The sequence below is a fragment of the Brassica napus genome, chromosome C9 (assembly GCF_020379485.1).
Source record: "Brassica napus cultivar Da-Ae chromosome C9, Da-Ae, whole genome shotgun sequence".
In the NCBI taxonomy this organism is placed as follows: domain Eukaryota; kingdom Viridiplantae; phylum Streptophyta; class Magnoliopsida; order Brassicales; family Brassicaceae; genus Brassica; species Brassica napus.
Genome location: NC_063452.1, coordinates 52782837 through 52854925, shown reverse-complemented (window position 1 = coordinate 52854925; position 72089 = coordinate 52782837). Strand labels below are relative to the sequence as shown.

Genomic DNA, 72089 nt, shown 5'->3' with positions numbered 1-72089 from the left:
GGCTCTGCGAAGATCTTTTCAAAGCTGGATTTGAAGAGTGGTTATCATCAAATTCGTATCCGCCCAGGGGACGAATGGAAGTCAGCGTTTAAAACGCGAGAGGGCCTTTTTGAGTGGCTGGTGATGCCTTTTGGGTTGTCGAACGCGCCAAGCACCTTCATGCGAATCATGAATCAGTCCCTGCGCCCTTTCATCGGTCGCTTTGTAGTCGTCTATTTTGACGATATCTTGATCTTCAGCAGCTCGCTAGAGGAGCATGTAGCGCATTTACGACAGGTACTGGTTGTGCTTCGGCGTGAGACTCTCTTTGCTGCTAAACAGAAGTGCGAGTGGGGTGTCAAAAGTGTGCTCTTCCTTGGCTACGTTGTGTCAACAGAGGGATTGTCGATGGATGAAGGGAAAGTGGAAGCAATTCGATCATGGCCAGCTCCTAAGTCGATTTCAGAAGTTCGGAGTTTCCATGGTTTGGCTTCATTCTATAGGAGATTTGTTGCCAACTTCAGTGCAATCACGGCACCATTGACAGATTGTATGAAGGGTACTGTTTTTGAGTGGACGCATGAGGCGCAGGCAGCATTTGAACTCATCAAGCAGCGTCTCACCACAGCTCCGGTCTTGGTCTTGCCGGACTTTTCAGCTACTTTTGAGTTACATTGTGATGCCTCCAAGCTTGGTATTGGGGCTGTGCTTATTCAGAACTCTCGACCAGTCGCTTTCTTCAGCGAAAAACTTGCGGGAGCTCTGGGAAGGTATAGCACGTATGATGTAGAATTTTACGCAGTGGTACAGGCTATTCGTCACTGGCGACATTATTTGATTCATCGCGATTTTATCATTTTTACTGATCATGATGCCCTTAAGCATCTGGATAGCCAGGTGAAAGTTTCAGCAAGACACGCCAACTGGATCGCTTATCTGCAGCAATTCACTTTCACAATTCGTCATAAGTCAGGGAAATTGAATCGCGTAGCGGACGCTCTGAGTAGAAGACATAACTTGTTAACGACGTTACATGCTTTGGTGACTGGCTTTGCGTCCTTCTCAGACATCTATGAGTCTGACCCATACTTTGGAAATATTTTAGCGGACGTCAAGTCTAAAATACGTAGTGATTTCACTATGGTTGACGGGTTTCTCTTCAAGGGTTCTCAGCTCTGCATTCCGGCTTGTAGTCTCCGGCTGAAGATTATTGACGAGCTACATAGAGAGGGTCATGTGGGGCGCGATAGGACACTCCAGTTGGTGACAGCCTCCTATTACTGGCCGGGTCTTCGTCGCGACGTTGAGCGATATGTGGAGCGTTGCCGATCTTGTCAACTAGCAAAAGGACAGGCGTCTAACGCTGGCTTGTACCTGCCTCTCCCTATTCCTACACAGCCGTGGACTGATATCAGCATGGATTTCGTGCTGGGATTGCCTCGTACTCAGAGAGGAAACGACTCCATCTTTGTGGTAGTCGATCGTTTCTCCAAAATTGTGCATTTTATACCATGTAAGCGCACAACAGACGCAGTGAAGGTGGCTCAGCTCTTCTTTGCTGAAATATATCGGTTACATGGTTTACCTACGTCAATCGTTTCAGACAGGGATACTCGGTTTTTGAGTCACTTCTGGCGCTCTTTGTGGAAGATGTTGGGAACTAGCTTGGATATGAGCACGGCATATCATCCGCAGTCCGACGGCCAGACCGAAGTAGTCAACAGATCGCTAGGAAACATGCTACGGTCGCTTGTGGGTGAGAACATTAAGTCGTGGGAGACATGCCTGTGTCAGGCTGAATTTGCGCATAATCATGCGTCGAACCGTAGCTCTGGTTTCAGTCCATTCAAGGTTGTTTATGGTCAGGTTCCGCGTTGCCCACTTGATCTCACGCCTCTCCCTGATTTGACGAGGTTCCATGGTGGTGCGACAGAGTTTGTGGATTCCCTCCGTGAAGTACACAAGTTGGTTTCCAAGAACTTGGAGGCTGCGTCTCTTAACTACAAGGAGCGGGCAGATAAACGGCGGCGTGAACTTCTGTTTGAACCAGGTGATCTCGTGTGGGTCGTTATGACGAAAGATCGCCTTCCTGCGCATGAGTATAACAAGCTCAAGTCTCGCAAGCTGGGTCCTGTAGAAGTTCTCGAGAGGATTAATGCGAATGCTTACAGGTTGCAGCTTCCAGCTCATATCAACACCTCAAATGTGTTCAACGTCAAGTACCTTTCAAAGTTTCGGGGTGACAACGAGGTTCCAGATTCAGAGACGAATCTTCTCCTACCCGGGGAGACCTGATGCAGCGCATCTATTGGTTTATTATCGGTTAGGGGTTAAACCGAGAGTCTTGGTGTTTTGGTCGTTGCTTGGATTTGTCGTTATCTTATAAGTTAGTTATTATCTAATAGTTTAGATAAGTCCAAGTTGAGTCGGTGTTAGGTTTTATTCTTAGCTTTATATAAAGCAACTTCACGTCTTGTAGAAAGTCACCTTTTTGATTGAATTATACAGAGCTTTTAAAGTTCATATTTCTCTTGTTATCAGCATTCAAAGTGAATCAACGAGAACAGGAAAGACAGAGAGAGTTTTGGGCATTCTTCGACTAAACAAACTCCCTTTGAGTGCTTGTGCTGCGCCACTGACAAAATGAGCAAATGTAACTGAATAACATGCTTATATTATAGTGATGATTCAAATATATAATGTAATAGATTTCAATCATAATTGTATTATAATAAAACAATATAGGTTGACAATCGTATTCTATAAACCCAAAAAGAAGGAATAATCGTTATTATATATACGTAACTGTCGGCAAATAAAAGAGTTGGTACCGTGAGTTTTGGACAGGAGGTTACACAGTTCCGTAATACATTTTTAAGCAGTTATATTTTACGTTGTGCGTTATATTTTAGATGCAGTTATATTTTAACTTAAACTAAACACTAGATTTTAACTCGCACGTCCGTGTGGATAACTTTTTATTTTAAAAATTTTTAAGCTTAAAAAATATATGATTTTTTGATTTTTTTTTGTCACTAAACTAATGCATTATGTTATATAAAAAGCTTAAAATTTTGATGAAATTATTTATAACTTTTTCTACATTCTTTGTCATAATTAAAAATAAATATTAAATTTATAATTAAAATTGATTTCTTTTTAGTATCTTAAATGAATTAAAAAATTAAAGTTTTCGAATAGCATATTTTATAAATAGCACTTAAATGTTAGCTATATTCTATTATATTTTATATATAACTATTTTTAGATAATATAATTTTGTAATTTTAAATAAATAAATAGATATTGTATAGTTGTAGATAAAAAGTTTAACATATATTAACAATTTTATTTTATTTTATATAAAATATTACATAATTTACAAATTTTACTCCTTTTAAACGGTGAATAGTATTTTAATCTTTTTAAATGGTGAATACTATTTTATTTATTTATTTAAATGAAAGCAATTTTTAAATATGTTAATTTATCAAATTAATATAGTTTTCATATTTAATTCATTTATTACTTCTATTGTAATATAATATAGAAAAATAATTCTAAAATTTATTAAAAAGCATATAACTTTATTTATTTTATAGTAATTTAAAAAATAAATAAATATAATATTATTATATTACTACTTACGATATTATTCAATTTATTAATTTAAAAAATATTTAAAATTTTTAGTATGATTTTGTTAGATTTTTCTCAACAGATTTGTAATTTAATATCTTTATAATTATTTAGATTTTTAAAAATCTTATATATTCAATAGATTAATGTAAATAATCAATTATATGTAATTAAGGAAATAGATCTATTATGATTTTTTATGGTAGATATAAATGGTACTTCGCTTTTTAATAGAAGATATGTTAAAATATATGGAGAATAATTTTGATTTATATTTCTTTGATATAAAATATTATATTTTATTTTAAATATTTTATTAAACCATGTTATTGTGATTAGTTGATGGAGGATTATTTATAGTGATGTGCTAATGATTAGGTATAATGAGTGTCCCAAAGATATTTTGATTTCAATTTTAAAAAGAATCGATAGCATATTATGATTTCTATAGTTTGTTGAAGTTGTTATATGAAGTTAAGATATGAAAAATTATCAATGGAGATGGGAAGTTGAGCAATAGGAAGGCCGGATTATAAGGAGGAAAATCTTGTTATAAAATTATATATCAAATTTTCAAATATAATGGAATAACAGATGATTGATTCACCCCCTGCCATTAGTCGGGAGGTATTCTAAATTCGGGTTAGACAATGTGGTAGTCAGTCCACTCTGTAGCACTAAGTGTGATCTTTCCAGGGCCGACCGGATCAGCCGATAGAGTTTAGCAAAAAAAAATAAAAAAATAAAATATATATATATATATGTACATAATAACATAATAAAAAATCATATTAATTGTTAACGGTTATTTAGTGTGCATGTCAAGTTCGTATGGATTTGATCAAATCTATTATCAATATTATCTCTCTAATTTATAGATTAGATAATTTTTAAATTTTTCTAATTTTATTTTAGATAAGGATTGTATTTTCAAAATTAGTAGATGTGAATATTATTTAAGTTAAAAAATGCATGTAATATATAACTTCTAATTCATTCAATTGGTACGTCCGTGAATTTTAGAGAAATTTCCTAGGACCTAAAAAAGTTTTTGTCACAAATATAGAATTTAAAAATAAAAATGACCAAAATAAACTTAAATGTTTTATCAAAAGAATTTATCAAAAGAAGTAAATATACACTTATACATCTAAGGTTAATTAATCTAGACATTAAGGTTTAGAGTTAATGGATGGGGTTTAGGGTTTAAGGTTTAGGATTAAGGGTTTAGTGTTTAGAGTTTAGGGTTTAGGGTTTAAAGTTAAGGAGTGGGGTATTGGAGATAGGATCTCAAAATTAAAAAAAAAATTAAAAATTAAAATTTTCAAAAAAAAAATGTTATTTTTGTCATTTTAATTTTTGAGGTCTATTTTTGTGACAAAAACTTAAAAAATGGCTATTTAAGAGAATTACCCTGAATTTTATGTTGTAGTAAGACCGATTGAAGTTTATATACTGATAATATTTTGTTCATAATGACATGTTTCTGTAAGCCAAGTTTCATCTATACGAAAATAGGTCCAATAAGAGTTATTTTATTGCTAATTTAATTGGAGATAACAATTGGTACAAATTGGTTAAATTATAATAGATAGTAGCGTGTAATATAATTATATTGTAACAAATTTGAAATGTTCCATAAATTAAATAGCTTCCTAACAAACTTAAATGTGTCCAAAACTTTAATGATAATTTCAATGGTAGATAAATTTAGGATTCTATTTTAATAGAGTAGATATATCAACATGTAGAAGCCCCCTTGGTCCAGTGGTTTGATCAAAGGTTCATTAATATTTCTACACGAGAAGGTCTGAGTTTCGATTCTCGGAGAAAGCGGAATTATGCGAGTTAATGGAGAAACGACTTACAACAGATTTGCAGCATGGCACAATGAGTACCGTCAATGGTGGATCCGATAGGACGGCTCAGGTGATACAGTCAGACATGAATCTTCGTAAGACAGATAAAATTATCGACTGTAGAATCGTCTGTAATATTTTCCGAGTTTGTAATAACATAATATATCTAGCGTTAAAAAAGCATATATCAACTAGTCATGTTCTTAATTTAATAGAATAAATTTATTTTTTTGGATGCCATACTCTTAATTAGTGAAACTGGTTATGGATATATTTGAACGTTTTGATGCTTGGGGATCGATAAGCAAAAAAAAAAACAACAAAAAGAAAATGTTAGTTGAAGCAAAAAAAAAAGGTCAATGTCTAAAAAAAATTCAGGTATATTTTTGGCTCAGAAATCAATTAAAAATAATCATAAATAGTAAGTCTTGACCGTTTCCCTCACTAATTAAGTTGGTTCAACAGAGTATAATGTGATTACACAGACGAAACGAGTAACGACCTGTTCTCCTGATCACTACGACAAGGTGACCACTAAGAGTTTTGGTTTTATGTATACGAGATTTTTGACTTGTGCTGCATGCGTGGGGTCAGGGGCTATACAATCTCAACGATCTGTTTAACTGTTTGTGACTTCAATTACATTGTCAATGAAATGACGTCATGGCTTGTACTAACTCCATAATTTATTATTACTTATTTCAAATAAATTAGAATGATTGTTCATTCAATTCGTTTGACAAAAAAAAAAAAAAGATTGTTCATTCAATTTTATATATAAAATCTTTTTAAGAAAATAAATTTTAATTTTGATGAAGAATGAATATTTAGAAAAATTGCTTAAAATACCACAAATTGACTATCATTTTTAAAAAATACAATTAATCAAAAATTCCATAACATTTGAATGTAGAGTTTAGTATTATTATTTATGGTTTACTATATAGAGGGTCTAGTGAGATTTATAAATTTTTATAAATATTTTATAAATTATTCTTAAACATTTACAGATGTTTTACGAGAATTAATTTAGTTTTTATCAAAAATTTAAGATATTTATGAAAATAATTACTTTAAAAATTAAATTTGAAAAATGGTATCAAATTTGTTGTAAAATTAAAATTTTCCAATTAATTTATGTTAACTATTTACCACATGTATCTAATTTAGAAAATACATAAGAAAAAGATATAAAAATACTGATTACAAAAGATATGACATACAAAAAAAGTCTGATTTTTTTAGGATTAAAAGTCATGAGAAAATTATGCCAAAAAAGATAATAATTCACGAATACTGTGAGTAGACCTGGGCGTTCAGGTATTCGTTGGCGTTCGGATCGGGTTTTTTGGATTTTGGTTCTCTTTTATAACACCTTCTAGGTCACATTCTAGTAAAGTTGCAAGTACGGGTCGGGTTCGGATATAACACATCGGGTTCGGGTCGGTTTTGTATCACATCATAGAACCCATAAAGTAATCATATATCATTCGGATTTGGGTTTTATCGGATCGGTTCGGATATATCCAAAATAAAATCTAAAATTTAAAAGTAAAACATTAGAAATATATATTTATTTATATATAATTAAGTATTTAAGATAGTTATTTAAATTTTAAATACTTATTGTTAGATAACATATCAAAATAAATATGAAATTTAATATTTGAAGTATATATTCATGTTTCATATAATTATATTATATATTATTTTGGACATTCTGATCGGTTTCTTCGGAATTTTTTTTTGGATTTTTTGGTTTTTCGGGTTACCTGTTCGGGTTCGGTTAATAACACTTCGGGTTCGGATATGTTTTGTACCACTTTACAAGACCCATTCGGATATTTTTTACATTTCGGACCGGATACGGATCGGGTTTTTCGGTTCGGGTTCGGTTCGGATTTTGGGTTAGGGATATTATTCGCAGGCCTAATTGTGAGAGATGCTCACGTTGGGCTTAATAGCTTTAGGCCCATCTCTGGCCTTTTTACGATAGCCACGTACAAAATAATGTTTAGTCCGGTTCACACTTTAGGTTTTGGTTATCAAAAAACAAAAATACTTTTGGATTATGCGCTGACCTAGGAAATGGCAACGTTAAAAATGTTAATTATTTTTTTATGAGTGTACAAAATTATATAAAAAATCATGACAAAAATTTATAAAAATAATCTTAGTGATGTAAATGTAACATCAATATTTGTAGGTTATTTCCATTTCTTGTTGATAAATTTCTAAAAATATTCTCCATGTGGCACATAACATGCTTCCTCTGTCTTTGCTTATAATTAATTTTAAGATTTTCAAAACCTTTAATAAAAAAAAACAAATCTAATCTTTAAAAAGGAATATTCGACCTTGGCACTGGTAACATTATAGAACGGCATAGTTAAGCGATAAAAGCTTAAGTTAAGTACAAAACTCGCATAACAAAGGGTTTTAACATTTGTACGTTTATTAGTTATTACTGTCACTGATCTTGTGTAATAGGGAGTTAAGGATACAAATCAGACCGGTTTATCTTTCTTCTCATCTTCATCCTCATCGGATTGAGCCAGCTTCAATTGGAGTCTACCGTCTTCACGGCTGGCTCGAAGAAACTCTCTCCTCGGAATCCTAACTTCTTCCAACACTAGCCTCCCTCCTTCTCTATACGTCTTAAAGCTCATCCTCGTCATCGCCGGAGGATACTCTTTCCGTTCCTTTTCCTGTGGTCCACACTCCTCATCTTTGCTTCCGTTTTCTTCTTTACCCTTTACTTCAATGTCATTTTTTCCGTTAACGTTACAGTTGACTTTTCCATCTTCCAAGTCGTAATAACTCTCCGACCCTAGACCTTCGGTACACAGATGCAGACTGCTGTTCTCGGTTGAGGATGATTCCTTGAAGTGGAGCTCACCGAATATCTCTGTAAACGGTGGCGTTTCGTCGTGGTCAATGACGTGGTACCCTTTGATGGGGATTGGGTTCCAAGGTGAAGAAGAGGAGAGTGTATCAAGAAAAGACTTTGGAGTCTTGTTTTGTATTGGGTGCTCGAATATTTGATGAAAGCTTCTATAGGCTGCCATTGGTGGAGGAAGAAAGAGAAGGAGAGTTTGCTCTCTTCTTCGTGTGTATGTGTGTGTTTTTTTGTTTTGTTTTGAGGTTGTAAGAGAGTTAGAGAGGACACGAGATGGGCATGAACGGGAAGATGGTATTGTCAAATATATATTCGTTAGGGGGAACATACTCGAATAAAATGATAAAATATATGTTATATTCTAATGTTCAAATGGAATCGGATTAATTGTTTAACATGTATTACTTTTGTTTTCCATTTAATTTGACGATGGTGATGACTCTGGTCTTTAGATTATTCTGTAACACTGACTAATAATGTTGAAATTGAGTTTTGGTTTTTCCTTTAGTAACCGTTTAATATTTGCTTTAATATAACATAATACATTTTGTTGTGCATGCATTACATTAATTAGATATCTTAATTTTGGTTACGTTTTAGGTTGTTTATATGTATATTAACTAGCATTAATTAGGTATCTTAAATCTAATTATTTATACCTCAATAACTATAGTTTATTACATGTTATGCATAGCATAAACTTATAGAACTTAATACTGATCTATTCTTAAGTGAAATTCATTTTGGTATTATACTACAAAAATGGCAGAATATTGCAAATGATAGCGCATGACATAGACAACATGCATGATGCATCTATATGTTGGTTTCATTAAATGTTAACCGCGCTGCTGAAATCACATTTCTAGGAGCTTGTTACATATACTGCATGAACTGATATCATGATACTACATCTCCAATAAATACATTAATATTTTATATATGAAAAATACACAAAGGATGAAGAGAATGGAATACAGAGGAGCGACCAAGTGGTGCCAATTTTGATGGCTATAATTATCTGGACACAGCCAAATAATTTTATATGGATTACTTATATACTGTATTATTTATACTATGGAATCATGCCACCATTCATTTCTCTTTTCAAACTTCTTGATTTGATTTTTCCTTAAAATATCGCATCTTTGTATAAAAATATTTAAATGACTAGAGAACACACATTTTTAAAAACAGAGGATTTCTTATGCATCAACTCTTTTGTTATTTAGGTTTTGATAGAAAAAGAGCGAAACTAGGTGAAGTTTAAATTGCAACAGCGTGGAAGCTTCCTAGAGATTACAACTTTTTCTGGACAAAAAAATCATTGAACTTTCAATAGTAGCAAACCACGACAGATTCGAGATATTGACTCGATGTGATTGGTTGTTTTGTGAGAGCCTCGTGATAATATGATTGCATGATACTAGTATATTGGTATTCTCTAATAGCCAGGCGTTATGGAGACTCATCACAACATCACCGCATTTTCTAAGTATCCGCAGTGAATGAAAATATCAATAATAGTATCGGTCAACAATAGTTTTTTTTTTTTGGTAAAAATGTTAAGTTAAAAAAAATATGAACGTCATTTATCAGTGTTTCGGTCAACAATAGTTACTTGGTTGTTTCAAGATATTTAATGGTACACGAGCTTGTGCAGCTGTGCTAGTTGTGCTAGTAGGTAGGTCTGTTAATGTGGAACGGTCCTTCTCGTTAAACCCGTTTCACAATGGGTTGGATATTCTATTTCCTAGTGATTTAAGCACATATACATGTCTTAAATGTGTCCACAGGTCTCTGCTCATATATATGATCTATAGTTAACAAGTAAACTGCTTATATATATAATTCATAGTAGAAGTTCTCTGTTTGAACACAAAAACGGAGTTGATGGTGTCAAAGTGACTGAAGAAGCTATTAACCAACATGTTTACGTATTATATAGGAAAAACTGTGTTACTTCTATTTCTCACTATTAGCTAGGTCGAATGGTGTTTTTAACAACATTTGTAAACAAATGCTGGTTGTTATGATATTCGCTAAATATATGTTCCATCCGTTCCTAAATGTAGGATGTTTTACATAATTTTGATGTTCTAATATATAAAATGTTTTCATTTTTCTTGGTAACTTTTACTTTATTAAAAACTCTGTACCCAATCATATTTTAATAGTCTATTTTGTAATTGGTTGAATATCACTAATTTATAGTTTTAGTGATACTAAGTCTGTTTCCGCGCTACGCGCGGGTTATGTAGTTATATTATTTTCTTTTCAGATAAATATAAATATATGTTATTGATGGTTTGGTCATTTTGTAGTAAAAACTACAAACTTTGTACATGAAGTAGGATAAAATTTTGTTGATGATTTCATTTGGCTGTAATTGGAAAATTCATTGTTGGTCATTTGAATAGGATTAAGTGAGAAATAAATTATATTACTGATAGATGGTTAACGGTTCTACTTGGTGTAGCATAAAAATAAGAATTATTATAGAATTTTTGTTGAGCAAAGAATAACATCAAATACATGATGTCAAAATATAAACAATGTACTGGCTGTTGAAAGAAATTAACCGAAGACATTGGCTTTGTTAAATCAAGTGGTGGACTTGCATGTGGTGCAGCAGACTTTGGTTCCATTGTTTTTCTTTCTTGTTTTATTTTTATAAATTTGTATGAAGCTCTTAATATTCTCCATCTTTTATTGAAATAAATCGGGTTCTTTAAGTAGAAGTGGGTACCAATTTCCTTAAATTTATAACGAACGTAATATAATATTGTTAAGTTACAAAAAAAGTAATAGGATATTGTTTACGGTTAAAATTTTATATGCTTTATTTTTGAATGTTTGGTTTAATGCTTGTGGCGAAGTCAAATTTATGTTTGCAAGATTGTATGTTTTGCAACAACAAAATAATTTACATAATATTTTCCGGTTAATTATTTAGTTATTAAAATTACTCTAAACCTATCTAAGTTACAATGGATTTACAATTTTTTTTTTAAAAACATATAATTATAATATACTAACTTATTATATTGTAAGTAAATACCTCTACTAAAATATTTATCTTGTAATTGAAAATAAATAATTATTTGATCTGTATCTAATTATATAAGTAATTGTTTTGAATATACTTCTTTATCTTGCATTTTTTTAGATGGTTTTTTTTATAAATAAAAATACATTAATTAAAAATATCCATAAAATTTAATTTCATAAAATTTTATGAAAATATAGTTTCATATCTTAGATAAAGAACTTAACTAAATGCAATGAAAAAAATTAATCTGATTTGGATTAATTATTATCAGAAATATTGTAATTCAGTTTAGAGCAATATATGTAATTCAACACATCTGAAAGTTAATTACCGAACCAATCTAAAATTCTAATACCAAAATCAAAATTTAAATAAAATAAAAAATAGTGTTGTTTAAAATAATTTTATTTATTTTTATACATTTAAATTACGGAATGATTCAAGATCTATTAATAAATGCAACTGGAATTTTAACTAAATGTTATTATTTAATTCTTTTGGAAAATTATATATATGCATGAGATTTTAAATTTTAAATTGATCAATACTTTAATTTTTTTTATTTGATTCTCCATAGAACATATATCAAAGAAAACATAGTTTTACTAAATTCAAATTTACGAATCTAAGACAGCAAACTAAACAAAATGCATTAACAAAACTAATCAAAATTTATATTAAAAAAGAATATTATGTTTAAAAACCCTTTTTAAAAAATAATATTATGTTTGAATTCAGAAAAATATATCTAGTCTAATATTCTTAAATAATAACCAAAACGATCGGATACTTTATATAGAAAGCACATGTCTAATTAAAATAACATAATATTGTTTAAAGTAATTATTGTAGTGTGCTTAGTTTATTAATATTTATATGCATGGAGAAAATTACCTAATATATTATATTAAGCTAATATTATATTTAAGTCAAAATATACATTTAATATGCTAAACAAAAAAAAGTTATGTTGCAGCACCTTAAGCAAAAATTTTTTTTTTTCTTATAACACAAATGGAATTATTGCATTTCTGAGTTTCAACAAACCACTTAAACTAATTCCAACTAAACATGTATAGCCAAACGAAATCAACAGTAAATGTTAATTTACTGATCTTTCCTGGAATTGTGTGGTGGCTTGTTATTTCTGTATTATTTCTATAGCTGTCTCTTCTCTTTTAAGACAAAAGATTGTCTAATTGAAACTTCCACACATTCTTAACTTTTGAGCTCTATATTCTTTCTGAGTATACACAGATAAAAAAACATAGGTTTTTCGTTGTGTTCTCTTATATGGATTTTTGTACCCAATATATACACGCACATATATACACGAATTGAAAAAAAAAAAAAAATTGAATGAACTTTTAGTTCATTGATACCAAAGCAGATTCAGTTTGGATCACAGTTTGCGTCTTGAAACCATATTCGGATGTGGCAGATGTGCCATTTCATTGCTTGGGTGATGGAATAGCTCATGGTCTCTTGTAACTTTTGTGGTTTTTCAAACATAATCTGTAGGTACTGCCCTGTTTTCCAATCTTTAATTGCAAGGACCATTGAATCTGGGGCATATAAATTAAACAACATCAGATACAATAGGACTAAGACTCTTTTTGGTTAGAAAGCAGACAAAGGTTAGTTTTTAACAGCTATGCAGGTGAAGTTTTTACCTCGGCTCAGCTCATGGAAACGTTTCTAAGCTTCCACTTGTAACATTGGAGCTCATGTGATCTCGAAGATCCTAGTAAAGAAAGAGTGACAAAATTAAACATATAAGTAATACTATAGCAATCAAATTCTGAACAACTACGAAAGATGATTCCAGGTTTGTTATGTAGTCAGAACCCCTGTTCGGGAACGCGCTAGGCGCTAGTCGGGCGGTCGGGTTGAGCCTAAGGCCTAAAGAAAAAATCGGGGATTAATCGGAAATTATGCGGGGCGGAATTTTTAGACTGTTTACTATGTTATAAAACATGTTAATCTTTAATTGTGTATAACATTAATACATTTTCATGTTTAAAATTGTATAAAACACACAAATAGAATATATAAACTTAATATAGTGTAATTTTCATCAAAATTATGAACATAAATGATATTTATAAAATTTTAGATCAAATAAATAAAAAAAAATATTATTAAAAATAAAAAAAATAGATTAGGCGGCCGCCTAGGCGGTTAGGCGGCCGCCTAAGCGGCTAGGCTGTCATTAAGGCGGTCTGTGCGGAGAAAATCAGATATCCGATTTTTTTAACCGATTTGACATAAATCGGGGCGGAAGAGTGACGCGTAGCGCCCAGGCGGCCGCCTAGGCGGTTAGGCGGCCGATTTTTAGAACATGGGTCAGAACATAGAAATTCGTGTTTTAATGTCAAGAGATTTGATATCTTTAATAGATGTCAACTTCTTCACTTGAGGTCTCCTGTAAAAAAAAAAGGAGAGAGAATGAAACTGGTATCTTTGCAACTTGTTTGCCTTCGAGACTTTAGCCTATCTAAAAAGTAACTCTCTAGAAACATGTGTGGTTTATAGTTCAGAACTTTATAAAATTTCGTGTAACCCATTAACTTTTTTGTAGCTTAAAGGTGGTATGTCGATTTCAACTTATTTGGAAGATTGGTACAAACCCAAAATCATATTCTGTTGCCACAATCTAACACAAAACTTGAAACTTGATTGAAGTTTGACCAAATGAAACAGTAAACAACATACCAAAAGAAGTTGGATCGAAATGTTTTTTCGTCGAGATCAACCTACCTTGTAGAAGATATCGAAAGGGATGATGAGAATGATCACAGCAGAGAGATACAAAACAATCTGGAAAACATCAGAAAAAAATGTCTAAAACTCTATGAAACAAAATGAATCAAAAAGATCTCTAAAAATAAGAGAAGATACATCTATTACACTGGTTGAGAAGCAGCCAAGGACACATCTCCATGCGAGTATAGATACAGATACGCAGTCATGCTAGTTAATATTATCGTCGTCATCCACCTAGCACACTGTGACACCCTCAGATTTTTTAGAAATTCATTGGATAATGGTAGGTAACTAAGGAATTGTAATACCTTCCATATCTCTTTGTGACTAAGATGATCTGGTCCTAGATAAAATATTGCTGCGTAATCGACTCCAGTTCGAGAAAACACCCACAGATTAACACCCCAGAACCAAACCATCATTGTCTGAAAGTAATTGAATATATATTAGAGGAATGAAACACACGTTAAGGGTTTGAGTTTCTGATTCAGACAAAGACTTACAATGAGAAGGAGAGGGTTGTAATATAGAAATGTTTCATAGAAGAACAGTTCTCGTGTGTCTTGTCCCATTTTCATTACAGATTCCCATCCAATCTGCAAGTTTTTTAAACATGTTATAATGAAAAGAGTTCCAAACTATGGAGGCAAATCAAAAGCTAAAACAAAATCTCCAACCTTTCCACAAATATAAAGACCACCAACATACAGAGCAACCTGAAGAATCAAAGATTTGAATCTCAAATCAGTCCATTAGATTACACAGAAAAAGAAAAAGCCAAACATGAGAGCTCCTTTCTATGCTACAAAATCAAATCTCTACAGAAAGTCCAAGAATTTGAGTGAAAGAAGAAAAAACCTTGAGGCTGCTAAGGACTAAAAGGGCTTCGCAATTTGGCAATAGTACCTAGTTGCATACTTGAGTTCTTCAAGTCATTCTCTCCTGTCAAAACCTTATTCTCAGTCACACCATCTTACAATTGGTCTCTCTTAAGTTCAGAGCTAATTTTTCTAGTATCCAAAGAGAAAGTGCTTTACCAAGATTAGCGATGATGAGTCTACTTCCAGATTTGCGCAAGTGAGGATTATTCACAGGCACAGAAAAGACGCCTCCAAACATAGATTCCAAAAGCAAAACCTTCAACATACAAAATACAAATTTTATAACCAAAATCGCAAACAAATGATCATAGCAGAACCTAAACTCCACTAAATACAGTATAATAGCCATGAAAGTGAATCACTTTCTCAAAGAAGAAGAAGACAAATAGTTACCTGCCGGTGGAGAGGGGAGACATGCCGGTAGATGTAGCTGTTTCTTCATAGTTTCAATTAGGGTTGGCTTTATATAGAAGGAGATAGAGGGGAAGGTGGAACGAAACCATTAAATCAGAATTATAGAGCAAGAGTGGATTACGGTAACGGTGAAATGCGGAAATTTGATCGGTGATGACGAAGAGGAATCGTCGAGGAAGAACAAACTTCACGCGTTTCATCCGTAGCGAGATGAGCTTGAATTGGATCAAAAGTAAACACAGCCCAAATGAAAGACCCGTTTCTGTGGACCAAAGCATATATGACGTGTCAAAATGGAGTCATTTGATTGGTCGATTTTTCAATCCGACGTGGACTCCTCCCCATGACTTATATCCCTTTTTAGTATTGTATGACTTTTTAGACAAAAAAATAATATTTTTAATATGTGTGTTTTTACCTAAACATCTTATATTTAGGAACTGAGAGAGTATTTGTTTTGTTTTGCGGCAATTAAAGAGTTTACTTGAGTCTAGAAAAAACAACTTTATTTGGTCATTATAATTTGTGCGTTCGAATAATTGTTATGAGTTACTTAGTTAATAATAATTATTTTATTTTATTTGTTTTATACTATCATTTAGTCAATTAATCTGCCTGATTAAATATACCTTGTGATGTGTGACGAACATCCACATAACGGTGGTCCTTGGAGCCCTGTCCGAACCTTTCCACTTGGTCAATGACCACTAACATCTGCCTCGATACCTCATTTATCTATATCTTTATTATATACCCCAACACACGTAGACAATAAAGTTTTTGCGAATATTCTTATACAAATTGTTATTAATGTCCACAATATGATTTAATCGTTAGCGATTGACGGATACCCTATCCATTGAGTGATGTCTCCTAGTTTATACGAAACCGAATCGTCCAAATACTTATATGAATAAGCATTTTACTCCTAGTATAAAAGACTTATAACGATTAGAAATATCACTAGACCAAAAGAATCTTTTTTGTGAAAATTCAAGAGAATCGATTTGAAAACACTAACAATGTTTTATGAAATTTGAAATTAATAAATTTTAACTTAAACCATATTATTGATAAATGTTACATATTCTGATTCTTGCTGCATTATGTTACTATTTACTACTAACTGCTCGCTCCACTCACTAATTTGCTTGAAAGAAGAACATCCCGACGTTCGTTGGAAACCATTCAGTAAAACTACAATGTAAATATCCTATTTGTGGTATGAACGAACAACACTTAAAATATGTTATATGGTCCAGTCATTATTAGCATTATAGCCAAAATTCTTCCATGAAAAAGCTATTATCATAACAGAAACTACTTTGTACAAAAATCATAAGAAAAACTAAAACTCACGTAACTTCTAGAGAAGGGGTGCACGTGCATGTCGTGGTAGCGGCGAACGAAATGGGAGCAGACGTTAAAAGTGCAAGCTGCAGTTATACATTTGAGACATTTCTTATATCTCGTGTTTTCAGCCTCATCAGTACGTGAAGCTGTTGGTTTATTCGCCCGGAGGCGTTCGAGAACCATAAATGTGATGATTTATCATGGGCGACCCAGCTACTTGATTTTTTTTTCAAGATTTGATTTTCAATATAGTGCATGATTCTAAAGATGTGTTATCGCTATTCTTTTTCTTCTACCATGATATAAAGATTAAAAATTGAGAGAATCAAGCCAAACTGGTGGCAATGAATCCAAATATATGGAGAAATACTAACTTATGAAATTATTTATAATGAATGATCAAAGATTTAACACTTTTTATATTAACTATAAAGCTCAACCAACGTTGAGTTGGCTTAGTGGTAAAGAAGCTGTGGCTGTAACTACTGTCACTTGGGTTCAATTCATGTTGGGAGAGACTATTTACAATGCTTGGATTTCCGGCAAAAATATGAAACCATTTTTTTTTTCATAGCAAAAAAAAAAATACAAAGCTCGAGCTTTAGATATGTAAAATGTTGTAGACTATTTAATTTTTGATCAATTGTTTTCTGTAGATTGACTCTATCGTCAGCGTATGTGTTATCAAATAAACTGTAAGTTTAGAGACAGCTAGATATTATATGTTGTGGTTTCGAGCCTACAAAGATTATGGGCTTTGATCTGGAATTTTTTGGTATTCAGAAAACAATTATGACTTTAAAAGATTATAAATATTTAATATTATATTTTTATATGATCAAATTAACAAAATGTTAAAGACACTACAAGAAAAAAGCGGTATTCAGACGGACATTCCGACGGAAAATGAAATCGTCGGAATATACCGAGAGGAAACACAAAATTGGGTTTCCTCGGAATTTCCTCGGAATATACCGACGGAATTCCGAGGAAATATCAATCCGTCGGAATATTCCGAGGAAATTCCGAGGAAAAATGTGCTCCTCGGAAAAAACCGATGAATTCCGAGGAAATATTATAGCCGTTGGAGAGCCGTTGGGGGATTTTACAAAATTCCGAGGAATTTCCGACGAACTAGCCTTTTCCGTCGGAATTCCGTCGGAATTTCCTCGGTCTGTCGGCAGGATTTAAACTATAAATACAAGCACTCCTCTTCCTCTTCATTCACTCCATATCTTCATCCTCCCTCTTACTCTATTTACACACGAATTTGATTCATAAAAAATATGTCTTCTTCAAATTATTTTCGTTCTTGGATCGATCGACCTCATTTGGATCCGAACACGAGATTGCTTACGGAAGAATACCAACGAGGTATAACCGAATTCATGGGGTTAGTTCACCGACAACCGGAAGCAAAAACAGGTATGTTAAGATGTCCTTGCTCTAATTGTAAAAATAAAAAGGTTATTAAAGAGTGGGATGTTTGGACTCATCTATATTTGAGTGGGTTTACACGAAGTTATAAAATTTGGTATCATCATGGGGAAACTGATTATGAACATGGTAGTACTAGCGAAACTCAGCCAGCGGTTAGATTAGAAGAACCAATTAGAACGGATGTAGATTATGGTGTAGGTACTGAGCAGATGGTGAATGATCATTTTAGAGGGGAAGATTTACCCAATGCACAAGCTAGGAGATTTTATGATATGTTGGAAAGCAACCATTGTACGAAGGTTGCAGAGATGGTCATTCAGCTTTATCATCTGCTACAAGATTGATGGGCATTAAAACAGATTATAATTTGGCTGAAGACTGTGTGGATGCGATTGCTGATTTTGTAAAATGTATTCTACCCGAGGATAATGTAGCTCCTGGTTCATACTACGAGGTTCAGAAACTCGTAGCTGGTCTTGGTTTATCGTATCAGGTAATAGATGTATGCAGCGACAACTGCATGATTTATTGGAGGGCGGATGAACAGCGGGTTACATGCAAATTTTGTGGAAAGCCTCGTTATAAAGATACGAGTGGAAGAGTTCCAGTGCCATATAAAAGGATGTGGTATTTACCTTTGACGGAAAGGTTGCAGAGGTTGTATCTGTCTGAACGCACAGCGCAACCAATGAGATGGCATGCGGAGCACTCAACAGATGGTGAGATCAGACATCCTTCAGATGCAAAAGCGTGGAAGCATTTCCAATCAAAGTATCCCGACTTTGCGTATGAGAGAAGAAATGTCTACCTTGGATTATGTACTGATGGTTTCAGTCCGTTTGGCAAGAGTGGAAGACATTATTCTCTATGGCCCGTCATTCTTACACCATACAACCTACCCCCAAACTTGTGCTTGCGACGAGAGTTTTTGTTTCTCTCGATTCTCGTTCCCGGACCAGAGCATCCTAAGAGATCACTTGATGTGTTTCTTCAGCCACTAATATATGAGTTGCAACAACTATGGGCTCAAGGTGCTAAAACATACGATGTTTCGTGTAAAGAAAACTTTCAAATGCGGGCAGTACTAATGTGGACAATAAGTGATTCCAGCATATGGTATGTTGTCTGGATGGACAACGCATGGAAGGCTATCATGTCCATATTGTCAAGATAACACTGATGCTTTCCAACTAAAACACGGAAGGAAAACGTGTTGGTTTGACTGTCACAGGAGATTCCTACCACCTGATCATCCATATCGTAGGAGTAGGAATTTGTTTACGAAGAACAAGAGGGTGTTTGACAGTCCACCTCCGGAAATTTGTGGGAAAGATTTGAAGATACAACTAAGAGATTTTGGTGCAGAAAGGACGCCAGACGTCGGTGGACATGAGCGTTTTCCGGTAGATGCTGTTGGAGAACTACATAACTGGCACAAAAAAAGTATTTTCTGGGATCTGCCATACTGGGAGGATCATCTGCTAAGGCATAATTTAGATGTCATGCATATTGAGAAGAACTTTTTTGACAATCTCATGAACACGATCCTTAATGTTCAAGGTAAAACAAAGGATAATTTGAAGTCAAGACTGGATTTAGTCGATATATGTGCTCGTTCAGAACTTCATGTTGATGAGAATGGTAGGGCTCCTTTTCCCATATACCGACTTGATGCAGAGGGAAAAGATGCGTTCTTTGATTGGATTTCAAACGATGTGGAATTTCCAGACGGTTACGCATCAAATTTGCGTAACTGTATCGACAGAAAGGAAGGAAAGTTTACTGGCTTGAAAAGCCACGATTGCCATGTAATGATGCAGCGCCTCCTTCCGTTCGCCTTCAAGGAACTATTACCACGAAATGTTCATGAAGCAATTGCAGGGATAAGTGGTTTCTTCCGCGATTTATGCACGAGATCAGTGACTCTTGAAGGTATTGAAAATTTGAAAACTAACATAGCCGTGATTCAGTGCAACCTTGAGAAGATATTTCCTCCCTCATTTTTTGATGTTATGGAGCATCTTGTTATTCACCTGGCAAGAGAATTGGAACTTGGTGGTCCTGTGCAGTATAGATGGATGTATCTGTATGAGCGGTATATGTTCCATTTGAAGAAGATGGTGAAAAATTTAAGTAGGGTGGAAGGTTCTATAGTCGCACAGATGATCAATGAAGAAACTTCAAACTTTGCCGAGTACTACTTTCCAGCAGAAGTTCAGACCAAAAACAGAAGACCTGCTCGGCATGATGATAGAGGCGAACGGGCAACATATCATGTTACGGTTCCAGACATTTTCACAGACGTTGGACGACTTAGCGGAAAACCAAAGGACCGTCGACTTACTGAGCAGGAGCGCAGTCATTTGCAAACATATTTGCTCACCAACTGCGAAGACGTTCTTCAATATGAGAGGTAAATAAATGAGCTTACAAATTTTTATTTTAACAAGTTGAAATTTAAATCTTAATTAATTACATTATTGTCATCATATACAGGATTTTCATGGCAGAAAAGCGGTTCGAGTATAGATACGCCACAGAGGACGAACTAGAAGAAATGAAGCAGAGAGAATTTACTGGATGGATGTTTACTTATGTGAGTGCTTTAAACAAATTAAAATATATTTTATCACATATTTATACTAATTCACATTTATTGATATAACATATATATATGTGCTATTAATAGGTGTCTGCTGGTTTGGCCAGAGGTGAAACATTTGACGATTGGATACGTGAGATGGTCGTTGGACCAAACTTTGTTGTGAAGTCATATCCGAGATTTTGTACTCGAGGATATGCATTCACAACTCAGAAGAGGAGACGTTCGAGTACGACTTATGATGCTGGCGTTTGTTCTGCATCAGGAGATGATGTATACTACGGACACATACATGAGATTTTGGAAATCAAGTATTTGGGCATGGTTGGATTGCGCTGTACTGTTTTCTATTGTGATTGGCACGACAACACTCCAGATCGAGGTGTGAGAACAGATGCATTTGGTGTTACATCAGTAAATTCGAGGCGAAAGCTGCAATATTATGATCCTTTCATTCTTGCTTCTCAGGCCGATCAGGTAATTAAATGTTAATTATTCAGAATGATTCATCATCATGTGTATTAATTTATAATTTTTCTAAATGTTACAGGTTTGTTATATCAAGTACCCCCGGGTAAGGAACAGAGATGATCCATGGGTTACTGTTACAAGACTCAACCCGAGAGGCCGAGTTCAGGGAAGTTCTGAGCTGGAAGACCCACTACAACCAAGCACATCCGGCAACTTAAGTGCAGCAGAAGATTTAGCTGGAGTTGGCCTTGTAGTCGATTTAACCGACTTCGGAGAGGAAGCCGTCGTTCACGTAGAGGATGAACCAGTGATTGGAGAGTTTCACCAAGATCCAGATTCAGATTCATCTGGTGATGATGACTCGGAAACAGACTACCATTGATTTTTTTTTTTTTTTTTTTTAAGAAATACCGAGGAAATTCCGAGGAACACTTGATATAACCTCTTTCCTCGGATATTAGTTATTTGGTTTATCTAGCAAGGCAAAGCTGAATACGAATTAAAAACTACTCAAAACACAACCAAATAAAACGAAGAAACCATGTAAAAGAAATACGAACTCATAATTAAGAAAAAAAAAAAAAAAAACTAAGTTCAAAATTAACAGAAAATAAGACCATAAAACGTTAGAATAGAAAAGAAAATAAAATAGCGCGGTCGGAAATCAAATGGCAATACTGGCCGGTGATAGCTCCTACTCCTCGTCTCCTGCTCCAGATGTTCCTGCATCTTTGGGTCTCTTGGACCTCTTTCTTACCCTGTGTGTACCACTCGAACCCGAACCAGAGCTGGATGGAGAGTTGTCCCGATGAACTACATCATCCTTTTGGCAACGACACGGCCTGATACGTGAAATGGCAGCCCAGATCTTGTGTAGCATGTCGTTGTTTGTCTTTATGCTCTGATCTCTCCAATGTTGTTGCTGGCGCGAAGTGGCGTTCGGTGGAAGCTCTTGCAGCTTGTACTGGCTGGAGTCTGATGGGAGTAGCTGATGGGGTTGTGAATCATCTGGAATGGCTTGTGCAGCCTCATCTTCTCCTTCTTCATCAACCACGGCCTTGCCTTTGGTCTGATATTTTGGCGTGAAGAAGGATGGCTTGTCTACTAGTGCGGTAGCAGGGGGTAGGAACTCAACTGCAGCCTCTGAAAGTAGAGCAGTCAGGCCGATCTGAGGCAGGTGGCAGTAGAGTGTTTTCTTCGCTCGGTCCTGGAATACGTAGACGTAAGGACCATCCCGATCGATCCTCGAGTGGGGACCAGCTATGAACTCCTTACTTACTAGAGAAATGACATCCAGGTAGTTCCAAGCAATGTTGTTCGATCTGTCCAGTGCTACCTGATGGTTCTCGCAGTCTACACCCACATGTGTAAGGATCCGAGTAATCACTGCACCAAATCCACATGCACTGCTCTTGGATTTGGTTACTTTCCCCTTGTATCCTGCTAAGTTTGCGGCCAGCACCGCTCCCATGTTGAAGGCAGTAGCAGGTGGGAATGTAGAGTTTCCAAATGCCGGTAGCAAATGCTTCACACCTTGGTACAGGAGGCACAACTCCCATTGCGTGACTGATGCGGCTGTGGTTGTCCCGTATAGCAATGAGCCAATGAGGCGTGTGGCATATCTCAGTACTGGGCTCTGGAGAAGATCTATAAACCCCTGTGCCAATCGTTTCCCAGAAGTTCAACAGCTCTGAAGTCCAATAAAGACCAGATGTCCTCTCCCCTGCACTCAATCCAAATAGTCCGCAGAGGTCTGTGAAAGATACATCAAAGTATACTTTCTGCACTACGAATGCCAAAAAACCTTCCTGATGGCTATCATCGGGATGGCTGACGTATGCGGATGCTATGAACTGGCGTACCAACTCCGGATAAGTGGGTTCGTTGAGGTTGCATAGTTGGCCTAGACCCATGTTCTGGAACAGCCCTTCAATGTCTGATTTGATTCCCAATATTGTCATCGTCTCAGGACATGCTAGTTGTGTAGCCGGAACGGCTACCTTCTTCATGTTGTTGTAGTGGGTGGTATCAGACTTATCCCACTTCTTTGGCCTTTGCTTCTCTCGCTGAGTCTCGCTGAGACGGACCCTCTTCTTGTGTGTTCTTCTTTGCTGATGTCTTCGTGCGCTTCATTCTCTACAAAATAGAATCATTGCTCTCAACATGGTTATAATCAATTAAGAACTCAAATCAACATGAAAATGAAAGGCGAAATCGAGTTGTGATAAAAAAAACCAAATTGAAAAAAATTCTCAATCCCTAAATCATCTCAAATCCTGTTCCAAACTCGTTGATCACAGACAATTGTGTTCTATTCCATGTTTAAACATCTGTTTCATGCATATTTGATCAAAGAATCAACACGGAAATACGAAATTCACAAAACCCAAAAAATTGCTCAAGAACACGATTTCAGAATGTGGAGATTCGCGGAGTATACCTGTCTTAGGGTGAAAACGAGTGTAGGAATCAGGTAGAGCTCGAAAAATCAAGGGGAATAGAGCCCAAAATTGTTCAAATCGGATGATTATAGAGAGAGAAAAGGGGGGGGATCGAATTATAGGGAAATCGGAGGGGATAAGAGTTCTGAGGTTTTGATCCAAAAAGTTCGGGTTTTGCCTTATAATTCTGTTTCCCGCACACGCATCGATCGATGTGTTTTTGTACAAACACGGATCGATCGATCACATTGTTACGCTTTGGTCCATCTTAGTGATCGATCGATGCGTTTTTGGATATATATACATCGATCGATCCGTTTATAAAAAAACGTACGAGATTTTCCGAGGACATTCCGAGGAAAGTTTGAGATTCTCGATCGATCGATGGGATAGTCAAATCGATCGATCACATTGTTACGCTTTGGTCCATCTTAGTGATCGATCGATGCGTTTTTGGATATATATACATCGATCGATCCGTTTATAAAAAAACGTACGAGATTTTCCGAGGACATTCCGAGGAAAGTTTGAGATTCTCGATCGATCGATGGGATAGTCAAATCGATCGATCACATTGTTACGCTTTGGTCCATCTTAGTGATCGATCGATGCGTTTTTGGATATATATACATCGATCGATCCGTTTATAAAAAAACGTACGAGATTTTCCGAGGACATTCCGAGGAACGCTTGAGATTCTTGATCGATCGATGGGATAATCTAATCGATCGATCACATTGTTACGCTTTGGTCCATCTTAGTGATCGATCGATGTTTTTGGATATATATACATCGATCGATCCGTTTATAAAAAAAATTGACGTATTGAAACCCCAAACACTAGTTCCTCGGAATTTCCTCGGAATATTCCGACGAAATTCCGAGGAAGAAGAGGGTTTCCTCGGAATTCCCTCGGAATAATCCGAGGAAATTCCGAGGAAATAGGGTTTTTAAACCAAAAACAACGTTTTACGGTTTGAATAACACCTATATAACCCTTATTAAGTGTCTTACGTTCATTATGAAGTCAAAAATTTGTTCCTTACCGTATAATTAACACTTTTCCGATTGTATGAACGAAATCCCACAACATAAGAGAAACACTTATACCTTTTAATGAACGGTAAAGGGAATACTTTCAATTAGTTTTGAAATTTGTTATTTCATGGTTTATGCTCATCTATACAAAGAATCCTCAATGGTATGCATTACAATTGTATAAGAAATGAAATACGGCAAAAAAAATTGATGTTTTGAAACCCCAAACACTAGTTCCTCGGTATTTCTCGGAATATTCCGAGGAAATTCCGACGGATATTTTACTATCCGTCGGAATTTCCTCGGAATATTTTCATTTTACCGGGCAAATATTTCGCGAAAATTGAAATTAGAATTCCGACGGAATTCCGACGGATAATGTCCGTCGGACCCTAGGTTTTATAACCACGAGCCGCTTCTTCTTCCCCATTTCTCTCTTCTTCCTCTGCGCGACTCCTCCGGCGATTTCCCACTGAAATCCGGCGATATCTCCGGCGATCTCCCCCTTCTCTTACACAAATCATGTAAGGACCCTATCCCACTCTCTTAGGTTCTATTTGTTAGGTTTTTGTGTAGTTTTGATAGATTTTTGTTAGGGTGATTGGTTAGGATTGTGATTTGGTTGTATAATAGGTTTAGAATTGTGATTTGGTTGAATAATTTGTTTTGTTGAATTGATTTAGAATTTTTTTAGAATTTTTTTATTTTTTTTGTATTTATAAAATCGATTTTTGTATATAAAATCGATTTTTGTATTTTACAAAACGATTTTTCTATATAAATTCGATTTTTTGGATTTTACAAAATCTTTTTTGTATATAAATTCGATATTTTGGATTTTACAAAACATTTTTAATATCTATAAAACTTTTTTTGTGATTAAAAACTATTATTTGGGATTTAAAATATTTTAATATATATATATATTATTAAAACTATTTTTTGTAATTATTAAACTATTTTTTATTTATTAAAACTATTTTTTGTTTTTTAGAACTATTTTTATATATTTATTAAATATTTTTAATATCTATAAATTTTTTTTGTGATTAAATTATTTGGGATTTTTTTTTAAAAAAAATTAATTTATATATTTCTGTATTTATTAAATATATTTTTTTAATTTACAGGTCTCATGATGATCAGACCCGGCCTCGACAGCGTCGTGGTCGTGGTGGTACGGGGAGCCAGTCTCGGGATTCCAGCCATTTTCAGGATTCCCCTTCGCCCCACAGCTCCAACCATACATCTCCCTCTGCTGCACCCGCTCCTGCTCCTCTCGCTCCCGCTGCTGCATCCGCTCCTGCTCCTCCGGGTCCTCCGGGAGTGATGAGTGTTGCGGAGTTGGTTCAACAGCCCGGTCGTGACCATCTTCCGTATCTCACTCCGTATCCACATGGACGGGGTCAAACATGGTAATTAAACATTTTTTTTCTTTAAATTTGGATTCATTATTAACCGTTTGTTCTTTTTATTAGGTTCAACCGATCCGGGAACGGGATCAGCGCATGGATCAACCGTATGATGTACTCGGCCCTCGACAGGGGACATCCGACTTTCACTCACTTCCCTACCGATAAGCAGGTTCTGTGGTTTCGTCAGTTTGCGGTAAGTATTCTAATTTTTTACTTATATTTTAAATCTTTAATATAAATTTTCTACTAATTGTGTTTTTTTTTCCAGCAAGAGTTCAACTGGAATTCCGATGAGACGCTCTTTATCTATCACCACTTCGTCCATAAAGTTATGGACAACTATGGGAAGAAGATCCACGAGTGGAAGAAGAAGTGGGAAATCAATAAGGTTCGATTTAATTTATTAAACAATTTTTTAATTTATTAAACTATTTTTAATTTATTAAACTATTTTTTTTTTATTAAAAGGTCCCAAAGTCGATGAACGACACGGTCTGGAGGGAGTTGTGTGCGCATTGGGATAAGGAAGAGACGAAAGAAACTTCTTCCACCAACTCCACCAACCGCAGGAGCGACCGTAAAGGGAAGGGCATCTACAAGCATAACTTGGGTGCTCAATCTATTGCCACTCTGGGAGATCGCATGGTAAGTTCAACCGCTTTTTCTTCAATTATTTGAGTTTCAGAATTTTAATTTATTGTGCATTTCTTCTAATTTCTAATGTTTTTTAATTTATGTTTTTTTTCAAGGCGGAAGAAAATGATGGCGAGCCGGTTGATGATCTCGCCCTAATGAGGAGGGCGTATACCAACAAGAAGACCGGCCAGATTGATGACGGTCTTGTGAGGGACGTGGTCGACCTGGTCCAAACTCAGGTGGTAGACGAAGTGTCTCAGCTTCAAACCGAGGATGACGCTTCGACGGCTTCGACCAACTTGTCCCGGTTTCGAATCAACGAAATCGTTGAATCCGTAAGTTCTTTTTTTTTAAGTTCAATTCATTTATTTCTTGGTTTAAATTTGTAAATTTGGCTATTTTCTATTCAGTCGGTTCCAAAGAAGAAGGGACGTTTGGTCGGTTTGGGTCGTCGCACCCGGTCGGTTCCTCCTTCTTCTGCACCACCGCCCTTTGTTGATCCAGAAGTACTTACGGCTCAGTTGAAGGACAAGGATGATCGCATATCTTTGTTGGAGACCCAGATGGCGGCTCAACAGGCGGGCTATGAGGCACAGAGGAGGCTGAACCAGCAAATGATGGAGATGATGCAGAGGATGTACCCGAACGAGGTGTTCCCGGACGTGCCAGACCCGTAGTTTTTTTTTTTTCCAAAAACTCGGAATGTTTTATTTTTATTTGTGAAACTTTGAATATTAATTAATATGATTTTAATTTTAATTTTAATTTTATATTTTCGAATTTAAATTTCAAAAACTTTATTTTTTTAAAAAAATTAATATTTTTTACATTCCGAGGAAATTAATTATATTTTTACTCGATCGATTGATGCGTTATTGGACATAAATCCATCGATCGATCTGTTTATAAAAAAACGTTCGGAATATACCGAGGGACATCTTCCTCGGAATATACCGAGGGACATGTTCCTCGGAATATTCCGAGGAAGATTTTCCTCGGTATATTCCGATCGATCGATGGATATGTGTCCAAAAAAGCATCGATCGATGAGCTTCCGAGGAAATATTCCGACGAAGTTCTCCCTCGGTATATTCCGATGAGATTTCCGACAAACTAGTGATCCTCGGAATTTCCTCGGAAATTTGTTTCCTCGGAATTCCGTTGGAAAATTCCGAGGGATTTCCGAGGAAAGAAGAAATTCCGAGGAATTATTTCCGAGGACTTGTTTCGTCGGTATGTCGTCGGAATAACGTTATTCCGACGAAATTCCGACGATTTTTTCCCTCAGTATCCTTGCTGTTTTCTTGTAGTGAGAGGTGTTCTATAAATTTAAACAGAGTTCCGTTGATTCAATATATCATCACTTATTTATTATTCCTACCAAAGAATAACTTAATCATTAGTCGGATTTTAGTATTTTGAAGCTTTTTTTTGTTGCAAAAGAAGTACAATAAGTACGTATAGTTTTTGATTATAGAATCGTTATTGGAAAAGGCGTATCCAAATACGTGTATACTAACTACTAAGTATGCAACTGACGTGCAACTTTCTAGACCCACTAGAAAAAGTCACAACACTATGCAATGTTGAATTCAACTATACCTATATTCTCCTCTACAATAATATGCTTTTGTCATGCAATTTCTCTTGAGAGTTGCAATGGTCCCTTGGTCCTTCGAATAACCAACTTTTAAACCCTTTCTCAACTATCTAAACTTTTCCTTTGTGCGCTATTCATCAATATTGCAATCTTATTGACTAGTATAGAAAATTTATATCGATATATAGCATATTAATTTGATCCCCATATATGCAATTTTTTTTTTTTTTGTTTTGTTCAAATCCCCATATATGCAATTAATTTGTATTTTTTACGAACAATAGCAAAGATAGACAGGAAGGACGAGTAGCATTGTAGCAACATTCAAGTGCCCACCGGTTTAAAACGGTTTACAAGTTTGGTTAAGCATTGGTGTTGGACGGTTTAACACAGACGAAGCCAATTTAGAACATAGACAAAAAGAATCGAAACGACAACTACAGAAACACATTAACACATGCAAAACAACAACCTCTATGCTCCTTTCTTCACCGCCAAGCTTCAGTACGCTCTGCCCTCGAACCTAGACGGCTCAGGTTGGTCAATCCTTTTACCAACAGGCCACTGAGCCGGAAGAGCCAGAGCCAGCACGCTACTTTTAATCTCTGTTTCCATCTGACCCGAGTCACTGGTCCTGGCATTATTATCAAGGGTTGATTCCTCACTGCTTAAACTCTGATTTTCTGCAACTTCGAGGTAGTCTAGTTGAAGCTCTTAACTCTCTTCAATGGTGTTAAAATATAAATTACTATAACTGTTAATCCCACAATGAAAATTTTGTTATCAATTATTTAAAGTTTTTACTATAAAAGATATAAATAACAAAAAACAAATATGAGTAGAAAGCATCATTTAATAGAAATTAATATTAAATATACTATGTATGTTGATATCATTTAAATTTAATTATATTACCTATCAAATAAAAAAAATATTGTTTGGATTAATAATTATATGTTCGCACCAATTTAATTATATATTTAATAGTTACTGTTTTTTAATTATTCAATATATATTTATGATTTCATAACATGTAAAAAATACATAATACATAAAAATTAAGTTAATATATAATGTTTATCCTGCGTAAGATGTGGATCTTAACCTAGTACTTTGTAGTTAGTATACATGTATTTGGATAGGCCTTTTCCAATAACGATTCTATAATAAAAAACTATACGTGCTTAATGTACTTCTTCGGCAACAAAAGAAAGCTTCAAAATACTAAAATCTGACTACTGATTAGGTTATTCTTTGGTAGGAATAATAAATAAGTGATGATATTTGAATGAGAAATTTGGCGTCATGTACATAAGCCAAAAAATATTAAGTCCATACACATAGCAAGTGTTTGGCTATGATATGTTATATATTATTCTGAAAAGTTACAAAAACGTCCTTAGTTGCACGTAAAAAGAGATGAGATGAAGTTCATTTCTTATTATACAAAACTAACGGAATCGATTCTGAACAATAGTTGAAAAAGGTATATCTGAGAGAAAGAGTTATAGTTTTTGAGATTTTTCGCATAAGTAGAAGAATCAATTTTATGAATAGATAAACATTGAAGGTTCTCAACGGTGCGATAACTGAAAACCAAGTCACTGAATATGGTAAGTCCGGTATGATTGAATATAATTAGAGGGTTGAGAAATAGTTTCGTTGACAGATCTTTAAGCATATAAAGAATCAAGCGATGGATTGAATTGGAGAAGATGAGCAGTAAATTTGTGACATGTTCTATTTTATTTTATAATTAGTATAGTATGATATATTTTTATTCTGTCTGTTCAAATTGTTTCCCGTTGTCCATCTCCTTATTATTCTTCTTTACTATTCCACCAGCTTATTGTCTTGTGTTCCATTAATGTCGCCAATCATTGTTTCCTCACCTCCTCCTATCGTCTCTTCTTCTCCTCCAACTTTTATGGTTATTTTGTCTCCTACTTCATCAACTCTGACGACACTTCCATCAACCCTATGCTAAGGGTATATCTTTATGCACTGCATGATTCTCCTTCTTCACTATTTCAACAACTTTAATTTCGATCACTACTTTGCAAATGAACTTTTTGTTTTGTTTTGAGAGAACTATTCTATTATCGACATATAAAATAGATTTGTATCACAATATATATTATTTTGTTCCTCTCACTTGTAGCACCACCACCACCACCACTACCAGTTGTTTCATCACCACTGGTCTCCTCTTCCACCATCATCGCCAGCCGTTATCTCCTCAACTCTCCCACCGTCTCTTCTTTTCCTCCACCTCTCGTTTTTCTCCTGGAACTCAGTGCGATACGCCAACTTGATCGATACACCATCCTCACAGTTGTGAGTCTCCCTTAGCGTCGCAGCACAAACATGTGTCGTTGAAGTGTTCTCCAGCTTTAACCCGGACCTACTCACGCAATGAGTGATTTTGTGTCGTTTACTTTCATCTTACATGAGTCTTATGCACTCACCAATGGTGTTTCTTTTAATTTTCCATGCATATTGTTTATCTTATTTTGTAAACTTTGTTTTATGTCTGCAATTTTGCGACAAAACTAAAATTGTCTCCTAATACGGTTGTTATGAATGTTAACATTCTCAAGCCGTCATACTAACTTTGTCCCTTTGAATTGGTTAGACATTGATGACATACACAAAAATGAAGGGTTTTCGTATTTGTGTCGAGTATTCTATATTGTGTTGTAATCATGTAAAATATAGTCATCTAATGGATGAAACGACTTCGTAATTAGTTGACTCATTTGTGGATATTATACTATTTGGTATGTAGTATAGTATCACATCTTTAGCATTAGAGCGTCAACATCAAGTACACGCGCCTAGAAGGAGATTTCAGTCAGATTTGTGTACAAATTGTCCCATCCGCCGCTTGCATCTGTAGCATAGCTGTATTCTTTTTTTTTTTCTCTCTTATGAATATACAGCAAAATCACCCTATTTGAATCAACGAAACTTTGTTTAAACTTATAGAACACCTCTTTAACATTTTGTTAATTTGATCATATAAAAATATATACATATTAAGAACTACTAATATTTTAAAGTCACAATTTTTTTTCTGAATACCAAAAAAATTCCGGATCGAATCTCATAATCTTCGATTTGATTTTTTTTTGTTTCTTTAATGAAACCTTTTGAATATTTGATTTCTTATGTGTTTTTAGCCCTGTTCTAAAAATCGGCCGCCTAGCCGCCTAGGCATCACGCGTCACTCTTCCGCCCCGATTTATGCCAAATTGGTTAAAAAATCGGATATCCGATTTTTTCCGCCTAGACCGCCTAAATGACCGCCTAGCCGCCTAGCCGCCTAAATGACCGCCTAGCCGCCTAATCTATTTTTTTATTATTATTATTATTTTTTTTTTTAAATAATATTTTTATTTGTTTATTTGATCTAAAACTTTATAAATATCATTTATATTCATAATTTTGATGAAAATTACACTATATTAAGTTTATATATTCTATTTGTGTGTTTTATACAATCTTAAACATGAACATGTATTAATGTTATACACAATTAAAGATTAACATGTTTTATAACATAGTAAACCATCTAAAAATTCCGTTCCGCATAATTTCCGATTAATCTCCGATTTTCTCTTTAGGCGCTGGGCCCAACCCGATCGCCCGACTAGCGCCTAGCGCGTTCCCGAACAGAGGTTTTTAGTAAAGAAAAGAAAACTTATTTTATAATTTTTGGGAGATTTACCAGAATCTTTTATATATATATATATATATATATATATGTGTGTGTGTGTATTGTGACAAGAATAAATAATTAGTGTTGACGCCAAATAAAAATGGTGTTCGACAAATCAGGTAACACGTTTGGTCGAATATTAATATCTAATATGAACAATAATTATGGACACGTGTAATGTTACAAAGAACGACCATCTATGTGTTTTACCAGGTGGAATGTATATGGGGGAACAGACCACAACGCTCTAGATTAAGTGCTCACCAAAGTTAAGTTTGAATGCTGTCTCTTTAAACACATTCAAACTTGTTAGAGAAAGGCTTGCTCAAGCAGGAATATTTCAGAACAAAAACGAATGGGGTGGGGGGGGGGGGGGGGGGGGGGGGGGAATGGAGCAAAAGAGGAGACACTTGAGCTTTATCTTCATGCCATTGGCTGACAAACGGTATTTACAAAGGTGGTTGTGGTTGGTTTTTCCAAAAGTTGGATACACAGTTTCACGGTATTAGGAAAGGTATCAAACGCAAGTCGGTTTGGTGCAAGCTTATATTGCACAGACCAAACGATTCCTCACTGGTTGTTTTAGATTGATTCTTGTTTGGAATATGTTGAGTTCAACCCTTAAGATTATGTTTCGGTCACTAATGATTTGGACACAATGGTGGAATAAACTCTTGGCATGTATGATGATAATTTCTTGGACAAATTGGATCCTATATGGCTTGTGCTTTCTTCTTTTATGTCTGATTTGAATAACTGAGGATGATAGAAGAGAATTATTAAAGCACATATGGGTGGCAAAGTCAAGACAAATTTTATTGGTATTAAGGAGGAATTCGGGAATCATCAAATCCAACGACGCAAGCTCTAAAGAGTATCTACATATATTTATTAAATGAGAGTCTTAAGCTGGAATTGTAGAGGTGTGGGTAGCAAATAGACTTATACATTATCTCCGAGAAATATGGCAGAAACATAAACCAGATTTCTTATTTTTATCTGAAACAAAGCAGGAGTTAGAGTTTGTTCAAGATTTTCAATCACATTTTGGATACGATAATTTGGTAACGGTGGACCCAATTGAAAGAAGTGGTGGATTGGCTCTCTTTTACAATAACGAATATCAGGTTAAGATCTTATATTCAAGTAACATAATGATAGATGTGAAGGCGGTGGCTCTTGGAAAGAGGATTTTCATGACTTTTGTCTATGGTAATCAGGTTCAACAATTGAAGGAACAAGTATGGGAACGGCTAACAAGATATGGGCTTTCGTGATCTGAACCCTGGTTTATTATTGACGATCTTAATGAGATTACTGGAAATCATGAGAAAGATGGAGGTGCGTTAAGGAGTGCAGACTCGTTCATTCCATTTAACAATATGATCAGGAACAATGGCCTATTAGAGTTTCCGACTCGGAGAAACAAAATGTCTTAGCAAGGGAGACGGGGGAAAGGGAAATGGGCAGTGATGGTTAGATGATGTCTTGATCGTGCAGTGGGAAACGAAGATTGGCACCCTATTTCCATGTTCTTATACAAAATATCTAGGAATGGTAGCGTCAGACCATCGGCCAGTGGTGGCTTATCTAGAAGACAAAGTGGTTAGACGGAAAGGATAATTTAGGTTTAATAAATGCTGGATCAGCCAGGAAGGTCTTATGGAGTCGATTGCTATGGGTTGGTCAGAGGATAATGAAGGGTAGATGGGGGACATTGTGGCAAAAATCAGCAATTGTCATCATGAAATTGCAAAATGGCTGAAAAATAAACAACCATATGGGAAGGAAAAGATAAATGAACTACGGAAAGCTCTTAAGGAGGTTCAATCAGATGACAACATAACTCAGGAAGAAATTTTAGAGGTGTCTAGGAAATTACAAGACACCTACAAGGATGAAGAGGATTACTGGCACCAGAAAAGTCGGAACATGTGGTATACAACAAGAGATCTTAATACAAACTTTTACCACGCTTTAACGAAGCAGCGACGAGTTAAGAACATGATAGTAGGGTTACATGATGAAACTAGAAATTGGATTACGGAGGACAAGGGAGTTGAGAAGGTGGAAATAGATTATTTTGATGAACTATTTACCACCACTTCTCCATTAGAGTTTGATAGTTTCGTGGCGGAAGTAACACCGTGAATTACTCCACAAACGAATCAGCGAATACTGAGGATTGCGACGGAAGAAGAAGTCAGGAGAGCTTTATTTATGATGCACCCGGAGAAAGCGCCAGGCTCGGATGGAATGACGGCCCTCTTTTTTCAACATTCTTGGCATATAATTAAAGAAGATTTGGTAGTTATGGTGAATAATTTTCTGGTTTCAGGGGTAATGGATCCAAGGTTAAATACTCTAAACATTTGTATGATACCAAAAATGAAGAGACTTACAAGGATGACGAAATTACGGCCAATAGGTTTATTCAATGTAGGATACAAGATAATTTTGAAGGTCTTGTGTCAACGGCTGAAAACTTGTCTCCCTTCACTCATTTCAGAAACACAATCGGCGTTTATGGCAGGACGGCTGATTTCGGATAATATTCTAATAGCATATGAAATATTTCATGGATTACGAACCAATAAGGAATGCCAACGAAAGTATATGACCATCAAAACGGACATGAGTAAAGCATATGACAGGGTGGAATGGAACTTTATCCAGGCGCTACTACAGAAACTCGGATTCGACCCCCACTGGATTAAATTAATGATAAAATGCAAATCGTCAGTACAGTATCGGGTTATTGAATAGCCAACCAATTGGGCTTATTATTCCACATAGGGGTTTACGACAGGGGGATCCGTTATCCCTTTATCTATTCATTTTGTGTACTGAGGGCAAGAGGGAGGAAAACAATTAACAGGGATGAAGGTAGCAAGAGCTTGTCCATTGATTTCCCATCTGCTTTTTGGAGATGATAGTCTTTTCTTCTGTAAGACACATAGGGAGAAGTGTCAAACCATTCTCAGGATATTAAAAGAATATGAGGCAGTATGGGGTCAACTTATAAACTTTCAAAAATCTTCGATTCAATTTGGCCACAAGATTGAAGAATCTACTAGACAAGAGATGAGAGATATCTTGGGTATACAAAATCTAGGGGGAATGGGGTCCTATCTAGGATTGCCAGAAAATCTTGGAGGCTCCAAAATACAGGTCTTCAGTTTTGTGCATGAATGATTAAACAATAGAATCAATGGATGGACATTCAAATTCTTCACTAAATGAGGAAATGAGGTAGTCATCAAATCTGTGGTCATGGCTTTGCCAAATCACGTGATGTCTTGCTATCGCCTACCAAAGGCTACTGCTAAGAAGCTGACAAGTGCAACAGCACAATTTTGGTGGAGCCTAGGGGGAGCACAAAAGGGGTGCACCGGAAATCATGGGATAAAGTCTTTGCAAACAAGGAAAAGGGGGGGGGGGGATTGGGTTTTAAAGATATCATGGATTTTTAACATGGCAATGCTTGGTAAGCAGTTATGGCGCTTAATAAAAAAGCCTAATACGTTATTTGCTCACGTATTTAAAGGAAGGTACTTTAGGAATGCCTCACCCTTGGAGCCGATCCGATCTTATTCTCCGTCGTATGGTTGGCGGAGTATAGTTTCCGCTAGATCTCTGGTAAAAAAATGACTAATCAAAAAGGTGGGATCAGGTTCATCTATATCTGTACGGATTGAGCCATGGCTCCCAACTACTCGCCCGAGACCAACAAATCAAAATCAACATAACAGTTACCCAGACCTTACAGTGAATTCTCTTATACATCCTGTTTCGCGGACTTAGAATTCGCAGGAAATTTCGGCATTAGTGGACCCACAGGATGTCAAAATCATAGAAAGTATACCTCTGAGCAATACCCAGATGGTAGATAGGGATGTATGGCATTTCACATTTATATACGGTGAAGTCGGGTTATCAGCTTGAAAGGGTTTATCTAGATAGGGAAAAACCACCAGATGTATTTGGACCTACAGTGGATACACTGAAGGGTTTTTGCTGGAAAATTCGTTGTCCACCGAAGTTAAAACACTTCTTATGGCAACTGGTGACAGGGTGTATCGCAGTCAAGAAAAATTTACGAGCGCGAGGAATACAACGATATATATGTTGGGCCCGATGTGGGGCACTAGAGGAATCAATAAACCATGTGTTTTTGAATGTTCTCCAGCGATTCAGGTGTGGGCACTCTCAAAGATACCGTCCAATCCGGCCATCTTTCCGACTAGCTCTCTCTTTACAAACATGGATCATTTATTTTGGCGAGTTATACCTCAAATGGACGATCATCAAATTGCATGGATGCTATGGTATATCTGGAAAGGAATGAACAATAATGTTTTTAGTAATCTGGATACGGATCCCGGGAATGAACAAAGAGCAACACAGACTGCAGTAGATGTGACATTACCGACAATCTCTGGAAGATGGTGCTTACAGATGATTCCTGGAAGGATAAGGATCCTTTCTCGGGCCAAGGTTGGTATAATACTTTGGAAGGGTTTGACGGTCTGATGGCGGCAAGAAATGTCCAGGCTAGTCTCTCACTTCTACATGCAGAGGTGGAAGCTTTGGTTTAGGCTATGGAGTGTATGCGAAATTTACGACAACATTATGTTACATTTGCAACGAATTGTTCTTAATTGGTGAAAATGGTTTCAAAACCAGAAGAATAGCCAGCTTTTGTACGTTATTTGGAAGACATCAAGGTCTTGAAAGAAAGTTTTATTCGCTCAGAGATTATTCATGTATCAAGGAAGCAAACAGTCTTGCACGCAGTATTAGGAAACATCCGTCTTTTGTCGTTCACATAGATGCAGAGCCACCTGTTTAGTTTTCAGAGTCATTATGAGTCTGTTTAGTTGATGACAAAAAAAAGAACTTCCATCTAATCGCGACTTTTTATTTTGGGATCAATTTGATTAGTATCCTCGAGACATCCTCTTAACATTATTTATGAATTGAATCGTGCCCATGTTATCGCCATATTTATTCTCACTAACATATAACATAGTTTTAGAAAATAGGTACACAATTGTGACATGTAAAATTTATTTAGAAAAAAAATTATTTTTTCTATAAATTTAAATAAGGTAATAACTAATATTGTTTTATATGAATTTATACTTTTTGGTAAGAATTTTTAAATGTGATAATGACTAATAATTTTTTTATAATTCTTTAAGAGTTAATATTTCTATCAAAATATTTATTTTTAACAACATTTTTGAAATATACTAATAACTAATAATTCAGATATCACCATTATATATATATATATATCATATTTATAAAAAATAAACTAAATATAATTATAATTTATTTTTTTAATTAATTTACATATCATATTTTTTATAAATATGTATTTTTATTAAAATAAATCGTAAATGTGTATTAACAAATACAAAGCTCAAGAAATACTAATCAATCAAAATATTTGTTGATGGTTAAAAGTTTGAACTTTTATTAAAATAGTTATTAGATTAATTAACAAATTGAGTTTTGTCAGTTTAACGTATTTTAACTATATATTTAAACAGAAATTCAAAATTTATATAAAGACATACTTTAAACTTAAAGGATAGGAAACTTATTTAAAATGAATAATCACTAAATATAATATAAATCGTATTTATATTAAATACATTTCTGTTAAAATTCAAATAAAATTAAAATTAATAAACCAAATAAAATGAAACAAAATTACTAAAATAGTTGTAATTTCACTCTTTTCAAACGATGAATTTAAAATATAAAATAATAATATCAAAATGTAAATCATTATTTTTAATACTAAAATAATTTTGCTAAAAAAATATTATTTAAAATTATTAATTTTGTGCATGGCGATGAAAACTTTTAGTTATACTACTATATATGCATTTACCATTCTTTTTTACTACCATTCTTAATTATTTAGTACTACGTATATTCTCGCCCAAGACCAGCAAATAATAATCAACAATTTCATCAACCTGACCTTACAGTGGATTCACTCATCAATACAACTTCACATACATTGAATTCTCAACAGATTCAAAATCTGATGGAACCAAATGTTGTCAAGATTATAGAGAGTATCCCTCTGAGCAGAGTTCAAAGGAGGGATAAAGATGGCTGGCATTTTACCAAGAATAGAAAATATACGGTATGATCTGGTTATTAATCGGAAAGGGCCTACCCGGATTTTGAAAAGGCGACCCCAGTCTTTGGACCAAACATCACCCGTTTGAAGGCACATTCGTGGAAAATTTGTACCCCACCTAAGATTAAGCATTTTTTTGTGGCAAATAGTCTCGGGTTGTATATCGGTTAGGAAAAAATTAAGGATAAGAGGGATACAAGGAGACATTCAGCGTGCTCGCTGTGGAGCAGACTTGGAATCAATAAATCATGTATTTTTATAGTGTTTTCCGGCTGTCCAAGTTTGGGCTCTCTCACGGATCTCATCAAATCCACTGATCTTTCCTATTCAGTCAGTATTCACAAATACAGATCATTTTTTTTGGAGAGTCGAACCAAAAAATGGAAGATCACCAGTTTACATATTCTATGATATATTTGAAAAGGTTGGAATAACATGGTTTTTAGCAACATCGATACTGATCCTAGAGACACATTTAAATTAGCAGAGACTGAAGCATCACTCTGGCTGGAGGCACAAACATCACATGCACAGAGGATCACCCAAACAAGAGATATGGTTTCCTCATCACTACCCCCTATACTAGACATGTGGTGTTTCACGGATGGATCATGAAAAGATCATGAAAACTTCTTGGGACAAGGAATACAAGAGCTAGTTTGTCTCCTCTTCATTCCGAAATTGAAGCACTCATTTTGGTAATGAAGAGTATGAGAAATTTATGACAGTACCACGTCTTGTTTGCAACAGATTGTTCTCAATTGGTGAAGATTGTTTCAGAACCAACATAATGGCCAGCGTTTGCGAGCTATCTAGAAGATATTCAGTTACTAAAGGATTGCTTCAGTTACTCAAAGTTCATTCATGTTCCAAGAACGCTTAATGCAAGGGGGACAGTCTGGCACGCAGTTGATATATGGTGTTTTTGGCATCTTGTATATATGTTTTCTAATTGGTTTTCAAGTCTTTATCGAGTCTTCCTAGTCCTTTTCGAGTCATTACAGGTCTGGAGTTGCATTGGATGGGAGATGAACCAGCTGGAACAAAAGAGGCATAAAAGAGAGCAATTTGGAGTTTTTCACGCAGAGCAGTCTGACGGAGCAACCTGAGTGCCTGCTCCAGCGGCAGAGATTTTTAAGGAAGTTTCCCAATATTTCGGGATTTTACCTAGGGCTTCCCCATTTTTCTCCTGCAGCCGCCAGAGACCTGCAATATATATTCTCTTATTATTCTAGACATTCTACGCTACACTTTAGAGACATTTTGGAGAGAGAAATCTTGTACTCTTGTTAAGGGAGAAGAATCTCTACATCCTTTGGAGAAGATTTCTAAACCCTCTTTGCTTTTTATTATTAATTCAAACATGTTTTCTTCATCTGTTATCTCTGTGATTTCTCTGTCCATGGCTGGGTAATCCACTTGCTTAGTATAGGGTGTTAGGGTTTTAGATCCATGAGTTAAACATAGATAAGTGAATCCATTGATTGTCTTCATTCATAACTGTTTTTAATACTTGCATTAAGCTGGCCGCTTAATGTTAGATCCTAGGTTTAACCTGTTCATTAACCGTGTAATAGGTTGCTAGATCTGTTATGAATGAGCATTGCATCCATAGTCAGAGAGAGTAGATATTAGGGTGTATTGTGAACATATCGGACTTGATCTCTAAAGCTTGCTAGCGCGACTTGATCCAAACGAGAATTTAGGCATCAAGACCGATTTGCAAAGAAATCAATACCACGAGAGTGGGTTGATTCAACCTGAGTGATCCGAGTTCTGGACTTACTATTAATTGAACTTGAATAATTGTTTGGCTCACACTTGTTTAACATCCGATCAAACCACCCTAGGCTAGCATTCTTAATCATCTGAAAAACCTTAAATCAATCTCTTACTTGCTTTTTACGAAATCAACTTTAAAATCCCCATATTGTTTTAGCTTGATATTGATCCTATAGAAATAAAGTGTAATCATTGGTCTCTGTGGATTCGATCCTAAAGTGCTACATCGACATACCATTCGATTGTGGTAGTGTACACACTAGGTTAATTGGTGTGCGTATACATGTAATATCAATTTGGCGTCGTTGCCAGGGACCATCTTTTTACCTTTATTTTTCGGTTATTTATTTAGTCTAAGATCTCTAACTTGCTATATCCTTTTTGTTGCAGCTAATTTCTCAGGTGCATAACCAGTATACATACTCGGAGAAACGCACAAGGAGAGTTAGTTACATTTACCAACCAGGAGCTAGCAAGGTTAGAAAGAACAAATTGTCAACAACCCAGGCAATCCGACACCACTATGGGTGATCAAGCCAATCAGGATGATCTTATTGCTGCAATGGCACTCATGCAGCAGCAGATGCAACAGTTGCAGCAGAACATTCAAGCGCAGGAACAAGCTGCTCAGCAGCAGCAGGAACAACAGGCGCAAACTGCTTCAATCGGGCAGAGAAACCTTCCTTGCAACATCCCTACTACGTGCTCTGCCAATATTCCTCCACCCTGCACCAGGCAAGACTTCGAGATCAAGCCTGCTTTGATCGGTCTAGTACAGAGAAAGGTGTTCTCTGGTATCTCTACAGAAATTCCAATGGAGCATGTTGAGAGCTTCGAAAAAGTCTGCAGTTTCACTCGCGCGAATGGCGTACCACCAGACTACATCAAGTGCATGTTATTCCCATTCTCTCTTGATGGAAAAGCTGCACGGTGGTTGAACTCCCTCCCTACCGGCTCTCTCACTTCATGGGAACAGGTCCGATCAGCGTTTCTCAACCATTTCTACTCTAAGGCGAGAACAACTGCATTGAGGAACAAGATCACCTCCTTCAGACAGCTCACTGATGAGCCTTTCTGCGACGCATGGGAGTGCTTCAATGACTATCGCAGAGAATGTCCTCACCATGGATTTGATGATGACTACCTCTTGGAAATTTTCTATGATGGAGTTGACTGGGAATTTCAGAGTGCTATGAACTCTGCCAGCAACGGAGACTTCATGACTCAGACCACTGATGGAGCGTTTGAGCTAATTGAGAACATGGGTGCTACCTCAGCCAATAAGAACGAGGAGAGCGATCGCTCCAAGAAAGGGTACAGTTCTGACACCCAGAAGATAGATGAGCTGACTGCCAAGGTTGATCAGCTACTGAAAAATAACCAAGGGCACGTCTTCAGCATGGAGCAAGCTACGGCCGGGCAGATTCAGAACCAGAACCAGCGACAACCGCAGAGCAATCGGCAAGCTGTTCCAGCTGCCGGGAATAGTCAAGCAGATGAGCTGAAGGGTCTGGGTATGATGATGCAACATCTGTTGCAGGGTATGCAGATTCAGGGCAAGGCATTGAATCAGGTTTCTACAGACATCAACACCAGAATGAACAACATGTTCACCGAGCTGAATACAAAGTATGATACTGTGAGCAACCACATAAAGAGGATTGATGTTCAACTTGCTCAAACAGCTGAGAGTGTTAAGAGGCAGCAAGGTATGCTTCATGGAAAGAGTGCGATGAATCCTAGGGTTGAGCACTGTAATGCAACAGAGCTGAGATGTGAGAAACCTGAGGGAAAAGAACCAGAGCAACTGTCTGCTGAGACTGCTCCAAGCGCAGAAGAGAGAACAGAGCAGCCTGCTAGCTCTGAAGTGACTGTTCCCGATGAACCTATTGAGATTCCACCAGTGCGAGTCTATGTTCCTAAGGTTCCATATCCAATCCCACCTAAACATCTGATGGATCCTATTAGTGCAGAGAACCTGGCTGGGTTTACGAAGATGGTAAGAAGACTTTCTGAAAAGATCTCATTTGAACATGCTTGGGAGATTCGGCCATTGCGTATGTTCTTCAAACATTGCAGAGAAACTCGTGAGGAAATTAAGGCTCTCTTTACTGAAGCATTGACACCATCACTGAAGGTATTGCCTAAAGTCAATGACCCTAGAAAGTTTGTTTTTCATTGTTCCATTGCTGAAGTGTAATTCAAGGAAGCTCTTTGTGATTCTGGGTCTAGTGTGAACCTTGTCTCAAAAGCGATTGTAGACGAGCTGGGCATTGTGGACATTGAGCCTTCTTTGGTGACTTTGGCTTTTGAAGACTCTTCCATGGATGTCCCTTATGGCACAATTCGCAATCTTCATGTCCAGGTTGGGGACTGTGTGGTCCATACCGAATTTCAGGTTGTTGAGATGAGCAAGGATCATGAGATGCCTTTAATCTTTGGAAGGTCATTTATGGCTACAGTAGGAGCAGTCGTCGACATGCCTAATAAGAGAGTCTCCTTCTCCAACATCAACAAGAAGGTTTTCTACAAGGCTGTCCCAACCAGATCACAAATCATTTACGCCACTTGCATCTCAGTGGTTAGTGGAGAACAGCTGGAAATTGTTCCTAAGAAGGAACTTGGTAAAAAGGGTGAGATCAAAGAAGTTTTGGATGGAGATCCTCACACTGATACCAAGAAACTCAGTGGGAATGCAAGGGTGAAAGAAAAAGTCCAGAAGAAAAGGGTCAAGGGTGACCGTATGATGACTTTGATACCTCAGTTGTGTGATGAGAAATCCATTGAGTATGAGGTAAAGTGCAAGGGTACCTCTAAACCTTTCTCTAAGGTCAGAGTAATTCTCACACATGAGCTGAAAAAGAAAGGAGAAGGTGCTGTGAAAGGGTTGTTGAGCAGAGTTTTGAAGTTGAACATGTCTGATTGTGGAGCTTGTTTTGGAACAAGCCCTCATGCTCAACCCGACTGATCCTTGTCACCAAGTCAAGCTAGTGACTTAAACCAAGCGCTTGGTGGGAGACAACCCACTGGTAAGTGTAAATATAACTTGGTTTTATTTTGTTTGCTTATTTTTGGTTTTAGTTTATTGAGTCTCAGGTCAAAAAGCAGAAAAACCCGAGATACTTCAAAAATTATGGGTTGCAGCAACGGAACAACCTGTCCCTTGAAAAGAACGGTTGTTCCAGGCGACCATCTGACGATAGAACATCCAGAATTTTCATGGAGCACCCGCTCCACTCAGGTAAGTATCTCAAAAAAAAAATATTTATTCTTGTTATCACCTTCTCTCTGATTTATTTTCACACCAGGGACGTTGTGAAGTAAGTCTGGGGGAGGGTTTCCGTCGTTTACTAACTCGTTTCTTTCTTTTGTTTTTCTTTTGAGTTAATTTGAGTCAGTTTTTATGGTCGAGTCAGTCAAAACTTTGTGGGAATTAGGACCTTATTCCGTGTTGATCACTAACCACCTCGTGCTTTAGTTATCTTATTCAGTGACCTTAGCGGTGGCGAAAGACACACATGTGGACCTGGAACACCCTGACATATCTCACTTGATTCTCCAGAAGTTTTCAGCCGATCAGGTTACACTGGGTAGACTTAACTCCACCTAACTTGAACTTAATCTTGACTAAAATTCTTCTTGTTATGGGCATTAGATCAGGGAAACGAGAACACACTCAGGACTTCTTATCCTTTTTATCCATCTTGCTGATCCTGAGTGACTAGCTCATCTTTAGCTAGTTCCCACCCTACACCTTAGCCTTTATTCCACCTTCATGCATTTGTTTTTCAGTGTCATATGTGCAAAACGTTCGGAGAGGAAAGGATTGACGCAGCCTTTTACTCGTTACTGCTGCAGAAATTCAGTCATAAAGGAGAACAAGCAGATTAAGGGAGCAACCGCTCCATAACCAATGAACTGCGCAAGAGCAGGGGTGGAGAATCAGAACCACCAGTGGCACTCAGAAACATCATGTATTACCTCCTTCGTCACATCACCATATCAGTCTTAAAAAAAAAAAAAAAAAAACGAAAATAAGGTGATGGAGAAGAGGAAGAAATCAAAGAAACATGAGCCACTGGGAAGGTCAAACAAAAGAGTGGGTACCAAGTTGAAAGATTGGGGAGCAGCCAGATGGCTGATCCAAAACAGAGCAGTTGTTCCAGAGGAAGCAAAAACGAGTAGAGGCTGTGGACATCAATGGATCCGTCCTCTCTTGCAGTTTTGCGTGATATCATGCATCCTCTACAAAAAAATGGTAGCCCCTAAACAGTCTTAACTCCACCATACAATAGCTTGTTCCACACCTAGACCGTCTACCCTGAATAGTGCCTGTGATGAGAAGCTCACGCTACTCTTAAATGAATGTAGGGAGTTTTGTCTCGATAGTGTTGCTTTTTCAGGTTTGAGATGTAGAGTATGGAGCCGATTTTTGAACAGCAGTCAGTGGAGTTCCGTTCCGTTAAGGGTGTGTTGTCCTAGTTTTACTGCTTATATGGTTCATAGATTCGTGGTTAAAGTATGGTTGCTGAGAATAGGAGACTTCCCACACTTTCAAACTTTTCTCCCTATTCTTGATACTTGACATTGTTTGAGGACAAACAAGGATCTAAGTCTGGGGAAATTGATATATGGTGTTTTTGGCATCTTGTATATATGTTTTCTAATTGGTTTTCAAGTCTTTATCGAGTCTTCCTAGTCCTTTTTGAGTCATTACAGGTTTGGAGTTGCATTGGATGGGAGATGAACCAGCTGGAACAAAAGAGACAAACAAGAGTGCAATTTAGAGTTTTTCACGCAGAGCAGTCTGACAGAGCAACCTGAGCGCTTGCTCCAGCGGCAGAGATTTTTAAGGAAGTTTCCAAATATTTCGGGATTTTACCTAGGGCTTCCCCCTTTTTCTCCTGCAACCGCCAGAGACCTGCAATATATATTCTCTTATTATTCTAGACATTCTACGCTACACTTTAGAGAGATTTTGAAGAGAGAAAACTTGTACTCTTGTTAAGGGAGAAGAATCTCTACATCATTTGGAGAAGATTTCTAAACCCTCTTTGCTTTTTATTATTAATTCAGACATGTTTTCTTCATCTGTTATCTCTGTGATTTCTCTGTCCATGGCTGAGTAATTCACTTGCTTAGTCTAGGGTGTTAGGGTGTTAGATCCGTGAGTTAAACATAGATAAGTGAATCCATTGATTGTCTTCATTCATAACTGTTCTTAATACTTGCATTAAACTGGCCGCTTAATGTTAGATCCTAGGTTTAACCTGTTCATTAACCGTGTAATAGGTTGCTAGATCTGTTATGAATGAGCATTGCATCCCTAGTCAGTGAGAGTAGATATTAGGGTGTATTGTGAACATATCGGACTTGATCTCTAAAGCTTGCTAGTGCGTCTTGATCCAAACGAGAGTTTAGGCATCAAGACCGATTTGCAAAGGAATCAATACCACGAGAGTGGGTTGATTCAACCTGAGTGATCCTAGTTCTGGACTTACTTTTAGTTGAACTTGAATAATTGTTTGGCTCACACTTGTTTAACACCCGATCAAACCACCCTAGGCTAGCATTCTTAATCATCTGAAAAACCTTAAATAAATCTCTTACTTGCTTGTTATGAAATCAACTTTAAAATCCTCATATTGTTTTAGCTTGATATTCATCCTATAGAAATAAAGTGTAATCATTGGTCTCTGTGGATTTGATCCTAAAGTGTTACATCGACATACCATTTGATTGTGGTAGTGTGCACAATAGGTTAATTGGTGTGCGTATACACGTAATATCAGCAGTGCTCGAAAACAATAGTCTTTCGTTCTTCATAGGGATGCCGAGTTACCAGTTTGGTTTATAGAGTCTTAATTGAGTCTGTATCTTGATAACAAAAAAAAATATTACGTATATTAAATTTTTTTCTGAAATTTTATATGTCAACACTTTAAGAACAAATTAAGTTTAAATTCTCTATACATATTAAGTTTAATATAAATAAAATTTTCTAAAATTAAAGAACTTAAAAATATAAATAATAATGAATTATAATATTATTAAAAATTAAAAAAGCATATTTAAACGATATAAATTTAGAAATGATTCTTTCATATTTTTAAGATGTTTTCTATATTTTTTTCCAAATAAAGAAGTTTTTGTACCAAATATTGTAAGAATTGATTAATATTCATTAATAGTTGATGGAAACACAAACCATTATATACTGATGATGTCAAACTAGGCACAAGAATAACAATATTATAAAGGTACATAATACAAACACCAAATCATAAATAATATATTTAAGCATTTTATCATATAAGCTAAATATACATAATTATCAAATTATAAATACGAAACGTACTAGCGCAACTTACGGGCCATATTCTAGTAAATTTTATAATCGATGTGGGTTTGTATTTTAAAAGAAAATATCATATCTTTTTAAATCATGATCCATGTGGGTTTATATTTTACTTTTTATTTACGGGCTTTTGATTTTTTTTATTGTCAGTTTTGTATTATAAAAGAACCCAAAGTTTAATACTCCCTCCATTTTTTAATATAAGTCGTTTTAAAATTATGCACATAGATTAAAAAATAATTAATTTTTTATATTTTATAAACAAAAATATGATTAATTATCTACCTAACCATAAATCAACCAATAATAAAATAAAAGGTATATTATCATTGGTCATATAACATTAAGTGTTAATAAATTCTACATAGAAAACCGAAACGTCATATAATTTGGAACATAAAAATTTCTCTAAAACGATTTATATTAAAAAACGGAGGGAGTATTAAAAATATTTTCATATTATTGGAAAGTAGCTGGTATTTTCACCATTTCCCTATAAATACATGTGTTATAGTGCTGGGTTCAAACATTCTCAGCAGACGAACACTTCAATTCTTTGTTCTTCACTTTTTTCTTTTGTTCTTCACTTAGGTTTTTGAGTTTCAACTATGGAATCAAATCGTGTTAAGTTTCTTGAGAACAAGACCTTGCTCGTCACTGGCGCTTCTGGTTTCCTCGCTAAAGGTAATTCTTTGTACTTAGTCTCCTGTACTGCAAGAAATCAACTGAGTAAATATTGGAGGCTTGGAGCAACGATGATCAAAAGATATATCTATTAAAGCAACTTTATTAATAATAAATCCACTCATGTAATTCATGAATTTATATATTGTTTATGAATAGTTTTAATATTTAAACATAGTTTTCGTGGAGCGAGTTCTGAGTTTGCAACCAAACGTGAAGAGGCTTTACCTCCTCGTAAGAGCATCTGGTAAGAAATCCGCGGAACAACGGTTACACAGTGAGGTATTTATATATACGAAAACTATGAACCAAATTTTTTAGTTTGATAATTCACACGAAAATGACTTTCTGATTCTTTTTTTACTTTGAAACAGGTTTTCGAGAAAGATTTGTTTAGGGTGTTAAGAAACAATATTGGTGATGAAACTTTAAACGCCCTAATCTCGGAAAAGGTTGTTCCTGTTCCAGGCGACACATCACTACACAATATGGGAGTGAGTGACTCTAATCTTGTACAAGATATGATGCAAGAGATCGACATTGTTTTCCATGCAGCTGCCACCACAAGATTTGACGAAAGGTAGTTGTACATTTGCTTCATAATTGTTATATAAAAATTAGTTTAGCAAAAAAATTGTTATATAAAAATTGTTATTGACAACCATATTAATAGCCTTTGGTTCGCTTGTATGTGAAAAAGATACGATGTTGCACTTCGGATCAACACATTTGGAGCACTCAATGTCCTTAACTTTGCTAAGAAGTGTGTGAAAGCAAAATTGCTTCTCCATGTCTCAACTGGTGAATCACTTAAACTCTTTTTTTCTGAATCAAAGAAGGATATGTTAAATCTCAGACTAGTTATGAGGTCTTTAAAAAAACAAATTTTTCTTTCCCTTGAACTCATTTAAACCTTCTATTGTCAAATTCATATCATATACATGCAAAACCTAGAGATTTTTTTTTATTAAAACAAATTTTTTTTTCCATTGAACTCATTTAAACCTTTTATTGTCAAATTCATATTATACACATGCAAAACCTTTTATTGGCCAGAAGCTTGGAACAAATTATAAGTAAATTCAGTTGATATCAAATTTAACTTAATAATCATTTACCCGAACAAATTTTAAGTAAATTCATGTCATCTAGGCATGGAAAAAAACCAAGAATCCAAGTTTCAAACCGAATCCAAAAAAAAAGAATGTATCCAATCCAAGATATAAAAAACCCCGAATGAATCTTGTATAATGGTATAAAAACATATCTAAATCCAGTGTGTTATCAACTGAATCTGAATAGGTAATCCGAACTCCCCAAATCCAAAACCCAAAATTCAAAAAACTAGATCCGAAGATCCAAATTAGTATTCAAAATAAGTATTTAAAAACGAAATTAATATTCTAAATACTCAATTTCATTTTTATTTTGATATGATATCTAAAAATTGTATTTAAAATTAAGTAAGTACCATAAATACTCAGTTTCATATTTGTCTTGTGATATGATATCTAAAATACATGAACCCAAACCAAAATAATCTGAATCTTAAATAAGTATGATTTCAAAATTATATCAAATCAGAAGTGTTATTAATCCGAACTAGAACTATATTAAGTAATATTCAAATTAAGAGGCAGAACCCGAAAACCAGGAAAACTCAACTCAACCCAAACCAAATTTTGCTTATATGTTGTTCTAATCTTGTTAAAATAATTGATTTTTAAGTTAAAATTGATGTCAATTAAATTTGTATCTAATTTGTTTCAACCAAAATAAGTTTACATATTTATGGATCATTGAAAGTTTTTTATTTTGATGGATCATTGAAATTTTTGTGCTTCTTAGTGAAATTGCGGGGTTCAGAAATTTACCGTGACTTTTGTTCTTATTTCATTAAAACGTTATTTTGATTTCTGTTAAAAATAAAGGTCTTTTAACTGAAAATTAAAATTGTTTAAATTTATACATAATTTAGCTTAGTCAACACATGTTTATTTGTTTTGGATTAAGTGCTGGTTCTTTTTCAGCGAAAGTGTGTAAAATTAATATTTGTTTGTTTGTTTTCTCTCTTTATTATAATATTCATACATATTTGTTTTTGTCTAGCTTATGTTTGTGGGGAAAGATCGGGACTTATACAAGAGATACCTTTTGCAATGGGAGAAACTCTTCACAGAAAAAACAAGGTAGATATCAATATCGAAATGCAACTGGTAGAGCAAAAATCGAAACAATTCGTTGAACAAGGTTGTTCAGAAGAAGAAACTAAACATGCTATGAGAGATCTTGGGTTGAAAAGGTTTGTGTTCATATGCCAAAATTATAAATACTATGAAGTAAAATTTATTTTCTATGGTACGATTGTTAAAAAAACTGTGAAGTAACTTGAGGCACGTTGTTCACACATAATGTTTATCAGGGCAAAGCTTTTTGGATTGCCAAATACATATGCCTTCACCAAAGTAATGGGAGAGATGTTTCTTGGACACTATAGAGAAAACATGTCTATTGTAATAATACGCCCCACAATGATCACAAGCACTTTCTCGGACCCATTTCCCGGTTGGATTGAAGGCGTCAAGTAAGTAATCACCATTTGTTTTTACTTCTTGTTGTCAATATGAATGTTACTATCTATTGTTCATCCGAGTATGGGCCTGTTTGTTTCTCCATGTAGATGGACCATCTGAATGAAGATGAGAGTTTTGTTTGTTTAGGCACTAAAAGTGCAACTCATTCAAATGGATCATCCGGATGATTTTTGGAAATTTAGGCTTAATTTTAAAGTTCATTCAGCTGAACCAATTTGGATCATTTGAATGGAGATGGTTCATTCAAAATGGTATAATGTCTATTATACCCCTAATGTAATTCACAAATTACAAACCTAAACATAATATCATTTTTGTCATAAACGAAAACTGACAAAACTACAAAAACATTTTTTCACGCCAAAACCCCAAAACGCATTTTTCCGCTAAAATTGCAAAAAATGTTTTTCCGTCAAAATTGCAAAAACGTGTTTTTCCGCAAAAACCAAAAACATGTTTTCATGCCAAAATCACAAAAAAAAAAGTTTTCACGCCAACACCCCAAAATACATTTTTTCCGTTAAAACACAAAAAAACACGTTTTCCCGCCAAAGTCACAAACCGTGTTTTCCCGCCAAAATTGCAAAAACGTGTTTTCCCGCCAAAACCAAAAAATGTGTTTTCCCGCCAAAACCAAAAAAACATGTTTTCTCGCCAAAACCGAAAATTTGTATTTTCCCGCCAAAACCGAAAAATCTCATTTTCCCGCGAAAACCGTAAAAATGTGTTCCCGCCAAAAATGTGTTTTCCCGCAAAAACCGCAAACGCGTTTTTTCGCCAAAACCGGTAAAAACGCGTTTTTCCGCCAAAACCGCAAAAACGCGTTTTTCCGCCAAAACCGCAAAAACGCGTTTTTCCGCCAAAACCGCAAAAACGCGTTTTTCCGCCAAAACCGCAAAAACGCGTTTTCTCGCCAAAACCGTAAAAATGCGTTTTCCCGCCAAAACCGCAAAAACGCGTTTTCCTCCAAAATCGTAAAAATGTGTTTTCCTCCAAAAACGCAAAAATGTGTTTTCCCGCCAAAATCGTAAAAATGTGTTTTCCTCCAAAAACGCAAAAATGTGTTTTCCCGCCAAAAACACGTTTTCCCGACAAAACCGCAAAAACGCGTTTTTTCGCCAAAATCGCAAAAATGCGTTTTTCCGCAAAAATCGCAAAAATGTGGTTCCCTCCAAAACCGCAAAAACTTGTTTTCTCGCCAAAACCAAAAATTTGTATTTTTCCGCCAAAACAGAAAAATGTCGTTTTCCCGCCAGAATCGAAAAATCTTGTTTTCAGCAAAAACATAAAAAATGTGTTTTCTCGCTAAAACCGTAAAAACTTGTTTTTCCGCCCAAACCGTAAATAATTAAATGTAATATAGTTAAAATTAATATTAAACATATGATTAAATCAACACAAGGATATTTCAATAATTTCTTTACTAAACTCATTTGAATGGAAATGGAAATAAAGAAACAAACATAAGATCCATTTAGATGATTCATCTAGATGAGCTATGTGGATGGACAAACAAACAATCACAAAAATCTGAATGGATCATTTGAATAGATCATACAAATGAATCATTTGGATGGAGATGGCAAATGGTGAAACAAACAGCCCCTATATAGTTTTCTCTGACTCAACTTCTTTTGTGGTTATGTATATGTGAAGAACTTTAGACACTGCGATTCTATCATACGGAAAGGGAATGCTTACCTGTTTTCTAATTGATCAAAAAGCAGCATGTGATATAGTAAGTTCACTAGGAACATTAATAAATCTGTGTGTACAAGATAAATTAAGATTCTGTTTTTACTAGCTTGATTCTAACACGAAATGTATGTCCATTACAAGATACCCATTGACATGGTGGCAAATGCAATGATCGCGACCGCAGCCGAACACTTCAATGATTCAGGAAGTCATACAGTTTACCATGTCGCCTCATCTTATCGGAATCCAATAATATATAAGCAAATTGCTAATATTATGAATCGTTATTTCAAGAAAAGCCCTCTGCTCGGTCGCAGTGGTATGCCTATAGTACCAAAAGATTTAGTACTTTTATCCACAATGGCTATGTTCCGTCTCTACATGGGCCTTCGCTTTAAACTACCTTTGCAGGTACATTTACAAATCGCACGTGAAATAGATTTTTCTCTACGAGTGTCATTCATACTTTAAATTCACTATCTCTGATTTTATCTGTTTTTCTTTTCTTTAGATGTTGGGATTACTTAGCATAACTTTCCCATCACAATTTGGAGATAAATATCAACATCACAACCGTAAATTTAAGATGGCCATGAGATTGGTGAAAATTTATGAGCCTTATCTACTCTTCAAGGGCATGTATGTCTCTATCTCCCACATTTCTTTCTACTTTCCTTTTAATACATGTCTACTAGATACGTGGTGGAGATAAGGGACTGAAAGGTTTCTTCTATATATATGATCTCCAGTTCATTTTGCCATGCCTTGAGTCACTGTCTAAAAATGTAATTAATTTGAATTATATTGTTTTTACATGTAGATTCGATGATAAAAACCTGGAAACATTACGAATCAAGAATGAAGCCAAAGAGAGGAACGACATACCCGGGTTCAGCCCCAAATTCATTGATTGGGAAGATTATTTTATCAATACACATATCCCTGGCCTCGTTACACACGTTCTAAATAAATAAACAAACTCCAAATACAAGAAGTAAAATATTTTTTTAAAAAAAGGTATTATATGAAGTCAAATTTGAAGATATTGCATTATGTGGTTTAGCGTGCCTACAATATATAATAATTAGTCAATATAAGTTCTAAAAATAATGTTGTCTACCAACAAATCTTCGGGAAACCGGCCGATTCATGCATCAACAGAGGCTAACGGTCCGGATCAGTACATAAACACGTTACATGTGCGAAAACATACCTCAACTAGTATAAAATTCAATTTTCCATACATGAACTTACAAAATTGGTTTTTAACATACATTGACCTGATTTCCGTTAGTCAAACATTGCGGAATAAGAGTTTTCGTTAACCGGTAACATGAAATTGGCCAATTCTTACATCAACATGGGTCAATGTTCTCGATCAATACATAAACAATTTACATGTGCGAAAACATACGTCAACTAATACAAAATTTAAATTCAATATATGAACTTTTGAAATCTGGTTTTAACATATATTGACATAATTTCCACTAGTCAAACATTACCGAAGATAAATTGTCTGTCACATGTTGATTAAGTGAGATTTTTATTAAATTATGTGCTAATTAAACCGTATTACATAGTAATTGACTAAGAAACATAAATCATTTAGGCCAAACGATTTCGTTCTCGTGTAAATCATTAGTTAAATTCTCTTTAACTTTTTGTTTTTCGTCTTTTTCGGCAAAAAACCTAACACAGAGAAGACAACAGAGGAAAAAATCGAACATAAGGAAACGGGAATGTCTAACTTATCGAACAAAAGAGGAATTATGATTGGATAAGGTAGAAATTCTCGTTTTTTTCTATTCGATTTTGTTCTTTGTTTTTTTTTATGTATTAAGTTTTTCGCCGAAAAAGTCGAAGAACAAAAAGTTAAAGAAAAAACTAACTAATGAGTTACACGAAAATAAAATCGTTTGGTCTAAATGATTTATTTTTTCTCAGTCAATTACCACGTAATACGGTTTAATTAGAACAAAATCATTTGGCCTAAATGATCTATCTTCCTCGATCAATTATAACGTAATATGGTTTATTTACCACATAATACAAAAAAAATCTCACTTAATCAACACGTGACATACAATTTATCTTCGGTAATGTCGGACTAGTGTAAATTAGGTCAATGTATGTTAAACCAAATTTCAAAAGTTCATGTATTGAATTTAAATTTTGTATTAGTTGATGTATGTTTTCGCACAAGTAAAGTGTTTATGTATTGATCGGGACCGTTGACCCCTGTTGATGTAGGAATTGGCCAATTTCATATTACCGGTTAATGAAAACTCTTATTGCATAACGTTTGACTAACGGAAATTAAGTCAGTGTATGCTAAACCCCAATTTTGTAAGTTCATGTATGGAAAATTGAATTTTATACTAGTTGATGTATGTTTTCGCACATGTAACATGTTTATGTACTGATCGGGACTGTTAGCCCCTGTTGACGTATAAATTGGCCGATTTCCCACAAATCTTCCAACGCCTGAGAATGGGGAGCGCCAGGCGCCAGCATGAATTTCTCATCCCCCGTTTTCTTTTTTTTTTTTAGTCCTTTTGAACTGGAACTGTAGAATTTGAAACCCACATACAGTCCAGAAGCTCAAAAACGTAAACACGAAGAGTTCTCCAAATATCATCTTCTTGTCAAAAACCAAAAATGCTGCTAATTTTGTCCTCAGAGAACTTGGACCCCTACGGTTTGAGTCTCATTTTCTGGTGTCGCCTCTCACCTCAAGTGCAAGAGGGCTAGCACTTCTGTGGAAAAAAGAGATTGGCATTCAGATTCTATCATCCAATCCGAACTACTCAGATTACGTTTAAGAACACAACTTTCAATAGTGCTTTTGTCTACGAAACACCAGAAATCCCAAACAGACATGCAGTGTGGGACAATCTCTCATCAATCTCAGAGTCACGTGATCGGCCCTGGTTCCTGACATGCGATTTTAATGAGATAATAGACAATTCAGAAAAATCTGGAGGAAAAGAAAGACATAAGAGCTCCTTCACTGGTTTCTGATCCTTCCTATCGTCATGTGATCTTTTCGATCTTAAACATACTGGCAATTTTCTCTCCTGGAGAGGCAAGCGTCACATAGTGTACTGACGTCTGGATCGGTTCATGGAATATAGCTCCTGGTATGACCTATTTCCGACTGACCGGTCTCACTACCTTCCGTTCAAAGGCTCTGATCATAGACCACTCCTTGATATACCATGGATTTTATCCACTTTTAGTCATGGTATATACGTGTTTTTAAATTCATTACAGTTGTTTTGGAGTCTTTTTAGTATATTTTCAGGTTTTGGAGTGATTTGGAGGAAAATGGTGATTTTGGTACATTTTGGAGATAAAATGAGAAAAACCTGTAGCTGACCATCGAACCAGTCCAGTGGTCTATGATTGAAGATGATAATCGATCGACACACACCTTGTGTTGTCGATCGACGGCAAAGCGCGCAAAGACCAGACTTGGTTCCAGCCGATTTAAAGCCCAAGTCCCACAAGAATTATCAAATTGCCCCTGACGAGTTTGAACCTAATATTTATGTGCTCTGCCATTGTTCTAGGCAACACATGCTTTCATACTTTCTTACACAGCAAAATACTTAGAGTTTTAGGTTTGGAGAGAAGATCCAAGACTCCTTCAGAGATTTGTGATTGGAACTCCAAGTTTTTGTACTCCTATCTATTCTATGCAGTTTTATTATTATCTTGTTATGAATTGATTAACTATGTCTGAGTAGTTCTCTTTGTTAGATTTAGGGTTCAGATATCCATGAGGGATTAGCCCAAAATATAGAATTGCTAAGTTGTTAGGATATCAATCAATTGAACTGTTCTTTAATGCTTGTGTTCTAGAGTAGCTAACTAGGATCTCGTCTATAGATAATTGGGCGCAAGCGGAAGCATGGTCCTTTGTCTGATCTAGTTTACATTGTGCTAGGATTGTTAGAAACAAGCGACATCTGATTTAGTTTAACCTAGTGAACAAGTCAAACCTGCGTGGTAAAGCTTTCTAGAAGGAACTTCGATCGACAACTCAGTAGTTGCATCGATCGACGGGCTAAAATGTGTATCGATCGACAATCCATAATTGGTATTGACCGACACTTTCTCAAGACCAACAAGCGACAACTAAGGTCTTAGATCTAGACAATAGATAGTCTAAAAATATGGAAGTTGATCGACTATTCTTTAGTTTGAGTTCTAGAATATCCAACATACACTTAGTCTCTATATCTCTATAATCCTAATTGTCTGAATAAAACCCTTAAGTCTAACACATTTCATATCTGTTTAAAACCCCAATCAATCAACCGAGCAATTACCTTGCTCACCACTGCTATTTACATTTAAACATGTTTGCCTAGCTTAACCACATAACTACTAGATCTTTTGTGTATCTTAGCTCCTTGTGAATTTTATCCCTAAGTGCTACAACTTGACCTCTTATTTGAGAGAGTACAAATCACTCCTTAGAGTAATTTGAGTGATATCACTTCTCTCAACCTTTGATTCAAAAAGGAAGAAGCAACAGAAAGCTTTCAGATAAGATAGAAGACTTCATGACAATTCGGAAGTTACAGAGTCTGAACCTGACTTTGCCCCAAAGGATAAGCAAGTGTAGACACGCCATAGCTGAGTGGAGAAAACTCAACTACACAAATAGTCAGAAGGCGATTGTGGAGATATGGAATGAACTAGATGCATCCATGAAAAACCTCCAGGCTGATGATCTCTTGATCTCATCCATCAACCATAAACTCTTGAAAGCTTATAAATCAGAAGAGGAGTTCTGGAAGCAGCGAAGTCGTCTACTCTTGTTGACGCTTGGAGATAAAAATACGGGATCATTCCATGCCACAACAAAGGGACGAAGAGCATGGAAGAATCCCTATTTTTATCTCTAAGGGTCAGCCAGAGTTGACGGCTTCGCTGTTTCGAGAACTAATATACATGAATGTTATAACAAGTGAACATTCTTACATATTATTATAATTAAAAAAAAAACTTTCCAATATATAAAATTAATATACATGAATGTATTGTACTATTTATTATAAGTGTAAGAATATTCACCAATCTTCTCTATTAAAAGAGAAGTACCATTTTTATGTACTATAAAATAGTCATCCTAGATCCATATAATCAATTACATTTATTTGATTATTTAAATCTAATGTATTAAAATTGAAGTATACATAAGATTTTACCCTTGATTTTCTTTGATATTTACAAGCAATGTCATCTATCTTATTAAAATAGGAGTACAAATAAAAAATAACCCTAAGATTTACTACTTATTTATAATGGCATGCCACTGAAGTTATTAATAACATACCTTTTACGATTCTTTGTTTTTTCCTCTTTAATTAATGAATTTACAAAATAAAATTCTAACAAAAAAATTAAGGCAACAATAATTAATAAACCTAGCTTATTTTTGTCTTTTCTTATTTAGTATATATATGTGTGTCTGGATATAATTAATTCCATATATACATTTCGTAATTAAATACATACATTGTATGGTAATTATTTTACTAATTCCATATATACACAATAATTGATTCCATATTAATTAAGCTACCTTTTTCGATTTTTTTCCTTATTAATTCTTTATCTAGCTTTAAATAGTTAATTAAAAATATTGTTTTGAAAGCTATATAATTATATTTTTATTATTTATAAGTAATAACTAAAATAAAAGTCACATTAACAGAATCATTTACATAATATATATATTAATATATAAATATATTATGTTATATATATTTTCATATAAAAAATAGTCCAATGTAAATTTAGTATGATAAATGTTGAAAAGTATAAAATATATAACTGCATATATATTGAATGATATATACAACAATTTTATTATGAATTATCATTAAATTTTGATCCATAAAAAAAATAAAATTACTTTTTTGTGGATATATACTGGTCATATTCTAAAATATCGATGATACAATTGACGGTTTACAAGATAAAACGAAATTATTCAATATAAACTATAAAATTGTTGTTTAAAAATTACTCAATATTTTTTATAAAAATGAAAAAAAAACAAACATCCGCGCACCCGCGCGGATTAAGCTCTAGTTCCTATTTATGATCAACTATTTAATTATTTTACTATATACTTTAATCATTTAAACTAACTGAACAAAAAAAATCTTCGAATTATTTTCTGATTCAGTTTTGGCATGTTATTTAAATATGCTATATGTTGTGATTTTTTTTAAAGATATCTTGTGATCATATTTAGCTATAATTTTGATTTTGTTGGTAAAACTTATATTTACTTCCTTGATTAAACAAGACTAACGTGTTCATAACAAGATATACTTATTGTTCAAACCACCTTAATCAACAACCGGTTGCATGTTTGGTTTTACATTTGACTAAAGTGTTTTTAAAAGTTAAATTATCTAATTATATCAAAACTTTTAACATTTACTTCTAATACTCCCATTTTCTTAAAACACTAGCTTAAGATCCGCGCAATTGCGTGGGATGAATGTTATATATAAAAATATTTTTATATATTATTATTTATTTGTATTCATTTACATATTATTTATATAATTAAATTAGAGTAAGTACATAAATAAAAACAATACATCTTGTTTACTTACGATACTTTTTTGGTAAATTAATCAAAACAATCATTTTATTTATTTTATATGGTATATAACTAAATTTCAATGACATGGATATATATACATATATATTATATTTTAATATAAATATTTATGATTGAGAATTCATTATCATATGATAAACATAAAATTTCTATTGCAATTTTTTTGAATGCAAATTTCAAAACTAAAATATTAAGGTTTCAATAATTTTCAATACAAACTTAGAAATTATCATATTTAAGTATTTTTCTATGCTATATAGTTTAATTTAAAACTATATTTAATATATAAGATGAATGTCTAGTGAATGAGACTTCATATTCATACGATTTATGATCATTTGTATCTTGTTATTACCAAAAAAGTTAAGGAGTTTTTGCAAAATTGACTCAAAACATGAAGTCAACCACAAAACAAACCTATGTTTTTTTGGATTTTTTTTTGCCCTATTCACCCTACAAGTTCACATTATTTACAAAAATGCCATTAGCTTTTTTTTCTTTTCGAAATGACATTTTTACTCTCTCAACCTCATCATCTTCGTGTATTTACAAAATTGTCATTGCCATCAATACATCAACCACCATGAACAACCAATTTGAATCTCTTAATGCATCTCAAATCGATTTACACTTCTTCTTTCTCAATTCCTATCAACTAAAAACAACATTTCTTTCAATTTCTCTATATATTCATCCAAAAAATCCCAAGATTTTGATTCTAAAATTTTTATGGTTCATTGAGCCATTGAAGCTTGTGATTCTTGGTGGGTCACTTTTGTTTGAGATTCTGGGTGCTTGGAAAAGACTTATGTGTGCTAAACAAGTTATCTCACTGGTTGAAACTATGAAATTGAGATTTTTTCCAGATCTGTTCGTCCAGACGACTTACAGGTTAGTCTTCTGGCTGTAGACGACTAACCTGGAAGTCGTCTGGTCAATGCAGAGGTTAGTTTTGCAATTGACTTTTAATTTATTTTTTTCTGGACGACTTACAGGTTAGTCGTCCACCTTTGTTTGATAAAAAAAAAATCAAGATGACTTACATGTAAGTCGTCTAGGAAAAACGGGTTAGTTTTGCATTTGACCGGAATGTGTCAGAAATTTGACTTTTCCTGGACGACTTACAAGTTAGTCGTCCAGTAGAAAATTAAAAAATTAATATTTTTTTTTCTAGACGACTTACATGTAAGTCATCTCAGGTTAGTTTTGCAATTGAAATATTAAACAAAAAATATTTTTTTTCTAGACGACTTACACGGAAGTCGTCCGTCTGACGACTTACATGTAAGTTGTCCAGGATTTTATTCCGAGATTCTGGTCAAACCTTGTTTATCTTGGACGACTTATAGGTTAGTCGGATAGGAAAAAAACTCAAGAAGACTAACGTGTAAGTCGTTTAGAAAAAAAACAAATTTTTTGTTTAATAATTCAATTGCAAAACTAACCTGAGACGACTTACAAGTTAGTCGTCTAGAAAAAAAAATATTAATTTTTTTTAATTTTCTACTGAACAATTAACTTGTAAGTCGTCGAGGAAAAGTCAAATTTCTGACACATTCCGGTCAAATGCAAAGCTAACCCGTTTTTCCTAGACTACTTAGTCTCGATTTTTTTTTATCAAACAAAGGTTGACGACTAACCTGTAAGTCGTCCAGACGACCTCCGTGGAAGTCGTCTGCGTCAATGTTTAATAAACTTTCATTTTCTCTAAACCTATAAAGACTTTTTAATATTTTTTTGTTAATTCATGTATATTAGTCAATATTAGGGCTTCAGAATGAAATTTATAACTTAATTGGTGATATTTATGAGGTTACCAACATTCACGTTAATTAAAATTTGTAACTGATCCGAGAAGACTTCCGTGGAAGTCTTCTACACTAGTTTTTAAGTCTTCTACGCTAGTTTTTGAATAACTTGTGTGTTTAAGAGTGATAAGTAAATTCAAGATATGTAAAACTTATATTTTCAAAATATGTTTTCTCCCTTAGTTTTACTAAATTTGACTAAGTTTTTGAACACAAACTTGTAAAAAATGTGATATGCTTTGACTAGTTACTATTGTTTGTTTACATCTCTTAAGTTTTATTGTTATAGTCACCAATGATGATTATTGTTATGAGTTGGAAGAAGGGTTAAAATGCTTCTTAAAATATTGTATCAATATGAGGCTACCAACATTCTTATTTATTAAGATGAGAAGAATGTCATTGGAGTTTATTATTGCATATGGGATCTCCAAAGATAAGAAAAAGGCTATTGAAGTATATTATTTCATTGATTTGTAAATGTGTAAACACATTGTTAGCACATATATTACATCTTGTGAAACATTATTACTGATTTTACAAAAAATTCACAACTAAAAGAGTAGACATGCAAATAAAAAAAAGACCACAAACAAAACTATTATAGATCATTCCTCTACAAAGACAAGTTTGGACTCCACTTGATATGGAAGAAGACTTCGTCAGAAGACTTCCTGGAAGTCGTGTAGCGCATTATATTTTAGACGACTAACAGGTAAGTCGTCCCAGAAGTCTTCCAGATCTGAAAAATCTGGATATAAAAAACGTTCAAAAGGTTTAAAAACAGAAAAAATGAGTGGAAGATTAGATAAATCTACATTTATAGAACACACAAAAATACATATTTAAAATTAATAGATCTACCTTTAAATAAGTGGAAGATGAGAACCATCTAATTAAAAACCTGCAAAAAAAAAAAGATAGATTAGTGAGAAAGACATGAGACAAAACTGAAAAATTCATATAAAGTTTGGTGTTTTCATGTAAAAGAGATTAGAATGGGTTTTGAGAGTTTTAGTTTGAGAAAAAAGTAAGAACTTTATACAACAGAAAGTTACCAAATGAAGAAAAATCAGACATAAAACTTACCAAAACGCTCAGATTTGTTATGAAAGGGAGAGACATGGGAGAAGACTCCGTCAGACGACTTCCGGGAAGTCCAGACGACTTCCTGGAAGTCCAGACGACTTCCTGGAAGTCCAGACGACTTCCTGGAAGTCATCTAGCGCATTATATTTTATACGACTAACAGGTAAGTCGTCCCAGACGTCTTCCAGATCTGAAAAACTTGCATATCCATATCCAGATCTGAAAAACTTGCATATCCAAAAACGTTCAAATGGCTTAAAAAAGAGAAAGTGAGTGGAAGATTAGATAAATATACTTTTATAGAACACACAAAAATAAATATCTAAAACTGATAGATCTACCTTTAAATGAGTGGAAGATGAGAACCATGTGATGAAAAACCTGCAAAAACAAGATAAATTAGTGAGAAAGACATGAGACAAAAATAATAAATTGATATAAAGTTTAGTGTTTATAAGTTTAAAGAAATTAGAGAGAGGTTGAAGAGTTTTAGAATGATGAACATTACATTTTTGTTGCAGCCATTTGAGAGAAGGAGATAGAGTGTGCAAAAGTTTTTTTATATAGGGAGACAAAAAATCCAATTAGGTTAAATATTTTTGATTCAGACGACTTCATAGACGACTTACTTGTAAGTCACCCAGAAGACTTTAATATTTTTAGCGGGAAACTAAAATATTTTTAGCGGGAAACTAAAATATTTTTAGCGGGAAACTAAAATATTTTTAGCGGGAAATTAAAATAGAAGACTTCCTAGACGACTTACAAATAAGTCGTCTGGTTTAAATTATTTAAGCGGGAAAATAATTTTTAAAAACATTTTAGGCGGGAATATTTGGACGACTTACATGTAAGTCGTCTGATTTAAATTATTCACCAGACGACTTACAAGTTAGTCGTCTAGACCCTAAACATAACCCATAAACTTAATTAACTAACTAAACACTTCATAAAATCAAATTAAACTTCAAAAGTGTTTACTATACACAAAAATAAACACTTATAGGTAAAAATTAATTTTTCAAAAAAACATTCAAGCTTTCCAAAATCTAACCCTAAGAATACATACAATACTACAACATATGTTGTCAAACCATAAAACCAAAGAATATCATGATTATCTACTTTCACTCATCTATACTGAAAACTATTCAATTTTATTATATCTTAATTTACATTACTTAAAACTGTTTATAATTACATGATTTTAATTTTTCATTTGTCAAAATAGTTTTTAAAATATTTATAAATTATTTTTAAGATCAACTACACCAGACGATTTCCAGCATCTCAGACGACTCAGATGACTTACTAGGGTTATATTCGTAAAGATGACCCTAGTTTGCTAACAATGGGCTGGCTGTAATTTCACAAGGCTTTTAGGTTAGTTTTGCATTTGATTCAAGTTTGGGTATATTTTTGCAATCAAAGTCAAGTTTTGAGTCATATTTGGTAAATCTCCCAAAAGTTAAACCATTGATTACAAAATTTTAGCGTGAGACATTTAACGGTTTTAGTAATTTATAGTTGTTTTAAAAATTAAAAATATAACATATAATTTTTTTTTTATTATATGGTTATGTGATTGTTAAATATCTTTTAATAATATAAAATTAAACAAAAAAAGAGTTAAGATACAAAAATTGGTATCAAATATTTATTATTCATAATCATTAATTGTCATATATACGTTAATCATATTAAGCAACTCCGTATATTTTATTTAAAGAAAGTGTGAGAATATTCTTTTGTACACTATTTATTATTTAATAGTTAGTTTGATAAAAAGTATAGTATAAGTTAAGGTGGACCAACCTATATCTCTAAAAATTCTGAATTTCATCCTCACGGTGACACGTGGCTACAAAAAATGTTGTAATGTTTCTCAATTAATATATAAGGGATATCAAAATAACTCAACATAATCCAGCCCAACTTATATTTAACTGATGGAACATTTTTGATTATAACACGGATTCAAACATATATATATATATATACATATATTTGTAATTTTTTGTTATTTTTTATTAGGGGTGGGCAAAAAACCGAAACAAACCAAAACAACCCGACCCAACCGAAGTCAAGCTGATCCAAACCAAACCAAAGTATATGTCTAAACCATTTGGTTCAAGATTTTATCAACCCAAAATGATTTGATTTGGTTTGATTTAAACCGAACCGAACTAAAAATTGAAGTGTTTTTTAGTTAGATTAATTATATAAACTAATAATATTAAGATTTACTATATTTAGCCATTTAACCTAAAAACTAAATATAATGTTATACATTTTACTTCTAAACATGAATAGAATAAACAACTTAAAAAAATATGAATCTCATACATTAACATCAAAACCGAAAAATTACTTATGATATTTATATTAGGTTTGAAGATAATAGTATAAAATTATTAGATAACATCTTCTACACTTTTATTGTGATGTTTAGATTTACGTTTAAATATGAAAAAAATTATGATTTAATCTCAAATGATGATTTATTTATGTTTTAATAAATTCTATTTTTATAACTGAACTAGACCAAAACTAAGAAGTCAACTCAATTGAACTGAACAAAAAAAATTAAGCCGAACCAAACACAAGCGAAACTGAACTAAAACCAAACCAAACCGTACACAAACCAATCCAAACTAATTTGGACTGGCGTTGGTTACAGTTTTCTTAGACCCACATAAACTAAACCGAACCGATCCCAAACCAAACCCGTAATAAACCAAAATGCCCACCCTATTTTCATAAGTCCAAATACTTAATATATTTAGTACCTTAAAATAATATTAATATTCATAAATTTTAGATGAAATTAAACATATATATGCATAATACAATAATAAATTCCCTTAATAAAAAATATATTAAAAATTTAAATAACTGAAAAGAAATTAGGCATAACATTGGTCAAAATTCTTCTCCAAACCTAAAATTTTTAAACATTTATAAACAACTAACATATATTAGACACATAAATTTAAACATATATACAAAACTTAAAAATACATAAATAATTTGGGTCAAAATCTAGTTTCTTTTAAAAAAACTGTTCTCATTTAAAACGGATGAAATCTCCACATATAAGCTGTTAGAGGTTTAAATTATTTTTTGGTAGATTTTATAAGAAAATATTAAGATTGTTCTCATTTTATTTATAAAATATATAGCTTTTTAAAATATGACCTAAAATTTCAAGCCAAACACAAAAATAGTCCATGCTTTTTTTGAAACTTTCTTTTTTCCTACTCACCGTAGAAGTTCGAGTTATTCACGAAAATGCCGTTACTATTTTTTACTTTTTCTTAAAATGAGTTTTTTACATTATCATCCTCATCTTCACCAAGTATTTACAATATTGTCATTGCCATCAATACACTAACCACCATGAACAACCAATTTGAAGCTCTTAATGCACCAAAGTTTCGATTTTTACTCTTCATATCGCATTACTTATGCACACAAATCACATCTCTTTCACTCTCTTCAAATTCATGTAAAAAAAAACCAATATTTTGATTCCAAGCTTTGTAAGGTTCATAGAGACATTGGAGCTCATGATTCGTTGTCATTAACGACTTAGGGGCTTTTGTAGTGAAATTCTGGGTGCTTAGAGAAGCTAAACAAGTCATCTCACAGGTTTAAGGTATGAAATCGTTTTTTTCCCAGATCCGTACGCCAAGACTTTCAGAAGACTTCGCTAGATGTATTCTCCATCAAGAACACTTTCCTAGAAGTCTTCTAACTTTCCTTTATTACGAAAAAAATAAAATAAAATCCCAGAGAAGTCTTCTCGGATATACATGTTAGTTTTGCAATTGACCGAAGTTTATCAGAAATTTGATTTTTATAGAAGACTTCTCGGGAAGTCTTTTCGGGGAAAACTTCTATAGAAGTCTTCTGAAAGTTTTCCCGAAGTCTATTCACTGTTGCAAGAAGTCTGCGTGGGTTACTTTTGCAATTGAAAAATAATAGTAAAATATTTAATATTAATGAAAAGACTTCTTGAGAAGTCTTCTTAAATTTTATTATGGTTTTGTCAAACCTTTGGTTACGAGAGAAGACTTCTACAAGTCAAATATAGTCAGTTGCAATAAGTCTACATGGGATACTTTTGCAATTGACTATATTTGACTTTTTGCAACATTGAGAGGACTTTCAGAAGACTTCTATAGAAGTCTTTTCCGAGAAAACTTCCCGAGAAGTCTTCTATAAAAAGTCAAATCTCTGACAAACTTCGGTCAATTGCAAAACTAAGCTGTTTATCCTAGAAGACTTCTCAGCATTTTTGAGAATTTTCAAATTCAAAAGTAAGCCAATATTTACAAAGGAAAACCTCTCAAGATGTCTTATGCAGAGTAGACTTCTTAAGAAATCTTCTTTCGTAAATTTACAATTGCAAAAATGATCTAAATAGAAGACTTCTTAAGAAGTCTTCTTGGAGAAGAATCTTCTCTAAGAGCACTTCTTAGGCAGTCTTCTACGTCAATAATTGATAAACTTTCATTTTCTCTACAATTAAAATGATGTTTAATATTTTCTTATTAATTCATGTGTATTAGTCAATATTGGGGCTCCTGGAAAATTCATAACTTATTTGGTGATAATTATGAGATCTCAAATATTTATGTTTACTAATGTTTCTAGCTAATCCGAGAAGACTTCTCCAGAATATTTCTAGCTAATTCTGGAGAAGTCTTATACGTTAGATTTTCAAAAGTGTTAAGTATCTTCAAGGTATGTTTTTAACTTTCAAAAGTGTTAAGTAACATCAAGAATATCAAGTCATGTGGTTTAATGTATCCTTTTAAATCATAAGATATAATTTTTTACTTACATGAGAATTAAATTTTCAATTTTCACTTAAAATTTAAGTTTGATCTTTTGTGAATTTGATTAAGTTTTCTTGTGAAGTCTTCTCTCTTAGTTTTTTGATTTTCCTGGAGAAATGTTCTGGAAAAGTCTTCTACGTTAAATTTTCAAGAGTGTTAAGTAACTTCAAGTTATGTTTTTAACTTTCAGAAGTGTTAACTAACTTCAAGAATATCAAGTCATGTGGTTTAATGTATCTTTTAAAATCATAAGATATCATTTTTAACTTACATGAGATTTAAAATTTCAACTTTCACTTAAAATTCAAGTTTGATCTTTTTGTAAATTTGACTAAGTTTTCTTGTGAAGTCTTCTCTCTTAGTTTTAGTAAATTTAACTAAGTTTTTGTGTTTTGTGTTTTGTTATGATTGGATAGAATGGTGTTAAATGAAATTTTTGGTATGTTGTATCAATACTTCAATAATGTCAAGTACTTTTGGCAAAACATGAACATATTTACAAAATTCTTTTGATTAACATCTCTTCAAGTTTACTAAAAAATTCACAACTAAAATAGTACACATACAAATCATAAAACAGACCATAAATAAAACTATTACACATGGAGCTAGATATCATTCCTCAACATAGATAAGCTTGGACTCCACTTGACACCATTCCTTTGTACCACTTTGGACAAGAGACTTGAGAAGACTTCCCGAAGACTTCGTAGGAAGTCTTCTAGCATAAAATAGATTAGAAGACTTCCCGAAGACTTCGTAGGAAGTCTTCTAGCATAAAATAAATTAGAAGACTTCCCAAGAAGTCTTCCAAAGTCTCACTCAGATCTGAAAGAATCTTAATATTCAAATGCATTTAAATGACTTTAAAACAAAGAAAGCTTCAAAAATAATTTTTTTTATGCTAATAAATAAAACAATCACATTAGGTTGAATTTATAACTTTTTAGAATCTAATATATAAAACACACAAAATACATATCCAAAATTTGTACCACTTTGGCAAAAAACTTTGGAAGACTTCCTGAAGACTTCGTGGGACGTCTTCTAGCATAAAATGCGTTAAAAGACGTCCCAAGAAATCTTCCGAGAGTGTTCCAAGAGTCTTTTGAGAAGTCTACCAAAATCTGACTCAGATCTGAAAATTTTGCATATTCAAAAGCATTCAAATGGCTTCAAAACAGAGAAATTGATGCTTAATAATAAACAAAACAGTCACATTAGGTTGAATCTATAACTTTTTATAATCTAATATATAAAACACACAAAAATAAGTATCCAAAATTTGTACCACTTTGGGCAGAAGACTTCCTGAAGACTTCGTGGGAAGTCTTCTAGCATAAAATGCATTAGAAGACTTGCCTAGAAGTATCTTGGAAAGTCATCCAGAGTCTTCGGAGAAATCTTTCAAAGTCTATCTCAGATCTGAAAACTTGCAAATTCAAAAACATTCAAATGGCTGCTAATTTACGCGTCAGGTTTTCAACATTGTATTTTATCTTTTTGATGTAAAAATTTAAATAATATATATTGGCTGCTAATTTACGCTCCGGTTTTTCAACATTATATTTTGTTTTTTGATGTAACAATCTAAATATATAATTTGGCTGCTAGTATGTATTTAATGTAATTCTATAAATGTAAAACTATTTTCTTGGCATCTTAAAGAAAAAATATTTTCTAAAGATATATTATTTTTGCTTTATTCCATATCAATTGATTTTAGAATTAGTGGATGAATTAAGTTATATTTAAATAAATTAGTGGATAATATAATGCATTTAAATAAAAGTATGTTGTAGCATTCTGTACTTTTCAATGCTTCTAAAATGTTTAATAACAATTGGGTATAATGTTTATAGATATATATGGGTAATAGATAGTAACATCGCTTTTAACTCATAATTGTCTTTTGAAATATTAAAAGTGGATTTGTTTTGTTAATTTGAATCTCTAGTGACGTAGGAACAAAAATGAATATTATTGAACAAATTATAATGACTACATAAGTGATATAATATACTCTAATACATTTCCTCATATGGGGTCAAAGAGACATAATATATAATTATTTGCGAAGATGTAAGATGTCCGCATTGAAGTAGTCGCTGACGTAGTTGTTGAAGTAGACGTCGTGATGAGTGGTGAGTGGTGAAGACCATGTAGAGTCAAGGTGCTGAGCTGAAGTCGTGTAAACTTGGAGAGCAAGAGAGTATGTTGAAGATATGGAAAGAAGAATAAACTTGAGGAGCAAGTTTATGATTTAAAGGAAGAGGAATAAGTGTATTCCAAGAAAAGGAAAGTTGCATTTAATGTTACGGAAGATGTTCATATCCATGTTGCCTTGGAAACTAGGGTTTCAGGAACGTGGAGAATAATATAAGATAGCTATGGGTCATCTGTAAAGAGACATAGACACAGAGGCTGATCTTATAGAGAGAAATAAGCTCTTGGAAGTGTTATGGGTCGTGTTGAAGCAGTGGCTGAAGTACTTGACGGAAGAGAGACACAAGCGGGTAGCTTAGGAATCTTTCAGTAGCAGTTGTTAGGGTGTAACAGACTGTGTAAAGCTGATTAAGCAGGTCTTGTAATCGAGTGTACAAGGCGATTTCTAATAAAGCTTAAGTGTTGCTTGTAGTTGTTTTGTCTCCTTGATTTATCTTCTGCATTACTATATTGTGGTGTCATCTTGCACTAACAAGTGGTATCAGAGTGAGGCACCTAAGTTATCGGTGTAATCCTGAAGGTGAAGATGGACACGATTGTTTTGGTGCAGAAGGCGATCATGTTGAATGCAGACCAGTATGGTCATTGGAAGGCTCACATGAAGCAGATGATTCGAGGAATCAATGAAGATGCGTGGACAGCTGTGGAGATTGGTTGGGAGGAGCCTACCATAGTCACATGAGATGGAAAGAAGCCTAAGCCAAAAGAGGATTGGTCAGAGACAGAACGCAATGCATCTAAGTTTAATGCAAAGGCGTTGTCGGTGATTTTTGGAGCGGTTGAAGCAGAACAGTTCCAGCTGATTCAGGGGAGTACATCGGCTAAAGAGGTGTGGGAGATCCTGCTGAATTCGTTTGAAAGATATGAGAGTGTCAAGAGGACACGTCTAGATCATCTTAGGTCACAGTTTGAGAATCTCAGGTGGTTTGATAATGATTATGTGGCGAGTTTTAGTGCCAAACTTAGTGGTATGGCGCATGAAGCATTTGTACTTGGGAAGAAGTACAAGGAGAAGAAGCTGGTAAAGAAGTTACTACGCTGTCTTCCAACGAAGTTTGGAGCTCACAAAGCGGTTTTAATATGACCACAAACACGGATGAGCTCAAGTTTGACAAGCTTGTGGGTATGCTGAAGGCAGAAGAGATGGAGACATACAGTAGTTCAGTCTCTACGTCAGGTGGTGCATCAAGGAGTATAGCTCTTGCTGCTGACAAAGATGGAGATAGATCTCCGAATGTTGAAGATGCCATGGGGATGTTGGTTAGGAATCACGGTAAGATGATGAATTCCTCTGGTGGGAGGAATCAGTATGGTCGCCAGGGAGGTGATCGTGGCAATAGCAGAACAAGAGAATGTCTTAGATGCTATGAGTGTGAAGGTGTTGATCATATAAAAGATGACTGTCCTGTAGCACAACGGAGAGAACTTAAGTGTACTGAGTGCAGAGGTGTTGGACACACACGGCGTGAATGTCTAAACTCAAGGAAGGAAAAAGGTGTTCCATTGCAGTCGTCTGATGATTTAGAGTTTGAAGAAGATGGAAAGGTGATGAAGAACCTTGTTGCATTTGTGATATCACTCAAATTACCCTAAAGAGTGAATTTACTCTCTCAAATAAGAGGTTCAATTGTAGTACTTAGGGATCGAATCCACAAGGAGCTAGGGAACCTAATAAATCTAATGGGATTTGTTAAGTAGGATGGTTTAATGATTAAAATGTAAAATTGAAGTTTTGTTGATCAAGTAATTACTCGATTGATTGGTTGAGGTTTTGGTGCTTAAAAGGAAATAGCTAGACTTAGGGTTTTTATTCAGGAAACTTGAAATTATAATCCTACAGATGCCTAATGAGTTGCATGCATGATAATGTAGAGCTCAGCTACTAAACAACAAGTCAGTCAGCTCTCGCGTTTCTGGACTTGTCTATTAACTAGATCTAATGACCCAAACAAGAGAGTTTGATCAATAGTTGATATCTACCATATTTACATTGTTTTAATTATCCTTTCTTGTGCACATTGGTCTTTTGGAATAGCATTTACACATGTTTAGGTTGTATTTCCATGTATTAGTCCTTATCAGGTGTTGGAGGGAGTTTCATGATGAACTTTGTGCCGAATGAGTGTTTTGATGCCAAAAGAATGAAGATGAGTCGTTGAAGGCTCCTAGCGGCCAGGCGTAGCGACAAAAGATGGTCGCTACAGAAGATAGAGCTGAGGCGCCTAAGTACCGTAGCGGGAGTGTGTAGCGGGTTAGAGAGACCGCTAGAGTTGAAGCGCCTTCTATAGCGGTCTGCCGTAGCGGCATCATGAGGTCGCTATGCGTTCAGGACTTCAAGCGCCTTCTACAGCGGCCAGCCATTGCGACTTCATGAGGTCGCTATGAGTTCAAGAATGCGAAAAAAATCGTCTAAGTATCCTAGCGGCCACACGTAGCGGGCATGTCATGTCGCTACAGGCGTAGCGACCTCTGGTAGCGACCTTTTATGGTCACTACGGAGAAAAATATTTATGTTTTTATGGGTCAACCCAGGCTTGTTGGGTTAACCCAGCTCGAGTTTTAGTATTCTATAACTACTTTTCAGACAAAATTTGGGAAAATATCTAGTTTTTTTATGAAGAACACAAGAACTCTTTAGAGAGAAAACTTGAATCTTTAGTTTCTTTTCTTCTTATTCTCTTGAATTTGCTTGACTATCTTGATTACTAATCATGATTAACACCAAATCCTCTTTGATTCTTGGGTTTATCATGAAGAGTAGTGAGTAGTAACTTTTGGATTCATGGGTTAAGGTAGATTAAGGTGATTAAGTGTAGATTTAGGGTGTTTGTTGTAGATCCTTCTTATTCCTTGCTAGTAGAGTGATCTAAATGCTATTTTAGAGTTGGCCTCTCTAAGGTTGAGCTCTAGACATTTCATCCCTGAAAAGCGTTGATGAAATGTCTGAACTAACTCTTCTAAGCTTTTAACACTCTTTACCAAAGAGATTTGTTGTTAAAGGTGTTAAAATGGCTAATAGACTTATTTTTAATGATTGCTTTGATAATATTCAACCAAAGAGATTTGATGCTTGAGTTATCTTAGTGAATGAACATCCATCTAGAGATAGAGTTTGTTTAAGATTGTGTCTAAGCCTAAGGTTGATAGATTGATTGAAAGGTACCACCTTTAGATTGAAACTTGATCACCCAAGGTCAATTTCCTTAGCCCATGGATTCTCCCATCTCATAAAACAAATCAAAGCTTTGTTCTTACTTACATTTTAGTAGTATTTTAGTCCAAAAACATCTTATCGCTTGATTGCACTTAGATTAAGTATGAACTTGTATTCTCTTTGATTCAAAATGCTTAGAAATGGATTGACATCTTAAGTACTGCTTTGATTTGAAATATTGGACCCGAGAAAAGTCCATTTCAAATTTGGCGCCGTTGCCAATTCTAAGTTATTTTGACATTGAGATTTGGTCATTACTTGAGACTAAGTCTTACTTTTATTATATCTAGTTACTGATACTCTATCCTAGCCATTTTACATCTCAGGTGCATGAACTTGAGGAGCAGATGCCTAACAAACCTAGTTCCACCAGTTGAAGACATTAAAGCACTTGAGAGGCAGATCGCAAGGAGAAGAAGAGAAGAAGAGCAACAGGCTCACCTAGACAGATTGGGATTTGTGATGGAACAACATCATAATCAGCCTCAAGAAGGAGAGGCCATTGGCCAAGGAGCTGCAAACCTTCGGCCACAACACCCACAGAGACAAACTAGAGCCATTGGCACCTATGATCAGCCTAATATCCATGGGAACAGGATGGGCATTAGAGCACCAGCTGTAGAGAACAACAACTTTGAGATCAAATCTGGTTTGATCAACATGATAGAGAACAACAAATTTCATGGTCTTGCTTTGGAAGATCCACTTGATCATTTGGACAGATTTGACAAATACTGTGGTTTGTCCAAAACCAATGGTGTTTCGGAA

The 72089-nt window shown here is 34.5% G+C and overlaps 3 protein-coding genes, 1 long non-coding RNA gene and 1 other non-coding gene across 9 annotated transcripts in view; 2 read left to right on the top strand and 3 right to left on the bottom strand.

The window, feature by feature from the left end:
• Nucleotides 1-7715: 7715 nt before the first annotated feature.
• Nucleotides 7716-9692, bottom strand: LOC106443693 (protein FAF-like, chloroplastic). Its single transcript, XM_013885238.3, has one exon. The coding sequence runs from the start codon at nt 8702-8704 to the stop codon at nt 7985-7987; it is 720 nt and encodes a 239-aa protein (XP_013740692.2). The 5' UTR covers nt 8705-9692; the 3' UTR covers nt 7716-7984.
• Nucleotides 9693-12678: 2986 nt separating this feature from the next.
• LOC125592360 lies at nt 12679-15881 on the bottom strand. Of its 4 annotated transcripts, none has more exons than XR_007328253.1 (10): nt 15469-15881; nt 15232-15331; nt 15053-15136; nt 14872-14910; nt 14698-14790; nt 14503-14619; nt 14330-14436; nt 14189-14248; nt 13102-13853; nt 12679-12993 (listed from the first exon to the last, which is right to left on the bottom strand). It is a non-coding gene; the product is annotated as an uncharacterized LOC125592360 (long non-coding RNA). The 4 variants fall into 4 exon arrangements; XR_007328252.1 differs by having other exon boundaries at nt 14341-14436; nt 15469-15878; XR_007328255.1 differs by having other exon boundaries at nt 13102-13172; nt 15469-15869.
• Nucleotides 15882-41175: 25294 nt separating this feature from the next.
• Nucleotides 41176-41282, bottom strand: LOC125593665. The gene has a single exon (XR_007329565.1). It is a non-coding gene; the product is annotated as a small nucleolar RNA R71 (small nucleolar RNA).
• Nucleotides 41283-46918: 5636 nt separating this feature from the next.
• LOC125575648 (putative fatty acyl-CoA reductase 7) lies at nt 46919-52665 on the top strand. Of its 2 annotated transcripts, none has more exons than XM_048767361.1 (10): nt 46919-47193; nt 47372-47475; nt 47568-47773; nt 47894-47994; nt 49303-49495; nt 49616-49777; nt 51444-51525; nt 51627-51896; nt 51997-52124; nt 52306-52665. In XM_048767361.1, exons 1-10 carry the CDS (start codon nt 47118-47120, stop codon nt 52457-52459), a joined length of 1476 nt encoding a protein of 491 aa, XP_048623318.1. In that variant the 5' UTR covers nt 46919-47117; the 3' UTR covers nt 52460-52665. The 2 variants fall into 2 exon arrangements, with proteins under 2 accessions (XP_048623318.1, XP_048623317.1); XM_048767360.1 differs by having other exon boundaries at nt 51627-51938.
• Nucleotides 52666-71651: 18986 nt separating this feature from the next.
• The window catches only part of LOC106364769, a 2172-nt gene continuing 1734 nt past the window's right edge, over nt 71652-72089 (top strand). The window contains exon 1 of the mRNA XM_013804285.2: nt 71652-72089. This exon is cut by the window's right edge and continues 1734 nt beyond it. Coding sequence (XP_013659739.2) covers nt 71652-72089 — 438 coding nt within the window.

Coding starts and splice junctions, on each gene's coding strand:
- LOC106443693 (XM_013885238.3), bottom strand. CDS start 8,704: ATGTTCCCCCTAACGAATATATATTTGACAATACCATCTTCCCGTTCA.
- LOC125575648 (XM_048767360.1), top strand. CDS start 47,118: ATGGAATCAAATCGTGTTAAGTTTCTTGAGAACAAGACCTTGCTCGTC. Junction 47,476..47,567: donor AACAACGGTTACACAGTGAG/GTATTTATATAT, acceptor ACTTTGAAACAG/GTTTTCGAGAAAGATTTGTT. Junction 49,778..51,443: donor GGTTGGATTGAAGGCGTCAA/GTAAGTAATCAC, acceptor GTATATGTGAAG/AACTTTAGACACTGCGATTC.